The sequence below is a fragment of the Pempheris klunzingeri genome, chromosome 14 (assembly GCF_042242105.1).
Source record: "Pempheris klunzingeri isolate RE-2024b chromosome 14, fPemKlu1.hap1, whole genome shotgun sequence".
Classification (NCBI taxonomy): Eukaryota; Metazoa; Chordata; class Actinopteri; order Acropomatiformes; family Pempheridae; genus Pempheris; species Pempheris klunzingeri.
In genome coordinates this window covers 1,875,922-1,936,869 of record NC_092025.1, presented here as the reverse complement: position 1 = coordinate 1,936,869, position 60,948 = coordinate 1,875,922, and the positions used below count along the sequence as shown (strand labels likewise).

The 60,948-nt window shown below is 43.2% G+C and overlaps 5 protein-coding genes across 5 annotated transcripts in view; 3 read left to right on the top strand and 2 right to left on the bottom strand.

Moving 5' to 3' along the window:
- The first annotated feature begins 1,377 nt into the window (after positions 1–1,377).
- map6a (microtubule-associated protein 6a) lies at positions 1,378–16,951 on the top strand. The gene is made up of 5 exons (XM_070844030.1): positions 1,378–2,150; positions 11,784–11,997; positions 12,187–12,401; positions 15,395–15,505; positions 16,804–16,951. Exons 1-5 carry the CDS (start codon positions 1,453–1,455, stop codon positions 16,949–16,951), a joined length of 1,386 nt encoding a protein of 461 aa, XP_070700131.1. The 5' UTR covers positions 1,378–1,452.
- A 4,953-nt stretch (positions 16,952–21,904) lies between these two features.
- Positions 21,905–33,237, bottom strand: umodl1 (uromodulin-like 1). Its single transcript, XM_070844001.1, has 17 exons — positions 33,162–33,237; positions 32,627–32,869; positions 32,195–32,353; positions 31,375–31,502; positions 30,997–31,180; positions 30,250–30,402; positions 28,943–29,191; positions 28,472–28,729; positions 27,841–27,953; positions 27,478–27,691; positions 26,554–26,709; positions 25,411–26,345; positions 25,146–25,306; positions 24,642–24,878; positions 23,038–23,194; positions 22,865–22,949; positions 21,905–22,293 (listed from the first exon to the last, which is right to left on the bottom strand). Exons 1-17 carry the CDS (start codon positions 33,235–33,237, stop codon positions 22,106–22,108), a joined length of 3,696 nt encoding a protein of 1,231 aa, XP_070700102.1. The 3' UTR covers positions 21,905–22,105.
- Positions 33,238–35,034: 1,797 nt separating this feature from the next.
- zbtb21 (zinc finger and BTB domain containing 21) lies at positions 35,035–42,174 on the top strand. Its single transcript, XM_070844242.1, has 2 exons — positions 35,035–35,111; positions 38,421–42,174. Exon 2 carries the CDS (start codon positions 38,423–38,425, stop codon positions 41,486–41,488), a length of 3,066 nt encoding a protein of 1,021 aa, XP_070700343.1. The 5' UTR covers positions 35,035–35,111; positions 38,421–38,422; the 3' UTR covers positions 41,489–42,174.
- A 2,394-nt stretch (positions 42,175–44,568) lies between these two features.
- On the bottom strand, positions 44,569–46,188 carry atg101 (autophagy related 101). The gene is made up of 2 exons (XM_070843723.1): positions 45,435–46,188; positions 44,569–45,340 (listed from the first exon to the last, which is right to left on the bottom strand). The coding sequence occupies exons 1-2, from the start codon at positions 45,684–45,686 to the stop codon at positions 44,936–44,938; spliced, it is 657 nt and encodes a 218-aa protein (XP_070699824.1). The 5' UTR covers positions 45,687–46,188; the 3' UTR covers positions 44,569–44,935.
- Positions 46,189–46,257: 69 nt separating this feature from the next.
- LOC139213209 (C2 domain-containing protein 2) overlaps positions 46,258–60,948 on the top strand; it is a 14,908-nt gene continuing 217 nt past the window's right edge. Inside the window, exons 1-13 of the mRNA XM_070843855.1 lie at positions 46,258–47,093; positions 47,519–47,614; positions 49,069–49,188; positions 51,385–51,486; positions 51,673–51,789; positions 53,406–53,514; positions 54,886–54,994; positions 55,088–55,152; positions 55,282–55,397; positions 55,539–55,707; positions 56,749–56,990; positions 57,185–57,452; positions 58,615–60,948. The exon at positions 58,615–60,948 is cut by the window's right edge and continues 217 nt beyond it. Coding sequence (XP_070699956.1) covers positions 46,812–47,093; positions 47,519–47,614; positions 49,069–49,188; positions 51,385–51,486; positions 51,673–51,789; positions 53,406–53,514; positions 54,886–54,994; positions 55,088–55,152; positions 55,282–55,397; positions 55,539–55,707; positions 56,749–56,990; positions 57,185–57,452; positions 58,615–58,835 — 2,016 coding nt within the window. The 5' untranslated portion in view covers positions 46,258–46,811 and the 3' untranslated portion in view covers positions 58,836–60,948. The remainder of the gene's footprint in view (positions 47,094–47,518; positions 47,615–49,068; positions 49,189–51,384; positions 51,487–51,672; positions 51,790–53,405; positions 53,515–54,885; positions 54,995–55,087; positions 55,153–55,281; positions 55,398–55,538; positions 55,708–56,748; positions 56,991–57,184; positions 57,453–58,614) is intronic.

The following is a 60,948-nucleotide window of genomic DNA, read 5'->3' as shown; positions in this document are numbered from 1 at the left end:
TTGATGACATCCTCATAAATGATTGATTTATTCAGGCCTTATCTACCTTAATCACCTCATTAACTCTTTGATCTTCAGCAGTCAGTCAGTCAGCGCACACAGCCAACATAGTAAATGCAGTCTTTAACACATATCCTTAATTTAGAATTTTCCTGGGTCTCTTAATGAAAGAGTTTGGTCATGACCTGCGCTTTATAGAAAGTTATATAAATAAAGATTGACTGATTGATTGAGTTAGATGAAATACTGTAAAAGTGATACTCATGATAATGTATGAATGTATACAATGAGCTGTCAGCCTTCATTATAAAGCCCCTGTTTAGATAATGTGCTTGTCTCAGTGACGACTCAGAAATTAGAAGCAGTCCAGAGTGAAACAGGCCCTTGGGCTGTGTAACGAGTTGGTATTATTCATGTATTCTGCTATTTGCTGGCACAGTCTGCCAATAATGGATAGTCTCTGTCACAAAGGGAGTTTCATATGAGGGATCTCATATTCACATTCATAGAAAAATACACTTATATTCATCATTAACTACATCAGGTCCACTTGTGATTGGCAATATTATCCTACTTAATATGTTCTAATTCATTTGGAATTATACGTCTTTATCCTTGGTTATCACTTTGAAATATAATCCTTGTGTTACACTAAGCAGCACTGTTTCCTGTTGCTGACCACAGCAACATCTTTCTCAATTCGTTTCATCAAACATCAAACAAACATCAAAATGTTCATATTCGGGACACAGAAGCTGCGTCCCTCCCCCTCCTCCTGTACCACAGTGTGTCTGAAAAAAAGGAAAAATGAGAAAGAAAAATAAAAAGGTCGTTCAAGTCAAGTTCACCGTGTTTATTGGCCTCAAAGCGGAAACTAATAATTAAATTTCAGAATAAAAGCAGCAGCAGGAGCCCATGTGGAGTATTTATGAGCACAGATGTGTAAACGGGACGGAAATAACATTGTCAGCATATAATAAAATACATCCTTTTCGATGTTCTGTGTTTGTTTGGTTCTGTTTAAAATGTCACTATTTCACATGAGCGTCAGTAGGACTTTTAGGCTGCAGGCTAAGCCGGAAGTCCTACGATGCTCTCTCTGCCTTGACTGTTATTTTCCTCCTCGGCTTCTCCGGTTTGGTGTCTCCGGGATGCTGAGCAGGCGGGCGGGGCCGTCTTTCCTTGCAGTGCCCTGGAGTGATGTAGCGGACAGAGCGGGCACAGAGGGAAGCAGAGCAAACACCAGCACGGCTGCTTTTCACTGAACTCCTCCACCTCCGTGTGTTTAAAAGCACGATGGATTTACTTAATAACCTCATTTAAGGTCAACAGTTACCGGAGCCATCCGTTGCTGCCGCACACGGACATCTTGTTTCTCTGGCTGCAGGCTTCTTTTCCCTCCGTCTGGTCCCGGTGCAGCTGCTGTTGTAGCGGAGCTCCGTGCCGCTCAGGATGGCGTGGCCCTGCATCAGCAGGGCGTGCTGCATGGCCCGCTTCTGGAACCAGCTGGACAAGGCTGACATTGCGGTGCCTTTGGTCTTCACCAAGTACACGGACGCCTCTGAGATGCAGCACATCCAGCTGCAGCCGCCGCTCCACCCTCCCCAGGCCCGAGTCGCCATAGAAACGCAGCCGCCTCGCGCAGAAACCCGCGCCGCGACACGCGCGCCGCGAAGGTGCGTCTCCGAGGAGCGCGTGTGCAGCTCGGTGATGCGCGAGGACTTTAAGCACTGGAGAGTGCGACCCGAACCGAGCTGCAAACCCAAGAGCGAGTACCACGAGCCGGAAACACCCTTCAACAGCGAGACCCAGTACCAGAAGGACTTCAAGCCGTGGCCCATCCCGAAGAGGTACGACCATCCCTGGATACCCAAACCGCCTCAGACCGACGACCGGCCCTCGGACAGGGCCAGGCACGCCAAGCAGCGCGTAGCGCAAGCGGACTGCGGGGTGGAGAAGAGCGCTATAGCCGACAAGGTGCAGGAGAAAGACCTCCCCCAGGGGCAGGAGAGGAAAAAGAAGTTCAATAAACAGGTGGAGGGTGTCAAGAAAGTAGTGGTGAAGGTGGAAGGAGAGGGCCGAGGGAGGGCGGCGGCGGATGCTGTGAACAGGCAGATCCGAGAGGAGCTGACAGCCGGCAGCTCATACAAGTGAGTTTCTACACACTGCACACCGAGGCCTGGGGCTTCTGGGGCCACCAAGGGTCAGAGGGGTCACATTTTATATGAAGGTGCATGAACCTCTGTTTATAGACTCAATTATCAGGAGGGCATTTTGATCAGAGGAATGTTTAGGGACTGAGATCACTGGGCGGGGAGGAGTGGCATTATCACCATTTTCTTTCAACCCTCCCCTTGGCTAAGACAAATACTGTAACACCTTCACCACAATATGTTGAAGTCATATCACATATAATTGTCACCCACTTTGGCCCCCAATATGCACAAGACACCCTGAGATGAACAATGTAGCATAAAGCAGCAGAAGTCACAGCACACTGGGTGCACAAATGTGCAAAATCACAAGTCACCCCAGTCTAAAATGTGTGTGTGTGTGTGTGTGTGTGTGTGTGTGTGTGTGTGTGTGTGTGTGTGTGTGTGTGAGTGTGAGTGTGTGAGTGTGTGTGTGTTGGGGAGGGGAGGGGGTGAGGGTTGTTATTGTGACTCAATGGGAAACCTGAGCCTGGGAAGATGCACATAACGGCCTCATTCTGGCAGGGATGGTTGAGATCCACACATCTGCTCCTGGCGTTGGGTTTAACTTTCCAAATGAATGAAATGATCAGCAGGTTTGCTGGCTAGTGATGGATGAGTTGTTATTAGATGTTTTTCTTGATTTGACAATTACATTCCACATAGGAGGCCCAGAGGAAGAGGGGATGGTGGATCCCCAGTGAAGATGAATCCATACGACACGTGTCTTTTCTTTGTGTTGCTGCTAGTCCAGCGCTACAGTTATCTCATCTGATGCCTTTTTTTCAAAACTTGTTCCATTATAGTTTGAGTGCACGACCCCTTCACTCATGAACTTTACATGCATCGCACTGTAGTGAGAAAAAACACTGTATATTATTTATGTGATGCTAGTAAGAGGCCCCAGATGGTGACGTTGTGATGCACGTGGTGCGTCCACGGTTACCCTGAGACGTGTGACAAATACTGATGATGTATGAGATGGCTTATGATTTATGTTTTCATGATAAGTGTTATTGTATTATTTCTAATACATTTTATTATGAGTGCAATGTCAGTATATACACACACATATATATATATATATATATATATATATATATATATATATATATATATATATATATATATATATATATAAATATATTGGACAGCACCCCAGGGTGCCACAGCACCACTGTTGAGAAATGCTGGTATAAAGAGTGACAAACACAGAACTTCCCCCAAGGTGACTGCTGTTTGTGTGTCATGAGAACATGTTGCCTAAACCTAACCAAACCGTAACCATTTCAGAATGTTAACCATGGTTTTATTATTATTACCATGACGACAAAGGTGGGCTACACCTGTGACAACACTTAATGTTCAGTAGGGTGCTTTTTGCCTCGGTATCAGGGACGTTACAGCCGGTCAGTATTTGACGACCTGGGAAAAAGAACCGGTTGTAATATCACACCATGAAACTGATGCAGTTAACTTTTCCATCAATAATCAAAAGTGCACAATGAATTTAAAATGGTGTCATTCCAGTTTAAAGCTTCATTTGTTAATACCTTTCACACAGGTTGGCAAAATGATGACAAACCTAACATAATTATTCACCCTGCTTGCCAAATTTTCCAGCCATACTTTTTACCCTGTGACATTATGGTGCAAGTATTTTCTACTGGTTTTACTTTACTGTAGCTCAGCGTTCTGTTAAGATGCACAATGTCCAACTCCCATCAAGCCTCCCTTTTGCCTAGAAGGGGGGTGGGTGACCATCAGTTGTAATCTACTTGTCATGATTAATTGTGTAGTATTTTGACTATATAGGGTATAATAATTCTCACAAGGCATACATACAGCACCACACAGTGGCAAACTCACTATATAGTGGACTATATAGTGGTTAGTGTGTGATTTCTAACTGAAAGCTTCTCAGAGGAACACACAGCATGTGAAAATATGACTGAGCAGTCCGCTTTTATTTTGAAACAGAAAGGTCAAGGTGGAGTTGTTGCCAAACTGCTGATGTTTACGTCCACGAGGCTGATCTCTGTCCTCTTATACAACGTTCCTGAGGATGATGGGGACTGGTGGATGGATGGGCATCAAGTCATGCATATCACGGCTGCTGTGTTAGCATTTGCATTTTTGTTCTGGGAAGGCTGTTTGTTGTCAAAGTGTCGTGTATGATGTGATGTATGAGCTCCTTTTCACACTTGAGCCTGATTGGTTTTTGTGACTGCTGCTATAATCTGTCTTTTAGTGGATTTTAGGGTTTTAGCAGCATTCAGTATTCAATTGTTTGTCTTACTTTCATCTCAGCACTTATACTGAACACTGTCCTCTGTACAGCACTGACTGTGACTCACAGTGTTCACCTAAAAGGATGCAGATTGTTATATTTTGGCTCAGGGGTCCACAGAGTGCACAGGGACCCTGAGGTGTGATCTGGCTGGCAGAGGTGAGTGGCGCCATGTGAGATCAGTGTGTGAGTCTTACAGCTGTTTGGTGCCGTGCCTGAGTTGTTGAGCCGTCAGCTGGGTGCAGCTCAGGGCATTTTCCCCCCACATGGCATCAAATGGCTGCACTGAGACAAGCAGAAGACCAGTCAACGCTCTGCATCCTTCTGCAAGCAGAGACTCAAAGCAGGTCAGCTGTGGGCTAATGTCATGGAGAGTGTGCATACAGCACATGTACACATCAACACTAAAAATACATTAAGATGAAGTGTATTTTCTTCATATCACTTTTCTTTACTGAATGATCAGAGCTGGACGATATGATTGAAATCAATATCACAACATTAATGGACATTTTAGCTACGATATATAATCTTACATCTTAAAGTATTAAACAACAGCTTTAAGAACATATTTTGCTTGTTTGTTTATAACTATAGTTTGCTTGGAATCATTCATTTGCTCGATCGGCAGTATCGGCATAATAATATTATAGTGAGAGACAGTGAATGATGAGATTGAATTAATTTGTCAGCTCCACGTTGTCTGACACAGAGGTGATGAATGAGAACTGCTGTGAAAACAATCAATGACCTTTCATTTTCCAAAATGTCACCAAAAACATTATATGTTTACTTGAGCCTGAATATGTTTCCAGGCTAGTGGACTGATATGATAGTGGTCTGCTTGCCATCGGGCATTTGAACTGCTGACGACAGGAGTAAGATCAGTCCTGATGAGGAATCTTCATCCGGGTTCATGCTCGTACTACTGATGACCTAAAGATAGCATTACAGCAGAAAGGTTTTTATCTGGGCTGCTCAGATTAAGTCCTGGGTCCTCATTGTGTGGTTGTAGTTGTAAAGCTAACCTGAAGTATCTAGCTTATTGTAAATATACACTATCTTCATCAGATAGTACAGAATGCCAAGGTATGTGCACCGAAGAGCGTATTTAATTTTCAGTTGTAAAATGTCCGATCAGTGCATATTTAAGGTTTCATTGTCTTCCTGTCTTAATATTATAAATTGCTTTTATATCAAAATTGTAATTTAAAACATTGCAACTTTAAAATCACAACAATCACATTTTGATTTACACTACGGTGACTTTACAGGCTGTGGAAAATTAAATGTCTGGTCATTACTGAGAGATGACAAGTGACGAATATCTTCAATGTGTTGAAGCGTATACGTATTTAGGTCGAACTCTAGGCAAGTTTATTTAGAACTGGACTGGAAATAGATAAATGAATAAAACATCACAAAACACCTACATCGTTTGCTGGTTCTTTAATAAGATATGTCGTAATGATGCTTGTTATATGTACATGTAAGCTTTATTCGATCAGGTCCAAAAAAAACAAACAGCCAGAAAAGCAAAGCAAATATACATAAAGAGCCCCCCCAATACTCTACATTTTTAAGGTGCAAGGTAGGGGAAGGCAGTCTTGTGTTTGGATAGCTGCACAGTGAAGCTCAGACATGATGGTTGACTGTACAATCATTTGCTGGCCCTCCAACACAAACATACTGCATTCCAAAATAAAAAATACCGTTTTATCGTTAGATCCCGTTCAAGTTGCTCCACATGCTATCTAAGACTGACACTGCTGTCCTCCCAGATTTCCATGCATTTATAAGACTGGACAATTTCAATTTCAGCACCATTAAGTGTATGAATAGCAGAGAGATGCACACTGGAATTATGGGTTATGAGAATAAAACACATTTTGTCTTGTCAGCTTTCAGTACACGCTTAAGACACCCCACACTTCTTTAACTTGAATATCAGCCGTGGCCTCAAAAACCCTGTCTCAGTCAGGCTCTGGTTTCTCTCAGGTGTGACTCTAGTTAGTCGGTGCATAGATGGACTCTGTAGCAGGATGCAGCTTTCAGTAGGTAGCTACATTCACTGACGGCCAGCGCTCCATACTGTTGTGCTTGTTTGCATCGGGCCAATCCAACGTGAAGCCCTGTTCCTCTCAGCTCCGGTTTCTGATGAGGACACTTGCTGTTTTTATAAGCTTTTATTTATCGGCAGAACACAAAAGCTCTTTCTCTGCAGTGCTCCTTGGAAACGCTAAAGGCAACTATAGTTCTTTTCTGCCAGCCACTGTGTTAACTGTGTCTTTTCTTGCCCGAACTGGTGCAGCATTTTCAACCAACAGCCTACCAGTCGTAAGCCACCACCCAGCCTTCATCTCACCGCCGACTCGCTGCATTATGTTTAAAATGCCAGTAGTCTCAGACAGTAGTCGCTGGAGTCTTTGTTGGTGTTCTGTAAAAGACAAAAGCCATCCTTCATCTTGTCAGCATTATTTGTTCCATTATGTGATGTGTGGCGTCTAATAAAAGACGCAGATTGCTTCAAGAATTATCAAGCAAACACCAGAGAATGACAAATTAGAGCAGAGTTTCATTGCTGACACAAAGGAAGGTAATGCAGGTTCCAAGAAGGAAGCGAGAGTCTGAGGACGCATGAATTTTTAATTTTAATTTGAGTAACTTATCACAGCTCGACACTTTACACAACATTACTATCTCAGGAGCTCCTTCTTTTGACTTTCCTGTCTCGTGTCTGTCACCTGGGCACATCAAATTTGAGTTTGCTTTTTTTTCTTGTCACGTTTACATGACATGCAGAGCACTTGTGGTACCAGACAGCCCACTGTAAAGAGGCCAATGGATTCTGGTGGATTTAAAAATGATCCTCTTAGAGAGCCACCAAAGCTTCATGTTCCTACTGACAAGCAGTGAATGCAGAAACACCCATTCTGCTTCAGCTCCCAGACAGAGATGGGACAAATCCCCCCCAAAAAACTAAATGTTGGGTTGTTATCTCACATTACCCAAGTTAACTGCTCCCTGAAAATAAAACCAGTGTGATTTAGCTGTATTATATTTATTGTTGCCAAAATGTAATCCTAAAATCTCAGCTGATGTCCAATATTCATTTGTTGCATCAATTCAGAGCTCTGCCAGCTAAAACTAACCGTCTTATGTAACCAATCTAATCTGATTTTGTCATATCACATTACAGTTAATTCACATGGAAATATGTTGAGATTTGACTCTGGATATGAATGAATTATATAAGATACTGTAGCCCAGTCAAACCTGCAGCTGTAACTAAACTCTGACCTGTGCTAATAACTGGAAACCTGCACTGTGTGTCAAACTGGCAACCCAACAAGTGCTTAAATCTCCATTCCTCCACTACAACATTTGAAATGGTTGCTATAGCGTGTTTGATGGTGGTTGTTTTGTAGTAATTAGCATAGCTTTGAACTGTTACCATTGCAGAGGCCCAGTTACTGACAGTCATTACTGACAACGTTAAGAATTCTTGTAAATTTGTGGGTGTGAGCCATCCTTTATGAAGAGAATGTAAAAATGTAATGCACTGTTACAGCTCCCAGCTGTTTCCATCGAGCCACCGCCTGAGAGGCTGTAAGATGGTGATGAGGCCAACAGATCCCAGAGGAAGGAGGGAGTATTGACCAGAAGCCAGGCTCCGACACTCTAAGAAACACTGTTAGGAAGTGATGCTACAGTGCTGTGCGTGGGCAGATTGATTCCCTGGAATACTCTGAGAGAAGCGGGCCAGCCCTTTATCTCAGGCCAGCACTGGTGTAGGATTAGAGCCAGAATCATTGTGGTCACCATCGGCGATAACGGCGCAGAAGTTCATCTCAGCAGTGGCTGTGCACACATGTATTTATGGCATACAGAATTTCAAAGTGCCTTCTAACGCAGTCACACTAAAATCTGGTGTGGCATCTCTGGTTTTTAGTTTAATGTCTTGGGTCTTTGGTCTTTGGTTCACACATTCGTGTCCCCCTCAGGATGAACTGTGATAACTCGGCTGATGCTTTTTCAGATACTATGGTTTGTGACCCAGTACCTGATAGCTGACTGACATCAGCTGTAGTGTGCATTATATCCAGAAATGGATGCACATATCTTTGTAATATTCTGGGAACTGCAAACATTCCTACTCCATATTTTCATGTTGTGTTTCAGCATGTTGTGTGAACGGTTTATGTGGTACTTAGATATTTACTGTAGTCCTTTAGCATTCCAGGGAGCTGTCTGCTTGCAGTAAAAGGCTTGATTCACATTATTAATGTGGGCTTTCAGAACACAGTTTGATTTAATTTGTCAGTGAAGATCCTTTACTGGACTACATTTGCTTCGACTTTCTTACTGTACTGGTTTTCTGCGGCCTGCCAATAACCTGCCGCTGTACTTTTAACTGGTATTATGTTTCACGATGAGTTGCAAAGCCCAACACCGTCGGATCCCACAGAACAGAAATTTGCTGGCGTTTGTTTTTTCCTAATTCTTTTTCTCTTATGACTGTCCCTTGGTGAGTGGTCCAGATTGTACCGTGTTCAAGCAGGGATGCATGGCGCTCAGCAGTGCTGTACCCTGGCGTGGTTCCACCCCCGTCAGTGCCAGTGTTTGGTTGTAGTGACGAGGCCTCTCTCTGCATATCCCCTCCACCACAGCGGGTCAGCAGGGTCAGCTGTCCAAAGCAGCTTTAGTCACACAGCAAGAAATATCAGACAGTACAAAAATGCTACCTGATTCTTCAAACTGGACTTTTTTTTACTTTTTTAAATCATTTTTCCCAATAACAGGTATGAATCCTAATAAATTCTCTGGTGCCAGTTTCTCACAAATGTAGATTTGCCTCTGTTCTCCATCTAGTGTGATAGTGTACATATCTTTGGTTCCTGAAGAATTGGTTGGACGAAAAGAAGACACCATAAATACAATTCTGTGACATTACGGCCACTGAACCAAGGAAGGTTTCTAAGGTTTCATTTTTAAACAAGTACCAAGTACACACTGACCTCTGAGACACAGGCTTTATTGTTACACAGTCGTATGTCTGTGAATAGCAGCAATGTTACAGTACAGACCGGTGTTTCACACTGTGGACCCCGCGTGCACTCACAATCTGCCTCTTTCTCTGTCTTCCTCGCACACACACGTCCTGTGGTGTCATGTGAGCGCTTTATACCCTTGGCCTTGGACATTGTTGTGTAACCTGTCTTTACATTGTGGCTTCTTGGCCCAGTCGAGCATTGAAAGTGGACTTCAGTCCCGTTACGTAATCGCTCTCTGTAGGATTTCCACCACTCCTCTGCACCGCTGGAGGGGTTTCTGTACTCAGCAGCCATGTCACAGTCGCCAGCCTTTGTATCATAAAGAGTTTGCTTTTCATTTTGTGTTAAAAAGTACATTGTACGCCTCAGTTTTGTTTAATACACCTTTAGATGTCAGCACCTAACAGCTAACTCAAGATGAATGAAGATGACATGTCAAGCATATCAGTTTTTAATTGAAAATCTGTTGAATCGATCGTTAAATGTCATTTATCTTTATTGATATTCTGTCGACACAGTTCCACAGAGCTGCTAGCATGGCTGTAGACTCTAACATAAAGTGATAAACCTCTGTAAAATCATGAGACTCACAAATACTGTAAATCCAGGCCTGTTCCTCACTTGTCACACAGCCTATGAATGTTTATTGTTTCACTCCCACGTGCTACCCCATGAAAACCCACCACAAGGACATTTGAGGTCAGAACCCAGCTTTCACACTGCTGCAAAGTCGCACCGCTCAGCTACAGTCTCGTAGCTGCCTTCTCAATGTAAATAATACAATAAAGATGTAAAATCAATGTTCCTGTTCCTGCTACATGCATTAAACAGGATAACACGGCCTCTTAGGGTGTTTTCAATAGCTGCCAGTTATCGATAGGACGTCTTTCCATATGACTTGGGCTTACAAATTGTTCTAATGAGGCCCCAGTATAGCTGCATGGCCTTGTCGGCTCCGATATCCGCACTTCCTTCCTTGCTTACACTGGGGACGGAGACTTCACTGAGGTCGGGCTACAGTTGTGTGGCTCTCTGTGCTGGCACTGGATTGTGCTGCGTTGAGGGTTGGAGAGTTAATGTGTTTGTGACTGCACTGGAGCCACAGGGAACGACTTGATAGGTGTCATCTGACTGGCCTGAGCCAGAGAGCTGTCTGTTTTCCATTGTAATTAGCTACAACATCACGGCATCCTGTTGCAGGAGAAGCAAGACACTATAAAGTTTACTATACACTATACACTATAAACGGTTTACAAAGCTTACTGGTGGTTCTCTTCTTTGATAACAGTGATACAGGGGGCTGCTCACATGAATACTGGCAAACACTCGATTGATAGGTTAACAGACCTTTTGCTGCTTGTCTTTGTCTCATGTAATAGTAAACCAATTATCGTTAGTCTTGACGTGTTAGTTGGACAAAAGAAGCATCTTAAGAAATTGTTCGATTGATAAATCAATTGATTCAGTAATGAAATTAATATTTAGTTGCAGCCCTCCTACAAAAATATTAACGTTTAGGACGCTTCTGTGTTTGTAACATATGGTCGTTTGCTGCTAATGAATGTTTGAGTAATGCAGAGCGGATACTGTACTCTGCAGAGGAAAGTAAGAGTTGTAAATGATAGAGGGAGAGAGAGGGATGCAGTGTGATATATTAAAGTAAATGACTTTGATATGCACCTGGTATGAAGCTACTGTGCTTGTCGTCAGTGCTGCAGTTATCCATAGGTCTTTAAATGTGCGGCGGCTGACAGAGAACATGCTGCAGGCCAGCCTGCTCTGTGTGAATGCCATACTGCTGACCTTCTTCAGAAGTGCTGTGTGAGGACTACAGAATATCACACCATCAGACTGCGGTGCAGACCTCCTCCCACCCACAGTACCTCTGACATGCTCTGTTCTACAGTAGTAATGCACCACTTCACTTCACATATTTTCTCTAGGCAGGGATTACAAAATTGGTGTCATGCGCTCTACAGCTACAGCAATACATAAAGGTTTTCTCTAGACAGTCACTAAACACAGTAAAGCTCTGTAGAAGCCCAAAGTAATCACTGATTTAATGAATGAGGATGATTATTCCACAGATAAGATAGTATTTATAAACTCAGGAAGATAAAGAAAATGTATATTAAAACATCTTAAAAGTGATCACTTGTCTCTGTCACCTGTGCACAGCTGAGGCTCTTTAAAGGTCTACAACAAGTACATTTTCTTATGATAGCTGACTTCCTTCTTTCCACACAGAACTGAGTACAAGGCTTACAGAGATGTGAAGCCAGCAAAGATGATCCGGGCCAAATCCCAGTACCTGCCCCCGGATGGGCAGACCAGCCTAGAGACCAGCTACAGTGCCACCTTCAAGGGGCAAGCGCCGCTGCAGCCTGCTGACAACAAGGCCATGGAGAGGAGGAGGATACGCAGTCTGTACAGCGAGCCTTACATAGACCCCACGAAACAGGTGAAGATGCACCCTTCTCTCGTTGTGTGGTTTCAGATCAAGTTCGGGGGGGGAGGGAGCTGAAAATGTTACTGTAATGTGAAATTGTTGCTATGCTCATCTCATTGCACAGCATAATTTTAGAAATGACTAGTCATAACTGAGGCATTAAAGCTCAGGAATCTCATTTCCACTATCCGACATCCTTAGGTTGACAGGTATAGTGCTCCTCGCTCTAAACCCAAAAAGTCTGGAGCCACAGCGGCAGGCCAGGGCAAGCCGGCGAAGAAAGCCAAAGATAAGCAGAGCGCAGCGCTGAGGGGTTCCAAGAAGACGACTTCGGAGAACCAGCCCGAGAACCAGCCGGCGGTGGGGGACAAGGAGAAAAGTAAAGAGATGAACAACAAACTGGCTGAGGCAAAAGAGTAAAAATCATTTAGCACTACTTCTCCTTTTATTTCTTCTTTTTGGGGGAAAACAAACACAGAGGCTGCAAAATTAATTAAGGTTCTCATCTTTCTTCGTCTTTCCTTCATTCTCTTCTGTTTCTCTGTTTCCCCCTCCGGCCTCTTTCTTCTGCTCTTCTCTCTTCCCTCTCTCTTCCCTCTCTCTCACTCTTCGTCTCTGTCCTCTCTCACTACCTCTTGGCTACGTTTGTACAATAATAATGAAACAGGACGTTGGGGTTCAGACATGACACGCCATTGCTCCTCCCACCTCACGCTATGTTAGATCGCCATAGTAACGAATGGGCGGGAGCATCCTCCGCCATTTGAAGCCACCCACCACCCCCACTCTGCTTGCCTCCATCTCCGGGTTGCCATGGCTACTGGCTGCCTGGCTAGCCAATGGATGGCTCTCGTTGCATGGGCCCACCGTCAAGCAAATCTGAAGGGTTGGCTTTGATCAGCTGAGCAGATTGCTTTGAGTTTATCAAGGATTTTTCCCCCTTCTTTTGGTTTTCATTATAATAAAATCTAAATTGGCACTTTGGATATTGTTTCTGCACTTGTTAAATTAACAGCAAATCTGAAAATCTTTGATAAATGTCCACGGCTTGTTTTGTACCTGCCCTGCCATCTTTGCTCCTGTTCTCTGTTCATGGTAGAGCTCAGAGGGCTCAAAGTCTGTGTTGGGCACTTTCACGACGCTTTGTTAAATGTGATTTTTGGAATCCAATGTCTCATTTTGAACTGAACTTTGTTGTAGATACGCAGAATTGTTTTCACTTCATCTAAAGATCCTGTTCTCCCATTCAGCCTTTGCTATGCTCATGTGAAACCCATTCATACAGTGGTACTTTCATTTACTCCGGGCTATTTTGTAATACCCAATTTGTTTGCCAACTAACCATCTGGGTCACACTAAACTGATTATGCATTAAACACCAGTCATTTGCATAGCAAATGAGTATTCCCACTCAATTAGATAATACTGCCGTGCAGTTTTAACGACATTTAACATTAGAGTAACAACATTTCTCAGAATCAGAGAGGGATGAGTTCAGAGGAGCTGGAAAATGTTGTGTTGAGTGGTTCAGATTGTATCCAATCAGAGCTGAGTCAATCAAAGTAGCCATAATTCAGTGTTTTTGCCTCCAACGTGGTCTTTATTAACAAGGCTGAGCCCTCTGCAGAGCTGCACAACAGTTATGCAATTGCAGCAACATGCACTCAGTTGCACACCTCCTTTTGGCTTTTTTGAAATACGCTTTGCCGAGTGTGACCGCAGCCGATGTGATTAGACCGCCATGGGACGGCGGCAGATGGCTCTTATTGCTGCTTAATAGCACTTTTCACTTTTTTTACCTTTAGTGAGGGAGCTTTTTTACAAGGATAAGACATTTCTTTCCAAATAATAAGTTATCTGTTTTCTGTTAACGCCATCCTTTACTTTGATAGACCACAATAAGGGCTCGGTAATGTGAGGATAAGTGTAACTGCTTCTGTTTTGGACTCCAGCGTTCATCACTCTCTGTTTCTGAAGACATGTTGTTCAACCTGTTTTGGCCCAAATTGCAAGACAAAAGTATGAAAAGTATGTTGGCTCGATGAGGTTGAGTTTGATTTCAAAAATTGTTGATCTGACTTGGATTTGCTTTTGCTTTGTTTGGAAAGGTTGTGTGTAAGAGGTATCCAGCAAAGCATAGCCTCCATTTTTACATTCTGGTTTAACCCAGAGTTCCTCAGTGAGGTGTGTTGAAGGAAAAGGGAACATGAAATAAGTTGTATTGTAACTGTTAATCTGTCCAAACTAACTATAACCTCACTTGTATATATAGCTTATATCTGTCTATACATTATAGCAGGGCTACAAATTGTCTTGAGTCTTAGCACATATATATATATAGACAGAGAGAAACACCACCTTTTCAAGTCTTTGTTTTTGGATTAGAAGAGCACTGTACAGTCTTGTCATGGGTCAACCCATCATTGTGCTCCACCCCCCCACACACCTCATTAGCTCTGCTACTCGGCATCCTCCCCTCCATTCTGAGTGGTGGACTGTACTGTCTCCATCTTCTGACGGCGACCATCACTGCTACCACCACATGTATCTGCGTGCCCCATCAGGGATGAGGGACCGACTCATTAGCATTTTGCAGCCTTTGGTTGGGGGATGCTTTGTCATGTAACACAAGGGAGGGAGCCTGGAGGGGCAGTAAATGTAAATGGTGCTCAGCACACCACACACCCTGTGCTATCTTTGTAATTATTAGGCAAATAAGGATAGAAAGTATGGTAAAGAAAGTTATGTCTTGGGCAAAAAAAATGGACTGTGACGTGCTTGTGTTTCTATCTGCTTGCTCATATTTAATGAAACATTACAAATAAATGCAAAAAGCAGAAAAAGCAGTGTCTTCTTGCTTTTTTTTGTTAAGAAGAATGGTGAAAGATTAGCGGTTGCAGGTATCTGTCAGTGTTTCTCCTGTCCCAGTCCTTGTCTTTGTGAGACAGACGACATTAAATAAATCCACATGGAAGAGAATCTTGCTCTCACAACTTCTGTCTATGCTTCTGCAGTATTGCGCCGCATTCTGGCATGAGCTCTGACGTCCTCTGCAGGCCCTGCATGTTGCCCTCACGTGAGAATTGAGGAATATATTATTTCTGCATCATGTCTCTAATATATTCCAAGAACTCATCTGACTTATAGAGCAACATGCATGTCAAAGGATGCCCAGAAACTTATTCCAGAATAAGATGTCATGTGCCTCTTAAACTCCTAGTTATGTACAAATTATGCTCTTTTCTGCAAAACGCACCCGCAAATGTGTGATATTGCATTTGCTGAGATCACATTGTTCTTTCTCATACTTAGTCTGGTGTCATGTTAGAGTATTTGAGGATGTCACATTTGGATGTTGCTGTGTCCAATTTGTCGTGTGCTAATGAGTGACATTCTGATTCATTTGAAGGGTTGTGCTAAAACAGTACCACTACATACAACTCTGCCAGCCAATCCGAGATATTGGCTGGGTGCAGACTCTAAAGCAACACCTGTGGGGCTGTGCACTACCCAATCCCAGGTAATCAATCCCAAGAGCAACGAAAAGAAATAGGCCACGAGCCACAAATGCCACTCATTCCCATTCATACATGCTCATGGAGTTGTGATTCACTTTTGTTTTTTATTACAGTGGCACAGTTTTGTTTTTTCTGGTGAACCACCACATTATCTCTGGTCTACTCCCTTAGGTCATGACCCCTCATGGCCCCTAGTTCTCTTCCATATGGACACTAGAGTAGGAGTGGGGGGGGGCTGTATGACTGCCTGCTGTCACATCCTACATTATGTTATGTTCCTTAAGGTGCCTTTTCTTAAGGAAGCCTCGGGCTTAGTCCAGTCATCTCCAACCATCATCAAACCTCTATCAGCTGCTGTAACACTCTACATGGTTAATGCAAACTGCATGACTGGTGAATTGACCACCGAGGGAGGAAAATGGAGATCACTTTTCCACTCATTTATGAGACAGGTCACTCATGTAATCACATTAGAAACTGTAGCACTTTGCATCTTAGCCTGTTGTCACTGGTTAAAGTTTCATATTACATACTGTTTTTTTCATTCAGAATCCGTCTCTAAAGCATGCTGCCACTGTTTTCTGTTGGACCTGCAATCTGATGTTATGTTTAATCATTTGGTCTAGACTTGGCACTATGTCTAGAATATCTGAGTGTTAGCTGAGGGGTAAGTATGAAAGGAAAGAGGCAGGCGGCTCTGCTTTGGAAAGAGACTGCTCAAAGGAAATTGTAAGTGCATGTTAATGATCTTTGCTCAAATTTGTGCTGCTAATTTATTTCCATCTGAATGCTATAAATAGTGCATCTTGTAGCTGTTCTTTCACAGAACACCCCGAGACCCTCGTTGCTCTATTCAATTGGCATCCTGTAGTTCATACTGTCACTGTGACTAATTGAATGGGTCAAAGTGTAGATTTAAACCAATGGCCTGTATTGATCTAAATGCAAAGCTGTCCAAGGCAACATTAGAAAGACACCAAAAGCTTGACTTCACATGGGCAGTCCCACAACACAATGGACCTTACAGTCTTCAAAGTTATATTGCATCATTTGTAAGTCACTTGATTACATTAACGTTGTCTTGAGGCATTTTTACACAAGATTTGTTATGTGGCTTTGTCACCTGATAAGGTTCTCTGCCCTGAAACAGAAACAGTTCTTCTCTGAAATGAGCGGTCACAGGGTGCTCACCTGAACTCAACCCAATGGCTTGTTGTTGTTCTCCTGAGAGAAACGCCTCATCATGTGTCTCTTTCTGTCTCCCTCTTCTCTACTGTCTTAATCATGTGCTGCCTCCTAGAGATGCTAAAGACGAGGTTCTCCGACCCAGTCATCATCATTCCCAGGGTGCTGCTGGAGGAGAACCACGGCCACTGCTGGAGGGAGCCGAACCGCGGAGGAGCAGTGGGGTCGTACGCTTTGCCCTAGATGGGAACCAGACTGAGTAGCTCTGCCTGTCACGATGGAGGCAGATACACTTTATACGGAGACTGTCGCTCTGTACTGTAAATATCTAGTATTTGCAACTAAGTTTGATCAGGAAAAGAGGTGAATCCCATAAAAAAAACTTTCTGCTATCCAAGAGGAAGCCCACGTATTTGAAACATGCATGTTTGACACAGCTTCTGGCTCTAAGGTCGCAGCTGTTTGACCCATGGCATTACTGCAAAGGTGCTACATCATTTTTTCTGGTTTCTTGCCATTTATTTTAAAATAATATGTCACCATTATTAGAAATACCACACCATAAAGTGCTTCTATAACAATTACAAAACAACTGTACTGTACATTGATCAGTTTTAGTGTAAATGAATAAATAAGCATAACTTGCTATACTGTAGTGTAGTTTTTGTTGTTTGGTCAAACGGGGGGTTTGTTGGTGTGAAGTGAGTTCAGCATGCAGCAGCAAGGTTCCTACATATGAATGCAAAGTGACACTTGGCCCGTGAAGTTGTATGACACTGTAACTGTATAACAAAGGGGGGAAACTGTGGGATGCAATGATTGAAAAAGAATACATACATGATTTTTAAACCGACACTGTAGGTCTCGGCATTGTTTGAACATTTTCAAAAATAGGATGTCTGAGTTGGTGTCTTTCCATAATTGTCCCTTTGCTAACAGCTGATATCCTCGAAGTGTAGATGAGAGGAGATGTCACATTTATTGAAATACAAGAGATGTTGGATATGTTTTAAACAGTGTGGAAGGTAAAACGCCAGCGTTTGCTCGTGACTTACACAACTTCCTAGCTTAAAGTTTAAATAGAAGTAGCATAACTTTAAAACTTCCCCGGGCTGGATGCTGAGTCACTAGGTAACTGATGAAAATATAATTATTGGTTAACATAGTTGCCATAATAATTTATTATGGGGTGATTAATATAAATGATTGTGTAATGTTTTCAATTACTTTAATGGTGTCAAAGTTATGTCCGACTTTTCTAAAGTCTAATGATTTAGGTTAGCTGTCCTTACGGGAGTCAGCAGAAGGATGCTATGGTGGAGATGTAGCTACGTGCTAACTGTTTCCTGAGTTAGACACCCGTTAGCACTGCTGCTTTTATAAGGAATAACATCCAACAGCCTATGTTTGCTAACATTAGCCAGCTCATCACACTGTATGCAGTTGCATTGCTAACAACTATGTGCACAGCTAGCTAATGTTAGCAAACAAACATGGTTGAATACTAATTTTGAGTTACTTCTGTTGTAACTTCTGTGACTGTAGTCCATGTGAGTTATGGAGACCGGGGGTGTCTGACTTGGATTGGGACCAGTTTTCCCACGATTTTAATGTCCTCTTCATTCACAATACTCCACCAATAAATTAACACTATACTGTGAATGTAGCTCCCCAGTCCACACTGTAGTTTGCTTCTCTTGGATATCCATACATTTGTTATTATTTCATTTGATATATTTCTCACAGATATTGTTGAAAAAGCCCTATTGATGTGCTGGATGTGTAACACATGACAGGCCAAGCCACTGTGACCCATGGGGCAGGACTTAGCAAAGGGCCAATTATACTTTCTTTGGGTTTTTCTACCACATTCATTTTTTTACATTCAACAAAAGATTGCAATTTTTTTAAATTAAAGCCCCCCCCCCCCAAATTTATAAAATGTTTGTATGAAAAAAAAGTATGAAAAGTATGAGTTTCCTCACTCAGATGTTTGACCGTCACTGTGCAGAATGATGTATGAACATCTGGATGTATCAGCCAGTTTTGTGACATCACAGCTGGAGTAGAAGCCAACGACGATCCAATATGAAACTTAAAGTTAATGTAAGTGGGAAGTGGTAATCTGAAACCTCCAGTGCACAAACATTTTGTGGAAATGGAACAATGAGGCTTTAATGACATGATTTAATTTTTTTGAGGAAAAGCCATTAGACATTATTCTAAGCAAACTATTCTGCTATGTAAATTTTACAAGGGAAAAAATTTGTTTGTTTCGTATTGCATCCATCATGACTTCATCAGTGTTATAGGAGTGCAATAATTAATTGGTGGAGCACTCTGTCAGGAGGGGATCACTGAAACTGGAACTACTGAGCTGGTCCATTGTCAAAGAAAGAAAACTAGGACTGAACCTGCACTGCCGTCAGCATCAAAAAGGAAGGAGCAGTGGATTACCTACTTCCCTTTAAAAGCACAGGCAGCATTTTTGGAAGCAATTTCTGGCAACCGTTTTGGGTTCCTCTATAAGACAGGTACTCATGTTTCATTTATGGCTCACAGTCCAAAGCACAAGGCAAAGATAGATTAAGAAACCAGACTAAGCAGCTGGTTTGAGGCCTCAGAGTGGATAAGCTGTTTTCTTGTCACAGTCCATACTGCTCCTCATTAGACTGGCTCTCCTTCATTACTGCTGCTAACTTCATAGCAAGTGACAATGCAGGGTTATGCTCACATCCCCTCATATGTGCACAAACATAACACAATATGCATATACAGTACAGCTGAGCTTGCTGCTTCAGTGTCTCATCACAACTTACAATGGTGCTGAAGATCTCTGGGATTCATGTAAGTGTGCACCAAGAGACTGTTGTCTTTAATGAGCACTGGGGGAGGGGACGTAACTCTCAATCTGTCAGTTTTAATCAGCAAGTCAGCCATCTTGATGAAATACTCACAAATAATTGGAAACCAAAGACGACTGTGCAAACAGAGGGGATCACCAATCTGTCAACACCAGTCCTGCTCTGTTTCAGAAGTTATTATAACCCTGGTATTTTTGCTGTGACACTATTGATGCAGTTTTCAGACACAACGATATGTAAGTATTATCAACAAAGTTACATAAAGCAGTAGTTGGTCAAGGTGGAACTGTGACTGCTGACACCCTGGACTGGTCAGTTAGTTGAACAATTAACTATAATATATATGTATATATATATATATATATATATATATATATATATATATATATATATATATATATATAAAACTATACATTGGTAGCTGGTTTATTTGCATACTTGTCTCTGAGTTGTAGTGGAGTGCCATGTACCTCAGATTTTCACTTGAGTAAATGTACTTACTTACATTTCACCACTCGAACACATGAATTAAATTGATCGACAGGCTAAAGTCACATAGCTGCTGACCACTACCACTGTAAAACAGCCCGAGGCTGCGTAATTACGCTGCTTAGAGGACGGTCCTGAGCTGCTCTAGAAATACACAGCAAGCATGTTTAATTAGTAATAACCTGTAAGAGTGAAAGCCTTTGGACATCCCTGTCCATCTATATCCAGCACACACACACACACACAGTGCAAAGCATGATGAATGACTGTGACTCAGAGCCGCCCTGACCTGGAGGAACAGAGAGAGACAGACGTGGGAGGGGAGACACAGATGTGGCTCTGCTGCTTTCCGGAATATCACCATACAGAGTGGAAAAACTCATTTCTCCTCCAGAGCACGCCCCTAATCCCCGAAGCCTGATTTATGAATTCAGGAATCACTCCCTAGATACTTGTTTTGTGTATTTAACAATGAATTGTTTTTGCTACTTGTGGCCACTGTGTGTGTGCGTGTGTGTTATAAATGATCAAGCACCTGCACATCGCTGTTTTTACAAGCCAAGGCCATCCAAAGTAAACTAAATGCAAGACCGTACTGAAACTCTCATTAAAAGAGGCAGAGGAAATCTGAAGTAGGAGCCCAGAAATTTGCATCCCATCTGCACACACTGTCATGAATCCATAATAAAGGCACATTTCAGCCGATTTCATGCTTTTAAACTCAAATGATTCCCCGCTCTTTCTCGCCCCTTTGATCGTTGTTGCTCTCCCTCCCTCCTCCCATCCATCATTCCCTCCATCCCTGCACCGGGCTGTTGCCATAGAGACGGGTTGCCAGGTCTCAGACAGTGCGACTGAATGGGTTAATTAGGAGGAGGAGCATTTGCAGCCCTCCAGATGGTAGTAAGGCCCAGGTCTCCAGGGACCTCCTCTCAAAGAGAAAGCCTCTCCTGTTTAGTATGCAGCCCCTCGCCGTCGATCCAGGAGCTGCATTTATGACCCTGTAGTCAACAATGTGGGATTGTGGGAAGTGAGGGGAGAAGCTGGATCCCCCTCCTCAGGTCTGCTCGACTGTGAAAATCTTACTGAAATAATTTTTCTTAAGCCCTGATCTGATCAAAGGGGCAACATGACGCCCCCTCCCTCATTACGACTCCCATCCGATCCAAAAACAGATGAAAGATTTTGGCTATAATAGCAACCTTTGCTTATTTCATCTCGTACCTTTTGTTGTCCTCTGTAAACAATATAGACCTGGTGTCTCTATGCATGCAGGAAGCCATCTTGCCTTGTTTCTATAGACTGAAGAAGTGTGTCAGCAGCACCCCCCAGTGTCTGCACTCATACACGTTTATTGTCACACCACTTTTTGGACAGAGTTTGTACCAGTGAGTACAGGATGAATATTTCAGATGTGCAACACACAGTACAAATGCATAAATATAACAGTAGAAAAATAGCAGCTAAAAGAAAATAAAGTGATAACTGTGCTTGACTAGAATTGTAGATTGCATCTGTTAAGCATATTTAACCACATGAACACGTCCATTTACACAGAGATTTGCAGCACATGCGAGTTCAGCGCAAACTCATTACATTACAGATTTAGATGTGAATCGTGCGGTGAAATGTTCTCCATACTCAGCGGATATTTTCAATACATTTTCTCTGCAGTGTGATAACGTTTCATGTTTCTTGTCTCAAATAAAGGCAAAATATAGCTTAAAACTTCAAGACAGAAACACTGAACTTCTAAAACGTGTTAACAAATTAGATGTATTTTTTTCTTTAATGTCAAGCAAAATATTTACAATCTCTATATCTGACATGCCAGTGAGCAGCTACTCTATCATTTAAATATCTGTAATATGTGTGGAGGGAGGGGGCAGGAGAGATATAAATATAATCTGTACTTCATTCATTGTTTAATGTGCAAAGATTTGCAATGTGTGGTGAGAACTAGTATGTGCATGGAGCAACAGCACCACTCAGTGGTAGCTCACCAGGTGGATCTGCTGCTGTGGGGATGCTCAAGTTCTATGACTGCTGGGTGCTGCTACACCTCTAGGTGTTAAAGACAAGGTAGGTGAAGTTCTCCTGCTTGGGCTTGACGCTAAAGTTGTAGTGTCCGATGCGGTTTCTCTGGTAGTAGAAAAGGCAGACGAAACCAACGATGAAGAAGAGTGACAGGCCGATTCCCAGACAGGCGAGTCCAACTATGTGAAGAGTGGTATATTCCTCCTCCAGGGACTCTGCAAGAGGATGAGAGGGGTTAAAAATAAGTGAACAAGTGAGAGGATTCATCTAAAAACAAAAAAAAGGTGCTGCAAAGTTAATCTAAAATACTGTGACGACTGTGAAGATGTGGTTATTGTAACAACCTTTCAGCGCACTCGGCCTACAAAAAGATCACATTTTCAGTTGCACTCATGAGCGTGTGCAAATAAGTAATTCACTTCAGATGACGATAGCTCAAATATATTTAATCAGGTTCAGGCCCCCTGAAATCTGTGTTTCCCATTGCTCCACTCAAACGTGCCTCTCCAGCTGCCTGCTGGTAGAGACTGCAGCACTCCTCAACAGTTAGATGGACTATTCACAGCTTAAAATGGACACTCTGGTGTATAATGGACACTGAAGATCTAGATGGCTGTTGTGGAGAGCAGCAGCTGAAGTGCCACTGTTACTTCAGCTGGAATTAAATCCTATTTTTGACTTAAATTTATGCACAGTGGAGGCATGAAGCTAAAATCATCTATTTTCTAGAGGAGGGAAATATATTATCATAGAGTAGATGTTGTTATTCTGTGTAAATGTAATCACCGTCATTTGACCTCAGGAGAGGCCCGGAAGAACCGAAAGCTGTTCCAACTGTGTTTGATGTCCGAGCTGTTCTTTGTAGACAGTCCTGCAAGAAAACAAGAGCCAAGAGGACAAAAATGAGAATGTCTTCCCCAACATTTGAAAAGTGAACATTTTGGATAGGATGTACTCACAGGCACACAGGTGTCTGATCCGAGCTGCACACAGATCTGGACCTGGCAGTGCAGATAAATCACATTGAGGTTGACGAAGGAGAATATCTGCACGGACACACGTGATGAGCTGGAGTTCCCGTTCATCAACACCTCGGTGTATGTGTTCAGGGAGCAGCTGTGGAGACAGAGACAAGGAACTGAGAAAACCCAACAGCAATAACTTTTAGCTAATAGTCTTTGTCTGCACTTGATATGGTTGTGAATTGAGTCTAAACCAACTATTTAATGACGACCCCAAACAATATTCAATCCTCCCTGTCAGGTTGGTTTTTTTTTTCATTTCATTGCTAAACACAAACTTTCTAACTAGGCTCCTGTTTGGACTGATAATCTCTAGAATCAGCAAATTGCTTAAGTATAGCTGTGCTGGAAAATATTGCACAAGGAGGATGTGAACTCAGCCTTGAAGGGTGTTTTCCCTTTAAAGGAACAGTTCCGCACTTCGGGAACATACACTTACTTGCTTTCTTGCCAAACTTTTAATAAGGAGATCAATTGCACTCTTATGGTTTGTCAAATTATGAAGCTACAGCCGGGAGATGCTTTGCATAACGACTGGAAACAAACCTCTAAATCGTGCGAATGAATCTTTTATATCATGTTTGTTTATTGTGTATTTATCCTTACAAAAACTGAAGTGTAAAAACGGCACAATGCAGTTTTACAGGAGATGATGGATTATGTCTTTGCCGGCCACAATGACTTCCTGGAGTTTCGGCTGGTTGCCTAGCAACCTCACGGTGAGGACAAGACTCGGATAAATGTGTGCGGATTAAACAAACAAGATGTCGTCGTGTGTTACTGTGTTAATTGGTGAGCTTTAAAGGTGGCGGAGGGGGAATGTGTTACCTTTGAACAGATATATTGACACAGACGTGACAGTGGAATCAATTTTCTCTTTTAACCCTCAGCAGGATAATGAAGGGAAAACTGTGTTTATCCAGTTTCATTGTAGTTTGTCTGTTTGTTTAAAAACTGAATTTTATGTTTGACTCATTACGATCTCAGCATGGAGGGGTCTGACTACTATGACCCTTTTTCTGAGTCTGTCAGCAGTGTTCTCATGAAAGCGTTACATTAGTATTTTATTTTGAAAAACATTAAGGAAAACAGAGAGACTTCTCAGTATGATTAACTCCTTTCTTATCAAAACAACATTTTGTTTTTCAAGATAGTAGTCCCATTATCATGAGAAAACAACTTTGTTATGCCGACATAACAAAATAATTAACTCATGATCTCGAGATGGATAAAATAAACTGATTGCTACCACAATTTTCTGTGAAAATCGGTCAAACATACTGAATTTTTATATTTTTAATTCATACATCAATATACAAGTAAATGTTGTAAAACTGTTAGCACCCCGTATGCTCATCAAGTGACCCCATCCAGCGTCCTGACCCCTGGCCTGGGATACTCTGGGGTAGTGGGAATAGTAATGGTAATGGTTTGTAAAAAAGTGGTTGTAATTAAAGCGAGAGAAAGAATAAATGCAATAGTTATAGCAGCTGACTGAAATACTAATAGAAGCAGTGAGAGTGTTGCAGGTAGAGGCAGACCTGTTCTCCAGGAAGATGTGGGTGGAGGGGTCCACTGGGCTTAGGGTGGGAGTGGCCCAGCATTTGTTGATGACCACTTTAACCTGCTCTGAGGAGGTGTTGAGGCTGACCTCCACCACCACGGCCTCCTCAGGAGACAAGCTGTAGTTGTGGGGTAGAGGCATTGTCCCGTTCATCAGCTGCACTGTCACCTGAAAGGAGCCCGAGCCCATTATGATGTCTTTGATCATGTCATGCCTGCAGATGGATGAGAAACAAGGACGTACAGTCATAAATACAACAGTCATCAAACTACCAGCACTTAATTAACATATTTTAACTTGGTTATGTTCATATTGTATAGTGGCTGATTGTTGGAGCTGCTGATATTTTAGGGAAAAGCACATTAAAATCCTGGTGTGTGTGTGTGTGTGTGTGTGTGTGTGTGTGTTTCACTCTTATACTGGATGTCTCATAAATTTCGATCTTATCGTGAAAGAGGATTTCACAGGCAAGTACAAGTACCCCATAGAGCCGAAGTCAGCAGAGAGAAGCATGCTCTTCATGTAGGTACACATGATGGGAACCTCCAGCTGTATCCTGGGTGCCTCCACTGTTCCACTGGGTGCGGTGTACGGAGCCATGGTGTTGAACAGGGTTACAAATGCATTGTAGTGACTTTCATTCTAAAATACCAGATGTCGAAAGCAGTTTGGGTTATTTTCATGAATTCATACATTTCAGCATTAAAGAAAGGAAAGAGCATAGATGAAAATGCAACAGGCCTCACATGTACAAGCGTAGTGGCGCACTCATCCCAGGCCACAGTCAGCTGGACGTGGGTGGCATTGCCTCCGTTGACACCGCAGCTCAAGAGGCCCAGGTATAGGGTGCTCTCCCTGATTTTGTTGCTCTGAAGAAAATCTCTGGCAACTGTCACAGTGATGGCACTAACTCTGCACTGGACTGAGATGGCCCCTTGCATAGGGGCACTGGTGGCACCTCTCAGGGCATTGGTGGGTGGAGCTGTAGCGTTGGTAGTGGGGTTGGTAACAGTGGTGGTAGGGGTAGATGTCATTGCAGTAGTGGTGATTGTCGGGGCAGTAGTGGTGGTGGTTGGGACAGCCATGGTGAGTACAGGGGCTGTAATGGTTGTAGGGGCAGTCGTGGTGATTGTTGGGGCAGTAGTGGTGGTTGTAGGTGCAGTCATGGTGAGTGCAGGGGCTGTAATGGTTGTTGTTGGGGCAGGATTAGTGGTTGTAGGGGCACTAGTGGTGGTTGTAGGGGCTGTAGTGGTTGTTGTTGAGGCAGTATTAGTGGTTGTAGGGGCACTAGTGGTGGTTGTAGGGGCTGTAGTGGTTGTTGTTGAGGCAGTATTAGTGGTTGTTGGGGCAGTAGTGGGGGTTGTAGGTGCAGTCATGGTGAGTGCAGGGGCTGTAGTGGTTGTTGTTGGGGCATGATTAGTGGTTGTAGGGGCAGTAGTGGGGGTTGTAGGGGCTGTAGTGGTTGTTGTTGGGGCATGATTAGTGGTTGTAGGGGCAGTAGTGGGGGTTGTAGGGGCAGTAGTTGTTGTTGTTGATGCAGGAGTGCTGGTTGCAGAGGTAGACGAGGTGGTAGCTTGGGCAGTGGTTACACCTGTGACAGCTGTTTGTGTTGCCACCAGTGAGGCAGACGTGACGGTGGTGAAAATCCTTCCACTTGTTGATATAAAGACCGTGGCGATACCTGGAGTAGTGGTTACAGTGATTAAAGCTGGATCACTGGTTGGGGGTGTTGTTGGAGAGTAAGGGGTCGCACCAATTGTAGAAAATATTGTGGGGGTCAGTGGTGGTGTCGTTGTCTCTGAGGTAGCGATTGCTGCAAAAGACAAAATGCAGAGATATTCTGTCATCATTTAGGGCACATAATGTGTCAAATGATTCTTTGCCTGTACCACACTGTGAGACTGTACCTTGACAGACCCGTCCAGGCCTTTCTGGCTTGTCATCTATAAATCCATCCGAGCAAACACAAGCGTAGGAGGCCCAAGTGTTTGTACATGTAGCCCACTGGGAACAGTCATTTTCCCCTGAAGCACATTCATCAAAATCTACAAAAAGCAAAATAATATAACAAAATAATAATAAGTCAGACTTTCTGTTGTTCTTTAGTATTGTACTGGCTTGTAAATAGTTTCTACTTGATAATCAGAAATAAATAAGTCTCTGCATTACAGTTTAGTTTTTCCACACTTTCACTTGCTTGAATTTAACAAAAATCTGTTGGTAAGAAAAAATGAAAAAAATTGAAAAAATTGTTTTATAGCAAAATAGTTGTAAAAACTGGAAATGGATAATAGGAAGCTTTGTAGTTTTTATTTTACAATATTTCTGTGTCATGGTGGTCACTTTGTGGTGCACTTCCATAAATTTAGAGGACTCACAAGAGCCATATTGAAGATGGTCAAAAATGAGGTGGCCCTTTAGGCCCTGATACTGATCAAGACCCCAAAACAGTGCATCCTCCAAGTCCTATGATGCAACTTGATGTTATCGTTTTGTGTGTGGTACCCTGCAAGCCTGGTAAATCCTTAAATCTTTCAAACTTCTACGCTCAGTTTGCCATTTGTAACAAAGGCTTTCTGATACGACTTTGAAGTCTCCGAGCCGTAATACGCTCCCCTCAGAGCGACAGAAGATACGATTCAACTGTTTTCACAGGCTCAGCAGTGCTGATCCTGAGTAACTAATCTAAGCTAATCTTGATTATCTTACACTGCACAGAGAGATACTTTTAGAATTTTAAAGGTATTCTTTGAAGAACTTCCTGGGGATTTTACACCTACCATTGTTAGAACAGAGAATAGACTGGGACGTACCATTAATGCTTGTGTTTTCCACTGTGTATTTAGTGCTGTTCATCAGGGAGTGCAGCAGAGCTGTGGACACATTACTGATGTCTTGGCTTTGACTGGGGGTGAAGATGACTGTGAAGTCGACCACCACACTCCCTGGGGAGAAGCCTCTGATCTCGATCCTCACCTGGCCTGAATCCACCAGGGCCTTCATCTCTGCAGACAGAGCCTGGTAGATCTGTTGGTGACAAAGGAAACAGAATAATGATGGATGAGTGGATGAAACAGCAAAACCTGTTCATTCATCGTAATGGACACACTTACAATGAGCGGAATTCTATTCAAAGACCACATTCAGTCACTGGATAATCCCCGTAACACACCTACCTCGTCTGTAATGCTCTTGCTGAGGTTCCTGTAGGCCTGGCTGCTGGTGTTCTGCAGATCATCAGTGAACTGGATGTTGGTGAGCCGTGCTGTGGCGTCAAGAGTCTGAGCATCTAGGAAGGAAAAGCCTTACTTGGTACAATGGAAACATTTGCTACAATTAAAGTCTTCCCCTCTTCCAGGCCAGCGTTTTTCTTCTTTACACACATTTTGTAACTTTCCGTATTACTTCCTGGGATTGTATTCAGCGGTTGCATCTTTAAAAATCAGTTTGAGTAAGTCAGTTCCTTCCCCTGTGGCTGTATAATAATTTTGCTAAAAACGCAGTGGAGTGGGACTCCTTCCACACAGAGAAAATAAAGATTCCTGCCATTTTGATAGCTTAGATTCATCCAAATTTTTCAGTATATTTAAAGAGAAGCAATAGCAACAAGTAAACAGCTTATTTTTTAATCCTAACAGTAACATTGTCATCAAAACTGAAACTGCACATCATATCACAAGTCATTACTTGTGTACTGTAAGTTATCCCACCACAAAGCTATGCCCAAGCTGTAGGATCATGGCATTATTGCATATGATTTAAAAGGGCACTGGAACATCCAGCTTCATTTTGGTGCACAGCTCTTACCCGTCCTTACTGATGTGCAAAGGGCGGCTCCTTGGCTTCCACAGGCATGAGGTGTGACAGTAACATTGTAGAGCACGCCAGGCTGCAGCCCCCTCACATCCAGCATGGTCTGAGTGGTTCTCAGATCACAAATGACCTTTGACCTCCTGCTTACAACAACCTGGTAGGTCTGGTTTGTCTGAAACTGGCTGGACCAGTAGACACAGAAGGAGGTTGCTGTGACGTTAGCCAATTGTAAGCTGGTGATGCTGGGAGGAGCTGGTGGTGTGTAGTGGGGCAGGGACGGGAAGAGTAAACAGTGTTATCATTAATTCAAATAAAGAATGAATTTGAATAAAAAATGTAAAGTAAGATCAACCACATTTAATTACATGTCTAGAGATATAAAGTCAAATACCTCCTCCCACAACACCTGCAACGTTGTGTTGTAAATCAAAATGTGGAGAATTAAAGCAGCCTTGTGATTCTTACTGCATGTGGTTGTTGGCAGAGGCGACTCCACAGTGGAGCTCACGCTGCTGTAAGGTGCAGAGTCTGTCCACTGCTGAGCATCTGATGAATTATAAGGGACAGAGCTCGCATTACTCAGAGCTGTAGTCATGCTGGTCTCAGTGGAGTTAAAGATACCCATGGTGCTGTTGCCCAGAGGGTCCTGTGTGGTCTTGAAAGCAGGGATGTAGGTTGTGTTCATTGCTGGATGGTAGGTAGGCGGGGGCTCAGCTGGGTAGAAAGAATACAAGTCGATGTTGAGTCATGGGTCATGTGACATAAGAGGTGGGTGGGTCCGGCCAGTTACACTATATGTTTACCAAGTGGTTCTCTCATCACAGATGTACACTAATAAGAAACTCAGCAGATTACAGCTTGCTTGGAGTTTATTTTAGCCCCTCTGTGGGGTGGTGACAGAATGTTGTCACGTTAAAAACTACGGCTTCCTGGTTTGAGCAGCACCGACCAGCCTGAGGAACTTTGGCTCCTATTGAGCATCAGCTCCGTTTTAAGGCAGTGGTTGGTTTCCCACAGGTTTGTTTGTGCCTTGTGAAAAGTTGTGCATAGACTTATCATTCTTACCATGTTTGTGTTCAGAGAAACATTTCTTGTGATTTTTTCACACAACTGTCGGTGTGGGTGGTGCTTTCCTTTGTTTCACCTCTTGTTTATGAGAATCTAAGAGAACTTACAAATGAAGTGACCCTGATTACAATGTAAAGGCAAGCCCAAGTAAATACCGTTTACCCACAAAGAACTGTATTATCTGTCTTCAGCTCCGCTCCTCTATGTTAGCTGCTGGAATCCCCTTTGACCCTCAGCCGACTATTCATCCTTCGACATGTTGGTTTAATAAATGCAAAAAGTATGAGAGAGACATGCAACTCTTACTTATGAGGAATTATTATTAAAGACAAATACCTTCCTCATTTATCTAAGACAACTATCGCTCTGTCTTCACCAGAGGTATCATTTCCACTGGGGGTGCACCTGATATATACCTGATCTGTATATATATGAAGAAACTAACATCTATATTATTGTATATACCTTGTTTGTTTTGTGTTAAGACTCTCTGATTTCATTGTCATCTCACCTCCCCTCCTCACACACACACACTCACACAAAAACACACACACACACGCAGAAACACACACACACTTCTGAAACCAAACCTATACGTTTGGTCTTCATCAACTGTTCACTGTATCAACTTTTACTTTCTGCTGCAACTCGACTCATTCTGAACCATGTGGTAAAACAACAGGTAAATATACATATTTGCACACACACAGTCTGACCTGTGCAGTGGGCTCCAGGGTTGCTGGGATCCACATCAACATATCCTTGGCGGCAGGCGCAGTGGTATGAGCCCTCTGTGTTGTTGCAGTGTGCCTGAGGGGAGCACTGACGGAGAGCTGGCTGTGCACACTCATCCACATCTGCAGTCAGAAACATTGGCGAAAAGGTTAAATATTTTTCTAAAAACTAATTCATAGGGAAAGACATTTAGATGAAGTAATGGCCATGCATTTTGAATTAGAAATGCTATAGTGAAAAAAATGAAAGGACATTATCACACTGGCATAAAGTGTTTAATGAAATTTGTGCCCACAGTGCAGAGAAGAAAAGCAATTATTTGTTAAAGAACTTGATGTGTATCTGAATGTGTGCATAATGGTTACTTGTTACTGTGTCTTTAGTGCAAATGTGACAAATATGACTGATTTGTGTGTGTGTGTGTGTGTGTGTGTGTGTGTGTGCGCGCACGTGTGTGTTCATGCACTCGCTCTGGTGTTATTTTCCGCTATTGCAGGAAACATCCCACAGATGACTGTCACTCAAATAGAAGTGGTGGGAGAAGGAAACTGTGGTGCGGCTGACTCATTTTTTTCCTGAACACCATGTTCTCTGCAACATGAATCACCCTCAAAACTCTACAAGAATGTCATTTCTCAGAAGAAAGAAAGAAAAAAAAACCAAGTGGCTTCACTGAGAGATGACTGCGTTTCTACTGAACAACCACGTCTCCTCACCTTCCACGGTTACAGATGACACCTCCTGTATGTGCTTGAGCAAGAGATGCAGCCTTGATGTGACATTGTACAGTGAAAGAGTAAAGTTGCAGTCTATCAGCAGTGAGGTGGCAGTTCTGTAGGGATGCACTGGCCATGAACTGAGGTAATAGACTGAAATGTCAGACTGCAGAGCTCCAGTCACCTATTAGTGGTGGAGAGACAAAAAAATATTCAATGTGAATAATATAAATAAGTGCAATGATTTTCTAATAAACACAATTTCTAGAGTGTGTGCTGGTAGCTGGCTAGTGGTCTTGGCAGCATATTATATTATTACATGTGCAGCAGAGGTCTTAACAGTAGCAGAAGCAGTATCAGTGTTTGCAGTAATATTACCACTGCTTGTAGCAATCTAATGTGATTCAGATGTCCTCCAGCGCTGGACATCAGCTGCTGATAGTCTGTCTTCACTGTCACTGTTGCATTCAAACGATATCCTCCATTCTCAGAATAACTTGCTGAGCCTGAAAGTCAAGTTAAAAAGGTAAGTTTACTCAAATCACACAGAAAACCCATATTTTCCTAGTATAACTCTTTAGTTAATAAACCCTAGGTTCTAAAGGTTTCGCTGGAACTATGTATTCAGAAGAAAATTGTTTCATTAAAAATGGTTCACTGTGTTTTAAAGTGAGACCATGTCACTTGTATGACAAAAAATATTAGTTTCCTCGTGTTCAAAATGATAACTTGAATTCATGAGCAATAAAACAAACCCCTGCTCAATACAATGCACTCAGGGGTTTTGGTGCCATCGACTCACTCGGTCTGGTATGACCACGTGCTTAGCGTGGCTAACGTTAGCTGAAGTTAGCAAACATTAGATAGATATTGTTGAATAAATGATTTTACTTAGTCAGGTCTCTAGTTTTATGACTCTTTTCTACAACTGCTACTGATATACTACACTTTATCCTGTTATTGTCACTTGTAGCCACAGTTGCACAGTAAGTGTAATGCTTACTTTAAATGTAATGTTTCAGTCTGTTCAACATGGCAAACAACAGTCTGAAACATCTGCACGGCTAAGAACCAGTGAGAGAGTATGTTTTACATAGTGATTCGAGTGATAAGACTAAGAATACAAGGCTTTCCCCACAAAACGATATTAGTTGCATACTTTAATAACAAATAAAAAGCAATCAGGATGAATACTAACTTGCAGGATCACTGCACAGAGAGCGACCCAATCTCTGGCAGCACTTCTGCCAGCCTGGGCAGTCCATGTCCCACTCACAGTCCTCATCTCCGGGACACGATCCATGTGCAGTTGGACAGGATCCTGGCTTGGCAGTAAACTCCACACTCCTGTTTACAGCTTTGTTCAAAGGAAATAACATGTTACAGGCCATGTATTAGCAGTGAGATATTTGCAGCAGAGTGGTTTCTGTGCATCCATCTGGTGTCTTGCACACAGTACTGCACGCTGAAAGGTCATGCTGATTACTTGTCTGTCTACAGCATGTGATGCTATATCATCACACGTGAACAATACTTGTACAGAGGTGCTTAAAATCTACCAGGTAACAGAATAATAATGTCTCTTCTAATCTTCAACCCATTGATAATAAAGGATGTGCAGTACACTCACGCAGGGCACAGTAACGACCGACTTGTTCGTAGCCGTTGCAGCACCCGGTCACCTGCTCCACCACTGTCTTGTACTCAGTCTGATGGGTCATCCTGTAAAGTGTGACTGAACATGTCTCCCAGAGGAGCCAGCCGCCGCAAGGCTTTGTCACAGTATAGGGGACCTTCTGCGTCACCAGGAAACTCACAGTCCTCGTCTCATTGTGAACACATAGATGGTAGCCAGACGTAGGTAGGCTATTTTCTGGAATTAAATACATCTTGCCAATTTTACAATTCCTCAAGTTTCCTTGGTAGATAGTCTCTGGCTGCATAATGACATCAGCTTTTACATCTTGAATTAACTATTAACAATGCTCCTTGATTCAGACTTTCTCATACAGTACAACACAATACATGTCAATCATCTGTGGGATTAGAAATGGTAAAACAAAATGAAAGCAGGCAAAGTGAGAAGCGTAAATCCTCATAAATGCCATATTCTTTTCTGGCAACACATCAATTTATGTTATTTTGTCATCTGCGTAGAGGCCTACCTTCATGTGCAGAGCTCTGTCCCTTACAGAGAGCCAGCAGGGCCGCGGCCACCCAGATGGAGAGCATCCAACTCATTTTTCACAGATCACAATATTAATCACATATTTAACAACCACATTGTGGGTGCATGTTTCTCTTGAGATGATGCTAACTCACTGTTCAGGGTGTGCTCAAAGACCAAATCCTCTGTGGCTCTGTGTTTCTCCTCCCCTCGTTGCACCATCAGTCCCTAATGGAACGCAAAATCATGGCAGTCAGCTAGCGGGTATTAGATTTGTGTGAGTTACAACTGTCAGTGTGCTGAAATTACATTCATATTTGCAAGCTTATTAGAATATTCAGACTGTGTGATTCCTGGCATTGCCCTGATGCACTGTTGCATGACAAGAAAGTGAGTGAGTATATCACAAAGAGAAAAGCCTTTGGTTCACATGATTTTTACAAGGGAAGCCTGCACCTTATTTTGACAGATAAGTTGTCATTTTCTTTACTTATTCTCTGGCAGTGTCCAGGGCAGTAAACATGTTTATGATGCCAGGGAGAGAGATGTGGGATGGGAGGAGTCAAAGTCCCTAATGACTTGGTTTCCACACAGGTAACCATGGCAGTGCTCGCTGTGCTGCTGGCATTAACAGCCTGTGTCAGCCATTAGTGTCAAGAATGGAGGAGTGAGAACTTCCCTGCCATTTCCCCACGTCTTCATTCTCATTATATGAAGGACCAGTGTGATACGTTGGCTGTCAAAGGCGTGTTCTAAAAAAAGACTACATCTATCCTCACCTCGACATCATGAATGTGAATATACATATATTCACGTCTGATGAAATATGTCTCTACAAGTCCTTTATATTCTTTTTATATCTTTTCAGGCGTTTTTTTAATTCTTAGTAAATGTACTGATTAATGTAATGGTGCTCCTCTTACAGTAATGAGGTGTGAAAATGTGCCTGATTAAACTTCCTTTGTCATTAAGAGATAATGACTGGGTGCATGCTGACGCGCTGGAGCATGTGGGCGTAGAGAGGTGTGGGGCTACAGGCTGAGTCAACTAGGGTCACTGCACATTAAATTACAACTCAAAATGAAAATCACAGCTCAGTAGAACATGGTTTTATTTCAGGCTTTATTGTCTTTTCACCAACGGTGCCACACTTGAGTCATGAGGCTGTTGCCAGGTACTGTAGCAGACAAAGCTTCACAGGAAGAGGCCTGTAGGCCAAATAAACATAGCAACAAGTCCCCACTGGATGCCAGTAATGACACAAAGCCACTGCTATGCTGTAGTGACTTCCATTCAGTCATAGGCCTAATTAGTTTCTTTGGGGTTCATCGGTTTCTCGGGCGTGCAGTTACATGCATGTTATAACTGCACCTCAGTTTAAGCCTACCAAAGACGATAGGTTTTAAAAGCTAAAAAAATATTTTTAATTCTCTAAAACCTCTGATGGACTTTTGATGAAATGTATTCGCTCAAGATGTAGATTTGTCATCAAAAAAGTCTCAACCATGAGCCAGTTTATTGTAGCACATGTGACTTAACATCAAGCTAAATAAAGCTACGAACTTACAATAATTACTTTAAACAAATAATAAGAGAACAGTGCCCAATTACACAGTCAGTTGCAATATGGATTGTGACTTCTGTTTGAAACCTTTGGCCGTAATAAAAATCATGGCAGTAACACAGGCAGCTAAAGCCAGAAATATGGCCTATCCCTTTAAATTAGCCTCCGTGTCAAGTCTGGCGCTGGCCCCGCCTCCAGGTCCTTTACCAGCCAATCAGAGCGCAGTGCACGTGACGAGCGTTCTTTGCGATGACCTCATCCCTGGTGTGGGATGACGTCAAATTCAAGATGGATGGAATCACGACCAGCGCGCAGAAACCGACACAACAACAGTGAATAAAGTCCCGGCTGTGCGGAGGAGAGAGCATATTACCGACGGGCAGGGTAAGTGTGGACGGACTCCCGAACTTCACCTTAAACTACGGTAGCAGGGAGGGAGGAACACAGTTGGCAGAGTGCTGTTGAGGACAGGGTTTTCCTTTTCCTCCCTGACGTAACTCGAAAGGGGGATTGTGCTGCTGTAAAACCCGACCAGCCACAACCTGTTTCGCAGCCACAAACTGCGCCGTGCCAGGCCGGGTTGAACCGTTTTTTAGAAAAAAAAAAAAAAAAAAAAAAAAAAAAGAGGAAAGAAACAAAACAGACAACCACTTCCAGCTCGGGCAGCGGGTACAGTTCACTCCCCCACACTCCGACAGCCTCTCTGTCTGCGCGGACTGTGTTTTCATTCCGGGATTACCGCGGCGGAGTCCATTGAAAGGCGCTCAACTTTTCCCCTCGTGATTTACAGAGTCGCTGACACGGTCCGTCGCCATTGAGCCACACAGAAAGAGAAACGTGCGACTGGGGTCTAAAACCGAAAGCGACGTCTCGGTTGGAGAAGTTGTCTGTCAGTGGAAATGTGGCCACGTCTCGTGGATGATCTAATGCCGAAAGCCCCACTTGACTTCCTCATTGAGAACTGACGCTCCCTGTCCGCGGACTACAAGTTTGGATGAAGAGGCAGCCGAGCGGGTGTTAGTTTTTGATGAATGAATGAAGCTTCTGCACATGAACCCATTATAGCAAGTGTCACTCATGTCAACAGGAGGAACGAGCCTTCCGGTGACATTTTTCAAAATAAACGCCTCGAGGCGCAACGTGCAGAGTTTTCATTGTTTTATGTGTGAAAAACATAAGTAAGATGATCACTTTTAGCAGATGCAGCTATTCTTGTATTTAGAAAAGGTGACTCCAGTCGCTCCTCACTAAGAGATCTTTCACATAACGCTCTGTAATTCATATAGTGATAACACTTGCTATGTGCCAGACAGTGACTGACACGTGTTAATGTATGAGGACAACACAATAAGTTGATGTCTTATTACTGGGTGATATAAATATACTCAGTTTCCAGTATATCAGGCATACCTAGGTAAAAGTACTCAGCCCTAGTCCTAAACTACACACCTAAGAGTGACCATAAAGTAGATCCACACTGAACATTATAGCCTTCATGAAGGGACCATTTAAAGCAGGAGTGGTGTGTTAGACTGCAGTAGGTTTAGCTAGCCGTACCTCCACTGCTTGCTTTTCAGATTTAAGAATATTGCAATTTGAATTTACAGTTAATTTCCCCCTTAAAAAAACACATCAATCAAAGTTGACAGGAAAAAATTTGGGGTGTACTCACAAGGCATCATTTCTAACATCTTTGCATCAGTAAAATCTGATTAATTATCCCCTCCAGGCGTATGCATGTGTGTGCACATGTGTGCATGCCTGTACCTGTCTGACCATCTGCGGCTTAAACACTGACATCTATAGAAGAGTTTGGTCCTGTTTTGAACCAGAGCATCTGCAGTTTAATTCCATACCTGATATGTTATGATCCACTAACTATAGGCATGATACGAAATGAATAAATCCCTGTTTCTGTGGAGACTGGAGCTGCTTTTCACTTTTCACTCTCTGCCATATTTCTGTGGCATAATCTATGTTACAATATCTTAGCCTGCAGCAAGTTAAAGGTTAAGGTCTCAGATAGAAATACATTTGTTGAATGTACATAAATGTTTTCTGAAATTAGGTGATTTGTGATTAAAGTCATGCTGTGCATTTGTGCAGAGCAGCCCCATCAGAAAACTGCCAACAATAGTTAACTTTTTTATTTACATTTGAATCTACAAATGGAAGGGCCAAGTATGTCTTAGAGGTCAAACAGAAATGGCAACAGAAATGAGAAGTTGTGGTATTGGACAAAACAAATATGTAGCAACATATTCCTTTGCATTGTGTCAAACTGCAACGTATTGTGTTGAATGAAATCATATCATTACAATAGGGACGAATCATATCACATGGCATTGGTAGTGACTTCTTATGTATCTTAGATGTATCGGATCGTTTGCAGTGTATTGAGATGGATGTCTCAGTGATGGAGGGACACATCCCTAATATATGTACTTATATACACTAATTGACTTTTCTCAAACCAATCCTTGTACATCTCACACACTGGTAATTTATTGCATTATTCTCACTGTCTACTTTACCATAAATATAAAGGGAGAATGTTTGTATGTGGTCACCAGTGCAGGGTTTCTCTCAGGAGATGTTAAGCTCATGATGCATCTCATCTCAACAACTTATTCAGTAGATGATGGCCTAAACAATAGTCACACTTGTTAAATGTTTGTTTAGCAGTTGCTGTGTGAAATATCTGGCCTTTGAAAGCTAATGTATTTTTACATCGGAGCAAACTTTAAGAAACTATGATGTAAGATAATCATTAATTCAGGTGAGAAAGTCCAACTCTGCCCTGTTCACACATTTGGCGATGAAAATGCTTTATTCTAAAGGCAAACTTTCTGCACTTCCTAAAAACTTCCTGCACTTATCTTGCACTAAAGTTTCAACTACGACCTCTAGTGATCAGTAAAAATGACAACTGTCAGAGAAACAAAAGTAATGTAAAAACAATATACAGTGCAACCAGTGATCACTCATACAATGAACATTATTTAAGTCATTAGTATGTATGACCCAGAAAAATGAAATCAATGAAAGTCAGAGTTTGTTCACAGTAGGCCTACGACCAGCAATTATTTTCAATTCATCTACCGAATATTGTATCGATCACTTGGTCTATAAAATATCAGAAAACGATCCAAAAGCACGAGGATATTCAGTTTACAACACTGATATGGAAATGAAGAAAATCCTCTCAAATGATAAGCTGGAAATGGATTACTTTTGAAAAATTACTTTAACAATTTATCCACAAGGAAAATATCTGAATTTTTCTGTTCATTGAGTAATTAGTTAATGTTTAGAGAGTTACAGCCCACAGTACTTATATTATCATCAGTATTGTTATTGCTCCTGTAGACCACACACTTATTAAGCAAAATGCTTAACTCTGTCTAAACTGAAGTAATTATAAAGAAAGAAATCCATCCAAATCCCAGTGAATTCTAAAGGTTTCTAGTTGCTTGTATGTACCATCAGGTGGCAGCTGACGTCTCTTGGCTGGATTAACTGTGATAAAAGGCTATATAATATACTGGGATGATCTAATGAGCTCCAGTTGTCTACTATTGTATGTGTGCATGTGCCCTCTCGTGTCGTTTCTACAGTAATTTTGTACACACTTAATGAGCACCTTTTTGTATTCACATTCCTGCATTAAAATGTAATCGTCTTGTCTTTCAGCCATGGAGAGCCTAGTGCATTACAGCAATCCCTCCCATGCCCTCTCAGTGTTGGGAGTTCTGAATGAACAGCGCCTGCGGGGCCAGATGTGTGATGTAGTCCTGGTTGTGGCGGACCAGAAGTACCAGGCCCATAAGAGTGTTCTGGCTGCCAGCAGTGAGTATTTCCAGTCCCTGTTCACACGGATGGACGCAGAGTCATTGCAAGTTGTAAACCTGGACTTCTGTGAGCCTGACGCCTTCGAGATAGTTCTGAATTACATTTACTCCTCCTCACTGTTTGTGGACAAAGGCAGCCTGGCAGCCATTCAAGAGCTGGGCTACAGCCTTGGAATCCCTTTCCTTACCAACATTGTGTCAACAAGGCCACATGCATCCTACTGTGTGTCTAGAAAAAGGCTTTCGTTCTCAGAAGGAGATGAGAATGATGTCCAGACAAAGAGCGTCATTGTGTGCCGGGTCCGGAATGACACGACCCATCCCTCCCGCTCCAACTATCAGAGAAAAACATCAGAGAGATCATCGTCTCCCCACTCTATTCGAGAGTCAGCTCAGCCTCCATCAGAACACAACTTGTATGAATCTGTCAGGAAGCCCGTCAGCAGGAAATCATCTGAACCCAGTGAAGCTGCTGAGAGGAAGTCCACCTATCCTTACACCTCCATATTAAAAGGGAATCCGTCGCACATCACATGTGTTAGGCCCCAGCTGACATCCTCTGTGTCTTTCAGTGATGCTGAAGTGCAGCACATCGGGCTGCAGTCTGCCACGGACCAGGACACTAAAGAGGAGGATGAGGAGCAGGAGCCCCTCTATCACACCAAAGTGCCCTTACAGGGTCAGGCCGGTGAGCCAAGCCAGACTATTGACAGGAGCGGGCCGCTCATAAAAAGCCTACTCCGAAGATCTTTGTCCATGGACAGCCCTGTTCCAGTCTTCTCACCCACACTGGAGCTCAAAGAGCTGCAAAACCGTGAACAGTCTGTTGTTAAAATGGCATCTAAAGCATCTGGGCCAGAAACATCTGCTCACAATGGCAATTCAAAAAGAACATCTCCTCTGGTTCTCAGGTCAAAGTGTCCCAGCAGGTATGTTGAAGAAACTCAGGGAGACAGAGAGGTCAGTGTGAAAGCTGAGCCCAGCAGTCCACTCGCTGACCCCATGGACATTATTCGAATCACAGTCGGAGATGCGCTGCCAGTCAATCTTAAAGACTTGCAAACAAATTATGACCAGGATTCCAGGGATGACTTCAGCTCTTTGGGGAAAAGAAGGGACAGGCCAGACAACAGAAGGTACCCGTTCAAGAAGAGCAAACTATTTAAGGAGCATACCCTCTCACTCGCTGAGAACATGTCAGAAACAGTACCTCAGAGTGCCAGTGACAACTCTAACAAGAACAGTGGGGAGCCGCCTCAGAACAAGATCTTCAAATGCTGGAACTGCTTAAAGGTTTTCAGGTCCAGCGCTGGACTACATCGTCATGTAAATATGTATCACAACCCCGAAAAGCCGTATGCTTGCGACATCTGCCACAAGCGCTTCCATACCAACTTCAAAGTGTGGACTCACTGCCAAACTCAGCATGGTGTAGTACAAAACCCAGCCTCATCCTCCAGCTCCTCCGTGCTGGATGAGAAATTTCAGAAGAAGCTGATAGACATTGTGCGAGAGAGGGAGATAAAGAAGGCCTTGCTCTGGAAGTTAAAGAGGAATAAACAGGGTTTGCAATCTCCTGCTCTCACCAAAAAGAGATCAAGGCCCAGCTTCATATGTCCTTACTGTGGGAAAGTATTTGTGTTCCAGTCTCAGTACAGACAGCATTTAAGATCACATCCTGCTGAAAAAGCTGACCAGGACACAGCGACCGAGAGCATCCTCTACCAGGAACAGGATGAGATCATTCAACAGAAGAGCACAGACGCTGGTGTTTACTCCTGCAGGCTTTGCAACATGAAGCTATCTTCTCTCTTTGAACAGGGCGACCATGAGAGGGGCTGTCGACATGCAACCGTATGCCCCTACTGTGGCCTTCGCTTCTCAAATCCAGCGGTCAAGAAGGACCATGAGGCACATTGTAAATACAAAAAGCTGACGTGCCTGGAATGCATGCGGACCTTCAAGTCCTCCTTCAGCATCTGGCGCCACCAGGTGGAGGTCCACAACCAAAACATGATGACTGTTAAAGACCAGATTCACCTGAGGCAACAAGAGAACAACGAAGAGGCGTCTGAAATGCTCAGGGAGGAGCATTACAGTGATGAGCCCCTAGCTATTGGGAGCTCAAGAGAGAACATCAGTTACAGCGACTCCTCGGGTCCACCCATGTACGATTCGGAGGACTCCTCGTCCTATGTGCCTGAGGACCTGAGCATGGGCCACCATGGCAAGCTGGTGGTGAAGGAGGAGCCGTTAGAGGAGGCTGTGAGTGAGAGGGACAACACAGAGACTGCCAAAACTGGGCCCGAGGAACCCGGTGTGTGGCCATGCGAGAAATGTGGAAATCTTTTCAGCTCTCGCAAAGACCTGGAACGCCACCAGGAGCTGCTATGCCACATCAAACCATTCATCTGTCACATCTGCAACAAAGCCTTCAGGACCAACTTCCGCCTTTGGAGCCACTTCCAGTCCCACATGTCGACTGCAAATGAACCTGGAGCCAAAGAGATCGACGGACAGCCCTCGCCTCTGTCTCCCTCCCCTCCCACGACCCCTCAAAACTCTGAGCGCCCCTCCCCGCAGCCCTCCGTGCTTAAATCCACTCAGTCGGCGCCGGCCGCTGCAGCAGTGGCCGAGGAGTCCAGCAGCCCAGAGCCCTGTAGCTCGTCAGTAAGCAAGGCGAAGAGGCCTGAACTGGAACGGCGACCCAGCGGCAGCCACAGCCCCCTGTCAAGGTCAAACAGCATGGAGAGTCCCGGTGGCCCTCAGGAATCAGACACGCTCTTTTACCATGCACCGTCTCTCTCTGCTCTGACGTTTAAGAGGCAGTACATGTGTAAACTCTGTCACAGGACCTTCAAGACGGCCTTTAGTCTCTGGAGCCATGAGCAGAGTCATAGCCACATGTAAGCATCAGACAGTTCCAGACGTGTATTTCTCTTGACAGACAACACTTAGTTTTAAAATAAACACACCTCAGCCTACAAAAGGAAGACTTTGAATGTATAGCTTATTTGCTTGCCTCCAATGTCATATATTAAAGTGGCCATGTTCATTAGAGGTGTAAACGTGAATGTGCAATCAAGTGCTAGATTCTTCTGTGAGATGAGATGATTATAAATGATTATTATTTTCCTTTCAAAAGGAGCTATGAGCATTTATCTATTTTAAACCTCCCTTAGTGGTCTACTTGTATTTATCTATTTAGATGTTTTGAGAAAACAAGGTACAGAGTTGCGACCCTCATTACTGCAGATGTATCCCTTTGACTCAAAGGTACAGTGACCAAAGGTACAACTGTATACGTTGTTTTCTCAAAGTGTGGAAAAAGTGCTTTAATTTGGGGGTGGGCTGCAGTTGAGTTAAAGAGTAGTGCATTTGCTTCTGTATCAGATCTGTCTCTTGATGTGAGTGACATCCCTAAAGATAATATTAGTGGCCTCAACAATGTATTCAATATGCACTTTGTTTAACAGCACGATCCTGCTAATGGAGGACACAGTACAAACTAAATGTTTGCCTGGATCCTTTCACCAATTGAGGTTTTAGGCTGCAGAAATAGAAATGAAAAATAGGCCCAGTTTCCTTTTTTTTTTTTTTTCCCCCTCATACTTTTATTCTTTTGCATTTGGTCTCTCATTTTTGAGTTTCTGATTGCCTTTGTGCCATTTTTTCTGATTGAATGAGACCATCAATATAATAAGATAAAGTTATATCACATACTGTTCATCAAACACGCCTCACATACCTGTTGTTTTAGGCCTCCTACAGTCTTCTTTCAGTACGTATAATGTATCCCCCTGACTGGCCTGGTGAAGCAGTTTCATGTGCGCACAAATGAATGAGACAGTGCAATCATCACTCGCAAGATTTGAGAAAAGCAAATGTAAATTTCACAGGTAAATGGATATTTACATTCCTAAATGTTGCTGGAAAAAAACTTGTAAAAGGTGCTCAGTTGAGTTTACTAGTAATGATTGGAAATTTGATTTAGTATCCTAAATACTAGATAACATCCGTCAAGTATTTGGTCTTATTACATCAGCTGCTAGAAATCAGTCTGAAATATTTATAGCAAGAAAACTCTCAGAAGATTTTTTTAGAGAACCACAGCATAGTAATGCAATTAGGTTCTACTTTAGTAATCAATATGAAAACTGTAATTTTCATTTTTGTATATCAGACATTGTCACATCTCCTGAATCACTGAATAGCCTCTGTGCAACACCAGTGTTATGTAAATACTCATGTGCTGATAGGTTTTTTGCAGTTTAACACATTTGGTAATTAACCAAGCTTTACAGCGCTTTGATGGCCTTATGCAACTTTAGAAATAGTTTCCATTAAAAGCACAATAGTTTCAGATGACTCAGGCTCACAAGGTGTTTAAGTCCACAAAAAGGATGCATGAGAAAGCAGACCTTTTTATTCCATGAATGGTGACAGATTGCTCCTGCTTCCTAGAGATTTATTATTATTAAAGATTATGTTTTGATTGTAATCCAGTTGTTTCACAATTGTATTCTTGTACAAGTATATAATTCTGCTTTGGCTTAATGGATTAGAACTTTGTCATAAATTATTATGATTGCTACTATTTGGGAGATGTTGCATTCAAAGAGTGCTCCACACAATCTATGGGAATTTCTTTTCCACAAAATGAGCGACGCGAGCTGCATTGTGATGTTAACTTCTTTGGAGAAATTCTGTATTGATAATAGTGCTCTTAATTTCTTGTGATAAAAACTTCCTGACAGTTTCACAGAAATGATTAGAATTGTGTATATGGAAGTGTTTGTATCCTCGATTTTGTACCAATTTTGTTAGTAAACAAAAGTTTTATCTTTTTAGTATTCCTGTGCTCTCACTGCAATAATGAATATTTGTATCAGCATTGGTCGCATTATTGTTGCTTTTGGAGACTTGCAGCTGTTTTGTGTTTAGGTTTTTCTACAGTTTTTGTGCTTGACTTCTGTAATAAAGAGTATCAATGAAGTATATATATACATATATATACACAACCCTTTGGTATTTGACTTATTCTGTAAGAAGTGGTAAACTCTCCCCAGTCCAGCAATTTAAATCTTAATCAAATAACATTTAACCACTTTTACATGACTTCCACAGCCCCCAGTGAGCATGTATGGTGCCACTTAACTTTGTCTTCTTGACACACTTGAGCTCTGAAGTTACTCTACTTTCTGGATTTACTGCGTCTTCATCACCAAAACACTATTTTGACTTTGTCATAGTCCCTCAGTAATTCCCAGCAGATAGCGGAGGGCCTGTGTGCAGTATTTACGTGACAATGAAATGTACAGGGCCTTGGCTCTAGTGAGACACATCTCTCCACGTCTGAATTTACACATCTATAATCCTCATCCTCTGTAAAAAGAGATAAATATTTGTGTTATGCCTACACATAAAAACACTGAATGATCTCTCCTTTACACACCAGTAAGGCACAGATACTTTAAAGCCAGCTGTCAGTTTCATCAGTGTGACCGGTGAGGCAAATAGAAGCTTGTCAGTGAAACCACCTGTGGAACTACAGTGTGTGAAAGCGGACACGTGCGTCACATCCTGTTGGCAAACGACCCCGATCCAGGGGGATGTTTTTCACACTGTGGGCCACCATGACGATTTCTGGCTGGAAACTCGGGAGTGAGCTTGGGAGTAGTTTGCTTTAATTTGGAAAAATTGCAAACTGGAAATCCTGTCCGACCCACGTGTAAGGTCACGCTCTCTGTGAAATTGTGCGCAGAGAGGAAGTTTTCACATAGATGAGGAAATCTGTTCCCAAACTCTGCCATAGATTTTGCTTTTTTTTTTTTTTTTAAATCTGATTTTATCTAAGTACATGATCCCGTTCTGTGAGTTTCTCTTCACCAACGGCACTCACCTCAGACGTTATGATCAGAATCAACCTCTACTTCTAAAGAGCTATGAATGCTGACCATAATTACTGTCAGTTACAATGAACAGCATTTATTGTCAAAGATTTACAATAATTTACAGATCGGACATAATCGGCAACACAACTTTTTGAAGAAATAGTCCTATTTGCTACTGTGTTATGGTTGCATTCCTAGAGGGTGAAGACAGTTTGAAAAGAGAAAGCTTGCAAAAACAAAGTATCATTGAAACAGACATTACATAATCAATAATCTTAAGATATGAGCAACATGAGAACCACAGCAGAAACATTAGGTCGCTCACACGGACACCGCTTTGCCGTAGCAGGAGTGCACCTGACAAAACCTGTTTTTCTTCATAGAAAGAGTTGCCAGGCAGGACTATAGACACGGCTGTGGATAAAATCATCCAGATCTTCCTCCTCTGTGTCGTGGAGCATCCTCACAGTGCCAGGGTGTCCTTAATCAGCCTCCTCATTGTCGTGCTTACGGAGGTGCCCAGAGAGTCAGTGATCTGGTATGTGATTTTGTAAAGGTATGGCTGGACATCTTTGAGACTGGTATCAAAAACATTGTCCACTTCGGACTGGGTGGGCATCTTTGGCAGGTATTCGTGGCGGTTTATAACCTCAACGACGTTGATCACCTTCTCGCCCAGCTTCTCGCCCACTTTCTCCCTGCAGATCTGTCGCTCCTGTTCATTGGCCAGGTTGACAACGTTGACCTTGATGCTCCACACCTCCCAGGGAATGCACTCGTCAGAAAAAGGCCAGCGAGACTTCTTCTTCTGGTAAAACTCCAGGGAGATTTGGCCCATGCCGTCGCTGCCAGAGTTGCTGAGAGCGTCCTGTAGCCAAAGCACATAATAAAATCAGCCCAGTCAGACCTGAGGCCTGCCCACGCACCACAGCCAACAATCACACACCGACACCACCAGTTACCTTGAACTCAGACACAGCTTTCCTGATCACCCTGTCCAGCTCCTCTGAGGACACCCTGACAAAGGTGAAATCGATGAAGTCGCAGTCGAAGTCCAGCGTGCCCACGGTACCGATGGAGTAGGTCCCCTCCTTTTTGTAGTGAAATTTCCCGGTGCTGCGATGCAGCAGGATGGTGTGCAGCAAGGCCAGCATAGCTTCCTCCACCTGTCTCGCCTCCACCGTTACTTCAAGGACTTCAGAGCGGCAGTTCATCGCGAAATGACGGCTGTAACCATCTACAGGTGAAGACTCGTGCAGGGTGACGGTGTCTACCGTACACCAACTCTATCACGTCAGGTGACGAAGATGTACTTTGTTTACCTCTACAGATGGGCGGAGCCTCTCCCATGTAGTGGAATACACTATATTTAAGTACAAAGTCTTTCATAAAGGCTACCCCCCTCCCTTCAAAGGTGACTGCTGCAGCCGGGGCGCAGACACTTTGGACAACAGCTCGCTACAGCTAATTGTTTGCTAGAAATGGGACAGGAAGATGTGGTAATGATGACGTCGGCACAGTCTACGGCAAGCCGCGCAGTTCAAAACACTTTTTAATGTCGTTTTTTTCCTTAAATGCGTCGTTTAAATTGGGCTCACGGCCATTAAATGTACCGCAACCCGCATTGCCGACTGAAACAAACCTTGAAGGTGCCACACTTGGGCCGTCACACCGCAAATGCGCGTTATTCAGCAAGACCACCGGACAATAACAAACGCTCGCATCTGCCGCGGTGCATTGTGGTAGTTACAGTTTGTGCCACATATCCGTTTCTAAACGGTAACTTTGTGCAGTCACACCGAGTCCGGCGGCCAGCACCAGGACGGCACTGTTCGCCACCAGGATGTTTTCACCGGACTCCCGTTCAGTATCCGGATATCGTCTGGTGCTGCTTAACTTCAGACTTTGGAAATAAATCCCGATTTGGGAAAGTTTGGCGGCTCCGTGGCTAATGAAGAATAGCTAGTTAAGCGAACCGTGGCGAAGATTAGCCAACTAAGCTAACAGCCATATTCAATGAAAGGACGGGGCTGCGCTCTCCTGCAGGTCAATCTGAAGCAAGAAACAAGCTGCACCTCTCTGACAGTGGTGTCGGGATCTACAACCAGCTCGCGTCATTTGGGACCTGTGTGTGTCTTTCAGCAGCTGCCATGGAGTACTGCAACAGGGATAACAACAAGCACAATTTGTTTTTGGGGTTGAGATCTGTGCTGTTATCAATTCTGGGAGATTGCTTTCATTGATTTCGCCCTTCCCTGGCCAAATACAGACTATGAGGTTGCCAGGACATTTCTCCGAGGAGGTGTGTTAAGCTGTGATCATCTTTACATCTGCAAAGAATGTCCGACTTTGAAAGTTCCGGCTCATATTTCGGTCTGGAGGATCCGCAGTGGCTATGCATGGTCACTCTGTTCATTGCATCCCTGGTCACTCTGATACTGTACTTCGTGCAGTATTTCCAACAAAGGGGTGTAGGAAGTAAACCGAGAGCAGCAGAGGACAATGCGGCGGAGGAGGAAGCCGCCTCTCTGCTGGGATGGGCGCTGTCGCTGAAAAGCTGGAAAAGTCAGTGGAGAGGAGCTTGGTGCAGGGCACTGAATGACGAATCAAGGAAGTGTGGGGTAAGTCTCATGACCACCGAGCCACCACTGCACCCTGGCAGGCAGGTGACTTCAATAAAGAAAGTGCAGCTTGCAGACAAGCCCCTCATTCCTGCTCTCATACAGACTTGTGGCTCTTTAAGACCAAACCAAATCCAAATCTTATGCCATACTTTTAACAGTGGTCACATTTTTGACAGTTGACACGTACACGTACACTGCAGAGTTGTGAAACCTGCATCTTCTTGCAGCACCTCTGAACCCCCTGCTTTTTGTTCTGTTGCTTGGAATGATCAAGTCTGAACATATGCTTTGACGTTGCCAGTGTGATCCATTACAACCACGATCATTACTCATCTCCTGGCAACAGCACCATTTTTCTGCTCCGTGACTTGTGTAATAGGTGTTTGCTGTTGTTTCAAAGAGTACGTCTTCTTCCTCATTAGGGTCCTGTTCTGTTGACATTCGAGGAGGAGGGCCTTGAGTCATCGGAGCTCACGGTCGGCCAAGTGTCCAGCTTTCAGAAGTCTGTCAGGAACAAGGTACACTGACCATAGTCTTTACTTTATTTAATGCCTTTACTGCCTGTGTATGGCTGTTTTTTGTTAGATCTTTATCGTGACCAATGCATATTTCTTGCAAGATATCTTGATCAGCTGCACTACTGTTCAATGCGGGTATCGTGCCTCCCCAACCGCTGAAAAATATTGTTTTCCATGGCAGCTTCAGCGTTCATCTGGATTATAGCAGCAGACACTTAAAGATTTCCTATTTCCTCGTTAAAAGCCTGTCCATTAAATCAATCTCCCCCTCCCTGATTCAGTGCAGAGGAGCTTCTCTCCAACCAGTGCTGCATTGTAACCTGCAGTAGACAAGCTCTGACTCATCAGCTGACCAGCTTTGGTACAGACATTTTCCTCATTAGTTTAGATTTGGCAGAATTAGCCTAATCATCATTTTTTTCAGGCCCCCATATGTTTCAAAAAGCCTGTGAATTACTTGCACGATGCCCGTACAGATTAAGTGCCAAACCTGCTGTGTGTTAAATAAACTGCCACCGGAGGGTTTTTCATTTTTTGGAGAGGTCAGATCAGGACAAATTGCTTGCTGTGTTGGTGCCCGGGTTGGCTTTGCAGTGTTCCCAATGCAAACTCAGCCCTTTCTTTGTGATCATCATGATATGGACCAAAATACCAGGTGCTCTGTATTTCAATGCAGGGAGTTTAATGAACAGAGGCTTATTTGTACCCACACAGTGTGTCTGTGTGTGTCTGTGTGTGTCTGTGTGTGTCTGTGTGTGTCTCTGTGTGTGTGTGTGTGTGTGTGTGTGTGTGTGTGTGTGTGTGTGTTAAGAAGCTTACCTAGCTGTGAAGATCAGCACTGAGGAGGAGCAGGCAGACAGGAATGCACCAGCACCTATGTTTATGCTAAGGTTTCCCCTCACAGTGATCTAATACCCAACTAGACACAAGCATGCATTCATCAGAATGAATGCAATGAATAAATAGGTTTCAAGCTAGAGGATGCTTTACTGTTTTGTAGTAATTTACTCTGTTAGAGACACCTTCCTTTGCAGTGAGAATGAGTTATTGACGATTGGATGTGCTGATAATGCCTTTGGAAACTTGTACAAGTGTTCTTCCTTTTTCACTGTTCAGCTAAAACCTCTCCTGAGGCAAATCGTTTGCTTTCAGGGGAGTATTGAGCAAAACTCAGCTTTGTAAACACATCTAACTGGTTTTATTTCAGTCTCTTTGTGCCATGTGTATCTTGCATGTGACAGTAACAGATACTTCCAGTTCCTGTCATACGTGGATAAACCTACAGCACCTTACAGTTCAGTACAAGTTCTAAATTCTTGGCTCCCCTCCCTGTTTTCTTTCACGTTACATGGTGTAAAAACACGTGAATAGCATGCAAATGCCATCACTGCTTTAGCTCCAACATTCTCAGTAGATTTATATTACACTAATGTCTCACTTTGTCTTCCTTACAGGCCACTTCCTGCAGTGTGGTCGGGGAGAAGCTTCAGTTCTCCGTCAGTGCAGCTTCGACAGCCTTGGCGACGGCAGATCCTTGGAAGTATGCAGTCTGTATCGCCCCACTGGAGCTGCAGGTAAATACTCTATAGTTGATCCTAGAGCGCCGATGAACGTTTCATCAAAGTAAACAACGCTCTAGACTCCAACGTCCCCTTTAAGACCGAGATACATCCTTTGAAAGTCAGTGTGGTTTAGTTTAATAGGAGATTTTATTGAACATGATGTGCTGCCCAGCATTGGCTCACTGCTGGCAGGAGTCTTAGATTAAATGGTTGGGATATCTTTCTGTGCTTGGCTAATGTCCTGAAGACCTCATTAAAATCACTGTCAGGCCCGTTTCCAGTATGGCTGGACTGCTGTGTCTACATTCACATTTGTCAGGGGCCTATAAGGGATTGATGTAACGCTGAAGTTATGATACAAATGACGAACGATTACTTGTTCTTACCTGGAAATTACAGCGATTTATCTCATTTATCACAGCCCAATCTGACTGGGCTGGTTTTTCAGTGAAATAATCCTATGGCTCACTCACAGTCTTTCGTAACACTCTTCCCTCGCCAGACTCTGATGCAGAGTTCAAATGAAATCGAGTCAAAGGTGACGTGTTGGGATATGTAATGGGAGGTGTGTATTAATCCGGGCTAAGCTTTCGTCCTGTATTTAGTTCAGTGTTAAATCTGCAGCAATGTATGGATACAAGCGGCTATACAAGCTAACCCAATTGTATTAAGGCTATTTTTAAACCAATAAGGTGCTTGCCACCTCTCCTGAGCTCATTGTGCCATAAATACACCCAGAGTGAGAGACTGGAAAGCTAAAGTCAGGATTAGAGTCGGGGCGTTTTGTTTTGGTTGTGGATCAGTTGTGGTCGCAGGAACATAAAGGAACCCTCTTGTCTCCGTTTCACTCTAATTGTTTTGGTTTAGTCTGGAAAAGTCAGAAAGCTTTTTCAAACATCTCCATCCATCCACTGGGACATTGGTTAGCTTTTGACTGCGATCCATGCTAGAATGGTCCTGGCTCGTCATGTTATGAGTGCTGGGATATGTGGAACAGAAGCCCTGGGCATTTATAGTACACGGACACAATAAGACACCCAGCACACTGTGGTGCGCTGCTCAGTGTACTTTGTCTTTTAACCCACCACTGCACCACATGGCCTGCTGCATGTGAGGGACATGTGACACGTGTCGTCACAAAGCAGTGCCCATCTTTGAAATGCAAACGGAACATTTACGTGTCTGTTGTATGAGTCCACAACAGGCACGTCTCTCTCGTTGTGGTTAGGCAGGTGATGTGAGCCATGAAACCAATTTGATGGCTATTTATTTAACGTGGCCCTTCTCAGCACACGGCCTCTGTTCCTCAGGTGATGTGGATGGTGTTTTAGCATTATGCTAACATAGCCCCCCAGTTTAAGCTGTTTGTATGAACCGATCTGGGTCTGATGAGTGCAGGCTGTGATATTGTTCTTTTGGATCCATCTAAGCGTCCTCATTGCTATCTGATGAGGCCTTTGTTTGGCTTCACAGAGGCGGCTGTTCAGTCTTACACTGGAATCCAGGCATGCTGGGACACGATGGCCCAGTCTGTTTTCTGTCTTTGCTCTTTTCTCTCTTCTTCTTTCACTTTCTTAGCTGAGCTATGCGTTGACGTACACCTTGGTGACCACTACAGTTTCATAACACAAAGAAAATTAACGAAATGAATAGTATCCACCATCATAAACACCTAAGAACACGAATCAGTTCCAACAGTCACGCAGTCGTCTTTTCTCAAAAATCATTCCTTTCTACATTTTCTCCCAGCAGAGTGCACAAATGAATCCCATTGCTAAATATCCACAGATTGCTGTTTGGAATAGATTGACAGAATAATGTATTCAAGGTATGAGAAAGTTTTACCGAGCCGAGCTTTGCTCACTGCCGTTGAACTCACTCAACAAACAACAACTAATCCATCGATGTGCGTTAAGTCTCATGTTGTGGAAGCTGTAGCAGTGGTGACATTTTACACAACACAAGCACAGTTACAGAACATTCTGCAGCCTCAGTAATCCTGTGATCCCCCATTCACTTCCTCAAATACATCATTTTTGATATGCTGCTTGATATCCTGAGTACTGATATTATACATTCCTGTTTTATATAATCTGCATTTAACTGTTATTATTCATTTCCTATAAGTGAAGCTGATGGGCATGGTATGACCTCTGATCACCATGGCATCATAAGGCATCATGCTTTTCTCTCCTCTGTGTTCCTCAGCTTGATCTGCAGATGCAAGAGGCTGAGGATGAGGTCAAGTTGAGCTGGGGACTGTCCAACCTGGAGACAAGGGAGCTGCAGGTGACACCAGCTTTCACCCAGGTAATTTTAAGGCTGCAGTTACAATGAGTTGCACTTGCTGTCCATGTAGGCCAGTTTCGTTTTATTTTGGTACAGTGAAACATTTCCCTTCAACGTCTGGGTTACCTTTTGCCAAAATAAAAATAAACTGGCTGTTGAGTTTGTGTTCTTTTATTTGTCTGATATCATAATCTCCCCCTCTGTCAGGACAATGCCAACACTTCCAGTGTAGCAGCCGTAAAGGAGCAGTTGAGGCAGCTCTTATGTGCGACGCGTCCCTCTGTGCTGCTGAGCTGCAGGCCTGCTCAGGCCTCAGAGGCCAAGGTAAGTGGGGCAGTCATGACTGATGCATGACATCTTAACAGCTGCCACACAAGAATGCCACGGAGAGACAAGTGTGTGGAAGTTGACTTTTTTGTACAATGTGCTGCAAACAGACTTTAAATTATATATATATATATAATATATATATATATATATATAATTGATATTTTAATAATGACAATGTATTAAATGAAAACAAAGTGAGGTGATGAACCCAGAGAATTATCACCTAAATCTGCACCTCCCCTTGGCTTTTATGGACCTTTATAACAAATTATAGCACATTGTTAGCAGAGTGGCTCACAACCTCTCTGTTTTGTCACACTATCACCACTCTTATAGTGCCATTTTCAGCTGCAGCTGCTGTGCTGTGTTCAGGGAGAAAGCTCTTAAAACCCACTGTACACCACCTGCTCAGCACCAAGTGGCTGACAGGCGCACTGTGAGACTAGCTGGTCAACACAGTGTAGAATTTAGCGGCTAAAGAGCCAGATACTTCCCTCTAGAGTTGGTGGATACCAAAACAGAGCCAAAAGGGTGTGAATGTTAGACTTCCATTTGTCACATAGCCAGAAACTTTACTCCCAATGAAATAAATGTTGTTGTTTGTAACGCCGTGTAAGTAAGCAGCTGTTTCTTTACAACAAAAAAAGATGATGACAAGTTGTGTTCACAATGTCTCAGAAGCAGTTATTGTAGGTTTAACCTCGGCACCACTTGGGTGCATTTGATGGTAATACAGATTCTTCCAAGTGTTATCAATATAATATGAATATAATTATGTTAAACCTGCCGTGCTACTGTCTCCACAAAAATCTAAAAGATTCGTAATTGGAGCATGTAATCTGGGGCACTGCATGCCGAACTAAAGCCTGCAGTGGTGTGTAAAGAGCTCATTATGCTGACATGCATTCACAATAAGCTTTTTACTGTGTGTGTGCTTTTTTTAGTTGCATAATCAGATTAGGACTAACTATTATTTTGATTATTCTGTTTTTTGCCAAAGTGATCCTTTGACATTTCCCACTCTCCCGATGTTTTGAATTTTCCCTGGAAAAAAACCCCAAAATGATTAATTTGTTGTCCATCTGCTTATCGGACACCTCGTCTATTGAGGTTAAAACTGCCGACTTCTAATGCAAATTCTCCGTGGTCATAATGAAAATCCCATGCAAATAAGAGACAGGAGTACATTCTGTCAGCAGGGTTGTTTTCCACAGCGTCCTCCCCTCTTGTGCAAAGTATTATTATGTTTGTCTTTGAAAGGAGTGACGCCTGTGCACTTTAGATTCTACTTGGATCACCGTCTGGCCAACATTCAAAAAATGGAAACCACACCCAAAGTAGTTTTATTCTCCTATTCTAAATTCGGACACCTCTTCGTTTACACCAAGCACACTGTAAGTAGCTAGTAATTTGACCAACAGAAAAAGTTTTTGATTCAAGTTGACTTCTCAAAGCCCGTGATCGTCCCTGTGATGTCTGTGTTCCAGCGCAGTGCTGCTCCTATATGAAGAAGCAGGGAAGAGGGCACTTTGCTGACATTGCTGTCATTAATATTACAAGCAGTAGATCAACATGGTAGAGTTATTTACCTACTATTGTTTCTCTGATAGGAAGCCCGCAACAATGTGGTTTCACCCCCGAAACCCCCCCGCGCCCACGACTGGAAACTGCTGGTGAAGAACATCCGGGTGACACTGAACCAGGAGGAAGATGCTGCAGGTTGGATGCTGGTCTCCTTTTAGAAATTTAGAATTACCAAGTTATTCTGTCTGCAGATCATAAACCAGCCACAGTCAACTCTGTTCAGCTTTGTACAAGATTTGCTCGATGTGGTTTTCCAAATGTATCTAAAAAAAAAAGTCCGAAAGACGAGATGCCTCTGATTTGATGGTTCAGATCGATCAGCTGTCTTGGCCAGCGTCAGCAGCAGACACTTTAATTGCATCATCAATGTAGGATGTAAACTGAGGGTTTTAAGGGAGTGAACAAATTTGGTAAATTAGCTTATTAGCTTGCTGGTGCTGTCTGTGTCCTGATATTCCTCTAATATTAAGACTTTAGAAGGTCAGATCAGCGTTGGGTTTAGTGAGTCACACCAGCTCATACTGCTCATTTATTTTTATTCACCTTTTAAAGAACCTTTTTTAAAACATTATCACTTTCTGTTATAGCTAATCAACACTGAGTTTATTACATTATTATTTTAGGAACTATTAACCGTATTTATTCTAATTATTTTACTCATTTATTTTTGGGCCAAATACTGTAGTGTGTGTGTGTCCTCTCCAGAAGCTCTTCAGAGAACAAGGAGAGGATCTGTTGGGTGTCATAGATGGTAGTCTACTGGTTAAAGCTGAACAATGTTGGCAGTATATTAATAAGACACCCACATCAGTATCACTAGGCCCAGTGTGGTGGCACGGCCCGGCACAGAAGTGAGACTCCCTTATGATCAGGGTGAAAACAAAACACCGGGCTGTTGTCGGCCATGAAACTAGATGACAAGATGTTTTGAGTTGATGACAGGCTTGTCCTGTGATGAAGTCTTAGACCTGTGTTGAGTCATTGTCTGAAGGCGAGCCCAGCAGGCTTTCAGGTCTCCAGACACCCTCTTAAGTATTCTGCCCAATACTTAATATTATGCAGCAGAGACATGACACAGCATTCAACGCTATCTGTTTTCCTTCCTTTAAGTAAAGAACACTTCGCTTTGCTTCGCTTGTAGGACTTCCTGTGGGCTACAAGCCAGATCCAGAGCTGCTGCAGTGGAAGCTCTGTCTTTAAGCCTCTTGCTGATGTCGTATTCATTAAGACACAGTGCTTTCACTGGCATTTCACTGGATTCTGGCATTTGGCTAATAAAGTTCAGTTTAAGTGCTCCGTGAAATAGGCCGTCTCACTTGTGCTGAGGAGGCACTATAACCAGTACTTAACCTGTGCATAATTCATCATACGACCAAAGCAGTGACCAAAGCAAAATGCATTCCTGTAACAACACATTCTGTTTTATCAGCCGTCAAAAGATGTTTGTATGGATTTGTGTTAGATCTTAGATGCACCATGTTTTGTTTTTTGCTTGTGTGTTTGTAGGCAGCATGAATCCTCTGTGTGTGCTGCAGTTGGATGATCCTCCGCAGAGGTTTAACACATCTGTTTTGAAGAACACAAACAATCCTGCCTGGGACCAGCCATTTATTTTGTAAGTTTTACCACTGGGAACTGCGAACAAACACATAGTCTTTCTATGCAGTCCATCGAAGTGTGGCAATGGATTTTCTTTCTTTTCCTCCAGTGAACTGAATGGACTTTCAAAAGAGCTCAGTATTCAGTTGATGAATGATGGACAACCTCAAGAAAGTAAGGAGAATACTGGCTGCCTTTTGATGCTGTGTTTGTGTTTTAATCATTGCAATAGTCATTTAGTCCACCAGCTGTGACTATCACATGGTTCGGTACTACCAGACCTGTGTGTTTTTTCTTTTTCAGATTCCTTACTTGGTCAGGTGTCAGTGCCTTTTGATCTTGTTAAGAAGCAGCCCAAAGGACAGCAAACATTTGCACTCATGACCAAAGACATAGTGACTGGATCACTTATTACTGAGGTAAGACCAGCATCCCAGTTAGCACTGGGATTCAGTCACACATTTGTCTTTTAATATCAACAGAGTTTAATTCTTTTCATGTATCTGAATTTTATGCACACAAAGTTAGATCATTAACTGTGGTGAAACTGTATCCTTCAGTTTACCTACCTGGAGCCCAGTGAGGTGAGGTCCTGGCACCCTCCCACCCCAGCCTCCAGTAAGAGGGTGGAGATGGACCGTACAGTCATGCCCTGTGGCACCGTGGTCACCACCATCACCGCGGTGAAGAGCAAACCTGGTCGACCACTTCCCCTTGGACTCAGCATAGGTTAGCACCTCAAACTGTGACACTACACAGTGCTGAAGAGGACAACTTATGTCCTTATTCAGAGAAGGAATGCGCCCCATAACTGATGTACAAACAAGATATAGTACAGGGAGTCTCATTGTTGTTTTCTGTAAGAGGAGCTCCAGCAGTTGAAAATAAAAACCATGTCGAAAGGCCTTTTTCATGGCAGACATTTTGACATGCCACACTCGGAGAAGCACGGGTAAAATGATTAATGATAGTTGAATTCCATTGAGCGAATTTTCTGCATGGCATTGTGCATGTTGGCTCACTGTCACATTGTAATGCAGGGTTGCCAGGTCCGGGTGATAAATCCAGCCTAATACCAGAACTCAGCATGTCCCTGGAAACCATATACTCTGCTTTTTAAGTCCAACAGCATTGCTGTCATCGCAGAGTGTTTTGTGATACCTTCAAAGTAACACCATAAATATTTTGTGTGCCAGCATCACAAGCAGTTTTCCCAAGGTCCTAAAGTGGCCCTGTGTAATTAGACACAGAGTATTACCAGAAATAAAACACTGTGCTCTGTGAATGAGTAGATCAGTTCACTGAGCCACAGACTAATCTGTTGCTCTGTCCTTTCACTTTCTCTTCCCTTTTCCCCTCTTCCTACTGTTTTTAATTCATATGAGAGGTAGAAATACGAAAGTTGAAGGCCAGGCGGAGAGCATTAGCTGCACACAATTTGCACTCAAAATAGGTCTACCAACCAGGAGGGAAAAACATCCAACACACAGCTACATGACGCAAAAGTAGTCCAGTGCCGGTGGAAAACCACAGACTGGGGAACCCCGTTGTAATGCTTCACTGGGACACAGAACAAAGAACAGAGCCGTCGTAAATGTTAAGAGCTGTGCTTTCCATGCTATGGCAAGTCAAAACGTCTGCTGTGAAACAGTCCCACTAGTGCACCACAGTGGAAACTGTTGTCCTTTCCTCCAACCTCATAATGCACATTGTTAAAAGTTGCATTACACCCTTGCAGCAGTCAATGAAGATAAATGTGTGCTCCCTCAGATCCTGCCCACAAAGCGGTGGCCAACAAGCCCAAACTGTCAGAGCGTCGTGTTTCAGAGCAGGCGTCTATGCTGGGGGCCACAGTCAGCAAAGCCCTGTCCTCTTCTGACACTGAGCTGCTGATGCTCAATGGCACGGACCCGGTGGCTGAGGCCGCCATCAGACAACTACACCAGTCTGCCAAGCAGAAGCTCAAGTCCCCAGTGAAGAAGAGCACCATCATCATCTCTGGCATTGCCAAAGTAAGGATGAGTACCAGAGGGGCTCCCCACTGCTTTCACTTTTACTATTTGATGTTATTTGAACGGCTTCACTTAATTCATTGTTTTAAATGAGTGGGAAGTGCAGAGGAGTGGCCAGTCTCCAGTGGTTGCTGCTTTTGACTTCAGTTTCCACCACCAACAACAACAGAATGTAAATGTGCTCAATTTCCCAGACGCCCTTGTCTCAGGATGATGAGCTGGCTCTGATGGCGGGCTACGCTGCAGCGATGGACGCCTCCATGTCAGAGGGCAGCTCTACTCAGGATGTGACCACAGCGATTGCAACAGGGACCAGCAGCCCTCCAGAGGAGTCTGAGCCCCAGGAAGGCCCCAGTGGAATAGGCCGGCCTCCGGAGGACTGGGAGAGCCAAACCGGAGAGGAACTACACCATACCTCACTATCCATGTGTGTGTCTGAGGCGAGCTGCAAGAAGAGCAGAGGTGAGAGGTCACCGAGGAGACTCACTGACTACCCAACATTTTATCCCAGAAATCCTACTTTAAATCCTCCAAAAACGTTTCGCCTTAAAGGAGAATTTGATCAGTTTTCTCCATTTGGCTGTCTCCAAGGCCATCTGTGGCTCCTGAGTGATGCCGTCTGTTCTTTGTCTTCTTTTCTCTTCTGTTTCAACCTTTCTTTTTTGAACTGTCATCACTGCCCTCTTAGAGGAAAGCAGTACTAAGCACACATTATGTCCGGATGAGTAAGTTGTCTCATGGATTACTTGTAGCATCCTTAGTGCTCAGCAGCATACTGCTGTAGTGTGTGTAGTGTCTGCTAGCTGCCAGTAGACTAGATAACATGGGTTTTCTGCAATGTCAAATTTATTTTCAGTTCATGTAAAATCCACTAGATACTAGCAGGTCATATAGTTGCTATAATGTAGAACTTGTACAAGTGTTGTGGGGCTGCACAATATAAACAAAGTACTGTGACTATTTGTACTGAGAGATATTATATTGCATTATAACATATTGCTTATTATTATAGGAGCCACTGTACAGGTGTCAAAGACCATTCTCACTGTTTCACTCCTTAATTACATTTTAAATATGGATATCCGTATCCCAGTAAAGTGCAAACTTGATACTGCAGAGCAAAATACCACAATCATAATGGGGATGAAACTACTTCTCGTCGCTAAAAGTAGCTGTAGAAGTTCATGGTGTATGGAGGCTGTTTCTCTGTTTGTCATTAATTAGTTGTCATAGTGTTCATAATGTTTGATGTCCATGTGATCTAACCTGCAGATATTAGCGAATCCCAGAAACGCCTTATGTGCTGAAAGGGCACATAAGTGTAGCGACTGTCCGTGGGTACAGTTCACTGTGGTAGCCTGTCACGTCTGATTGTCACCATCCAAAGCTTCACACAGTGAATAAGTGAATACTACACAGGAAAGATTTGTAGTCGCACCATCAATAACCAACACAAATTCTTGGCCACTTCTGCTTCAGCTGCTTCAATCTTCAAATGGCTGCTACTTTAGATAGTTCCGATTAAAGTTGTACATGACTAAGTGGTGAGTGGTGTCATCTTGACGTGGTCCTTGTCTCATCGTATCACAATGAATGCGTCCTGTCCTTTCCCTCTCCCAAACAGGCAGCTTCCTGCAGAAGAGTGCCAAGCTCTTCTTCCGGCGGCGTCACCAGCGCAAGGACCCGGGGATGAGCCAGTCCCACAATGACCTGGTTTACCTGGAGTCTCCGGCTGCAGTGGAGCGGGCCAGCCGAACAGCCACGCTCAGTCGTATGCTCAACCGCAAGAGTAAGAATAAGAGCAAAGCCAATGGCTCTACCTCCATGGGGGAGCCACATGCGTGACCCCCCCTTCGCCCTCACCTCAGTCCCTCTTACAACAACAACAACCATCACCACCTCCACCTCAGACTTGCACTGGCAAATTTCCTGGCTAACCTACTCCCCCTACTGCCCGACCTGCATACTGGGGCTCCTGCATTGTGAATGGGAAAGCTGTGCAGATGGGAACATATCCTCTTTTACTGCCGTTTCCTGCTTCCTAAAAGAAGCAGAAATTCCACCAAAAGCAAGCGTGTGCATGTGTGGATGAAGGTCTCCTGTCTTGGACGAATAGCATTTCAGAGGATATTATTTAGCATGTTTCTTTTATTTGACTTTATGCAACATTTTGAAATCTTTAAGTGCTTTTGTGGCCTTGTTACCTACAGAAGGGACCGGTGTGGGCCGTCACTCTTTACCTCACTGACACTGAGGGCAGAGACTTAAACTCTCCCTGCTGTAAACCGTAGGCTTCCTACGGTGGACCAACAGGACCAAAGATGAAACGAAGAGTGGTGATTTGTATGATTTGCACAATTCTAGTACCTTTATTTAAAGTGCAATGACAGGAGCTACTCTTGTGACAGAGAGTCATGTTAAAAACATTCACAAAGGGAGATGTTTTCACTGCACGACTGGTGCAAGATAATACGGAGAAGGGAGATAGTAATAGGACTACTTACAGACACTAATGCTATGAAATGTGGATTTATATCAGTTCATTTAAAGTCAATGTAATTTTGCTCCAAATAAAACAAGAATAACGACTATATGCAACGTGCATATAAAAGCTGTAAAACAAAGCTGTGTGTGTCAGCTTTATGAGATATCAGAAGCAGTCACTTAAAATGGCCTGTACAGAGGTGGTGTTATCAACAGCCCACCCCTCCTAGAAGGACGATAAGGAGCGACACTGTAGCTAACAGAAAGCTTAGCTGGATGTGAGTGATTTATGTTTACCCCTCTCTGCGGTGTCTTCAAATGATATGCAACTTTCCTCTTTGTCTTCCTCAAAGATTGCTCCTGTACACTACTGTCCTCAGCGGGGTTGTTCATGTGTCAAAAGGGAACTGAATGAACCTTTATCCAGGGACTGTGACGTTATACTCGGCCATACTTGTCGCATTACGCACTAACCATAATATTGTGTTTTTTTTAATCCTGCATTGCATCCTAATGAACTCCTCAGTCTGTTCTTCGATGGTTTATTGTTTTTAAAAGATGTAGCTTTGAACACATGAACAACGGAAAGTGTGAACATGTTTGAGAGCAACCAAATAGTTTGGCTGCTTTTTTTTTTATTCAGCTAATGATTGTATTTTCTTTTTGTAAGCAGCTTGTTGAAGACATTTCTGTATATCATGTTAACTACTGTTTCTTCAATAAGAGAATCTGCTCAGAGGACTGAAGTGGCTCAGTGGCAGACAGACAGACAAGACAAGACAGACGGACAGGTTGCCTTACAGTTATTCGGAGGATGATGGCTCCGGTGGACTTGTTGTGACTTTTGGCTCCTGAGGCTGCATCCACCATCACAGCAGAGGACTGCAGGACCGTAGCGAGCTGTTGGGATGACAAGTGCACCACCACGCTCCTGCACCATCAGCAGCGTCTATCGTCGAGAAGCCTATGCACATAACATCTTAATCTGTTAACTGAGTGTTAACATTATTAGACTATCGGATTTAAAACCACTCACCTGCTGTTCATGACAACACACTCCCACAGGCGCGCTGTGGGTCGTCCTCATGTCTCGGTATTAACAATACGTGGTAGAGCTGCTCTCTTCCACCATCACTGACTGTAATCTGTTTTTAATATATATATATAGAAATCTGTCCGCATTCAGACAGAGTCCCCTTTAAGCTCTGAGGAACGGAGGGGGAAACGGGTTGTTTTAATCACGCTCAGCTTCAGTGCCCCTGCTTATGGCAGCCAGCGAGCATCGGCTCCTGTTATGCATTCAGTAAGCAGCAGGGCGGTGTGTGATTAATAAACTGCTTCCTGATGTTTTTATTGGCATCTGCTCTGTGCACAGACACTGACTTTACTGTTGTTGCAGAATGTCAGTCATTTCCCTGCAGGGATTGTAACTAATATACATATCGATTTATTTCATTTTCTGCAATAAATATTG

What these genes read in the sequence shown, in the direction of transcription:
- map6a (XM_070844030.1), top strand. Translation starts at nt 1,453, where the DNA reads ATGGCGTGGCCCTGCATCAGCAGGGCGTGCTGCATGGCCCGCTTCTGG. An exon ending in AAACTGGCTGAGGCAAAAGA is followed by an intron (nt 12,402 to 15,394) that starts GTAAAAATCATT and finishes ATTCATTTGAAG; the next exon opens with GGTTGTGCTAAAACAGTACC. An exon ending in TGTGCACTACCCAATCCCAG is followed by an intron (nt 15,506 to 16,803) that starts GTAATCAATCCC and finishes GCTGCCTCCTAG; the next exon opens with AGATGCTAAAGACGAGGTTC.
- umodl1 (XM_070844001.1), bottom strand. Translation starts at nt 33,237, where the DNA reads ATGAGTTGGATGCTCTCCATCTGGGTGGCCGCGGCCCTGCTGGCTCTC. An exon ending in TTAGATTGCTACAAGCAGTG is followed by an intron (nt 31,181 to 31,374) that starts GTAATATTACTG and finishes CACCACTAATAG; the next exon opens with GTGACTGGAGCTCTGCAGTC. An exon ending in TTGCACATCAGTAAGGACGG is followed by an intron (nt 27,954 to 28,471) that starts GTAAGAGCTGTG and finishes TTTCCTTCCTAG; the next exon opens with ATGCTCAGACTCTTGACGCC.
- zbtb21 (XM_070844242.1), top strand. Translation starts at nt 38,423, where the DNA reads ATGGAGAGCCTAGTGCATTACAGCAATCCCTCCCATGCCCTCTCAGTG.
- atg101 (XM_070843723.1), bottom strand. Translation starts at nt 45,686, where the DNA reads ATGAACTGCCGCTCTGAAGTCCTTGAAGTAACGGTGGAGGCGAGACAG. An exon ending in AAGCTGTGTCTGAGTTCAAG is followed by an intron (nt 45,341 to 45,434) that starts GTAACTGGTGGT and finishes CTTTGGCTACAG; the next exon opens with GACGCTCTCAGCAACTCTGG.